A 72,089-nucleotide genomic window follows, 5' to 3' on the forward strand; every position below is an offset into this window, starting at 1 on the left:
TCTTAGGCTTGCGTACACCGTAACTATGTTTACTTGGCGATAATATGTTCTACCTAGGCTAACGAAACATTTGACTAATTTTCAATGACCATGTATTTATGCATCTTATTTTGATCATGTTTTGACTTGTTAACCTTGACCATGGATTAAGGGGGAATTACACACTGAATTTTATTTGTCTTGCCATCATCAAAGGGGGAAATTGAAGAAACCCAATTTGATTAAGCTAGTGTTGATGATGCCTTAAGACAAATTAATCTCATTGTTATTTAATTGTGTGCCTCTTAAGTTTAACCATGTAGCATGAAGCTCCAATTGTCAATTCAAGGTTATCAAGAATGTCATCATGAAGATCAAAGATGAAGATTGTCATTAGTGCTAATGTCATGTGTTGTAAGGTGATCGTTTAACACGAATTTACGTTTAGGTGCAAAAACAACAGTTGAGTTAACAGTTAATTAAGGCTCGTCTTTGAAAGAAATATTTCGAAAATATTTGAATCTTTGTTAAAACGCTTTCAATGTTCACAAATGTTCTCTGGAAATATTTTGAAGTCTTTTAAAGAATATAGAGCTTTTAATGACTTGCTAAGGAGTTTGCTTGCACAATAAGACACTTACTATAAATGGGTTGTTTGCTTTTACATTTATGGAAATGTTTATGGTTCCCATAAACACAACCATTTATGCTTGTTTCTTGTTGAAAAACCCAGCCTATTTTTGTATGTGTGAACAATCTGATTTCTTGCAATCTTAGGCACCGATTTCTTGAGGAAGAATACTCGGTTGCTTGTAGAAAAATTCGGATGGCTTGTGCATGTTATCCAAGCAAACTACTTACATTATTTTAATCACTTGTGCTTATGAGTGTAAGATATTTTAATGTAAAGTATACTACTTGAACATTATAAATAGCTTGCTTAATTCATTTTTACAAGTGTGTAACAAACGAGTTTTAAATTGAAAAAGACTTAAGCTTTCAATCGAGTAAATTAACTTTGCAAAACCGTTTATCATTTCAAAATCTTTGAATCTTTTACAAGTTTGTTTATTTATCTTTTGAGTCTTTTACTTGGGTTTGTTGTTGCACCTAGTCATTTTAGTCGTGTTCAAGGATCCCGTGTTTTGTACTTAAACTTTATCTCCTCCGTTCAATTGAGTGAACAACATTGAGATAAGTGGTCTTGTAACAAACGGGTAGAACCGAACAAAGTCTTAGGATAGAGTTATCCTTAAGCATGAAGTCTTCGAAGCGGAGTAGCTTTTGAGCATGAAGTCTTTCGGCAGAGTAGCCCAAAGCAAAAGTCTTATTGCGGAGTAGCTTTAAGCAAGGAGTCTTTCGGCGGAGTAGCCCAACGCAAAAGTCTTGGAAGCGGAGTAGCTTTTAAGCATTAGCAACCGGAGTAGATTGGGGAGTTGTTTTATTATTCGGGGTGGTCTTAGTTTGTATGATTTTACTTCTGAGACGTTTAATAAAATAGCGCTGGACGTAGGTCGCGGAGTAGTGACCGAACCAGTTTTTAAAAACCTCGTTTGTCGTGTCTATTTCGTTTTATTTCCGCTGCACACTCTACTCACGTTTTTATCTACAGAATCAACTGTTGAGTACACTGTAACTTCTGCTTGCTGAATCGTTGTTGAATACTTCTAACTCTCTAGTTCTAAGTATCGACTTCTCCTTTCATCTAAGCATTGTTTAAAGTGTTTAAGAGTTTTAAAAGAAGCTTTCATTAAGCTTAAATTTTTAAATAGATACCTAATTCACCCCTCCCCTCTTAGGTGCCCTCGTCCGTGACTCTTCAGCGCCCTATCACTATATTGCCTTTTTGTATATAGTTTTTTTCTCTACGGGCGATATCGTAATGCAGTCCAAAGATTATAGTACCAGTTGTATACAATTGGTGGTGTAGTTTCTATGATTCATAAGTTTTCGATTTCAGTATTTTCACTTAACATTAAGCTTAAGAAATTACCAATACGATTTTTTTGCATTTTGACGAACAATGTTTTTATAAGAAAGCTAAAAATGAGATAAATAGAAAATTCTAGGTTTCATATATAAATTGAATTAAAGAACTATGCAAAAGCAAGGGTAGTAAATATGTTTCATGTATTACTCGAGAAGTGAAGGCGATTATAATAACTCCAACACAATTACATACTGATGTATAAATCCATTTCTTAATGAGTAATGATGAATAATGAAGTGGAAGATGGAGGTGCTAATAACAAAGTAAAGAAAGGGAAAGCGAAGAGGTATAAGCAGTTGCTATTTGTTCATTTACAAACTTCTGCTGAAATTTCAAAAGAAAAAAAATTCATGTTCAATCGTAAATTGGAATGTGTATAAGGTAGACTTAATGTTGAATATGTGACGCTTTGACATCGTTAGGATACCACCTAAATTCAGTTAGATATGAGATGGTTGTACAATCACAAATTACAGAATAAGTCGATTATACGATGAGTGTGTGAGACAATCCATTTTGTAAAAGATCTATTGATTTAATACTAATAAATGAATTGTCTCTTTATATAATAGGACCGTCTTATCACAAATAGGATTATACATCCACTTGTACCATAAGCATGGTACAACCAAGTATAAGAATTCGAGCTTATGTGTATTCTTTCTGAGCTAATTTAAAGTTCATATTTTTTAATGTGTAAATTGATGAACTCAATACTTTATAATAAAGCTCATATTCTTTAACATAAAGCTCGGATACTTTATCACAAAGCTCAGATTCTACACCGTACAACATATACAACTGGTTGTATAGTCCATGAATTGCCGTCTTATAGTGTAAGACCGTCTCATGCAATATTGTGATATTGTGACAAGTTGGATGAATGCTAAATAATTTTAGTTTTATTATGAAGGGTGTCCCTTATATTAGATAATAATTGAGTTATTGAACTTTTTATGTAGATATATAGAATAATTTCAAAAATAAATGTATCATAAATTAATTACATAGTTAATCTGTACTATCCCGTGCATTGCACGGGGTTCAAAACTAGTTAGAATCATTTTAAGGGTACTAGTATAATAATCTAGTTAATTAGTATACTAGTTTAAGGGTCAGTCTTAGGTGCAATCTAAGGAGGATTTCTATACTTGGGATCTTGGAGGATCATCCATCACATTAAAGCTCAAGAACAAGTGAAGGAAGGTGACCTTACCTGTGCCCAATATTTCGAACCAACCTACAATGTAAGGGACATTGTTTTTTTTATAAATCTTTTATTTTGTTATGCATGCACTAGATCTAAAGAACAAATAATTAAGAAGTTAATTAGTTCATTATTAGAGGAGTCTAATAAGAGGTAAATAAACCTAACAAAAATATCGCGCGCAAATGTATGTAGGTTCCATAAATATATCGATATAATTTCATCACCTCTTGATGATATCAGTACTGTTTAATGATACCTGAATATGAATATGTATGTGGTACCATTATATTCATTTAAGCCATCTATTATCCTTCAGATATCGTGTCACTTCAGGGACACTTCAAATATAGCAATTATATGTCATACCAACTGCTTGAACTTGCTATTTCACATTAATTGGAACTGTCGATTTATCTTGACTTTCATTATAATTCACTTCAATTTTATATACTTGTATTAATCTGGTAAAACATATGGTTATATCAAATTCAAAAACCTCTACTCAATGAATTTAACGTATAACCTTCTCTAAACTTTTGGTTCAGATGGGATCATATTTGTTTTTACCAGCTTTTAACTCACATTTCTCCCCCTAAGGTGGTAAAAACTATAATCAATTTATAGTCCAAAATTTATCATAACCACCTTAGACATCATTGTCTCATATCATCGATGAAGATTTATATGGGCATCTTTGTACAATAACAGATATTTCAGGAAGAAATGTGTAATGCAGTTGGATTTTTAATGTGCTGATTTACAATGCCCAATTTAAGAGATCAACGATTTTATATAAAAATCTGAATGTGATTTTTAATCACGGGAACTACTCAGAAAAATCATTATGTGATTACTCTCAATATAATGTCAATCCATACACGAACATTTAAGTTTTTTATTCAATATCGAGTAGTGTTTAGATCTCCAACATCATACATACTCAATCTCAGTGTAGTGTCTTGCCTTAATAAAATTTCTACACGAGAGAATTTCAGCACTTATCTTTTCTTGAAGATAAACTCAAGGTTTATCAAAACAGGTATAGTAAGAACCCGGATGGCTTTAATTTGTCACATCTGAATCATTTCATGTCAACTTTCTTAGTTTGCCAAAAATATACGACAAACTTTAATCAAAATTGGATGGATCTCAATAATTTCACTTATCACATGCCATATTTTTGTTGACTATATTCATCACGCTAATCTTATGGTTTGTAATACTTTATCCAACCGGATAAATGATGTGACATATGACACAATATGTGTCTCATATATGTAGGCAAGACTCGTCAATATTCCAATAAGAAATATATCACTCTTTGAGTATTTTCATATGACCTTTCATGAAATATTCACTTTCATGAGATATTTTCATTTATTTCAATGAACAAATTTGGCTCAATAAGGCCACATCATTAAGCTCAATTAAGGCTTCTTTACTTGGCTCATTAAATGCCATATTATTAGGCCCAATTAAGGCCGCAATGTTAGGCTTATCATAACGCCATATTCTTGATCTGTGTTACAAACAGAGTCTTTATGAGATGTCACATTTACTTCAAATAATGGATCAAATTTATATCTCATTATACTGTTCAACTTCAGGTGACCAAGAATTAATTCGCAAATAAATTTGCCTTTCATAAAGATCGCTTTAAATTGAACAGCGGTTCATTACTCATAGACGTGGACTTCTGGCCACTTACACTTATACAATATAAATATATTGTACTAATGAGACGGTGTTAAATTATTACACACCTTTAAAACTTTGAACTTCAGGCCAAAGTTATAATATAGACATATCTCTCATCTTTGTAAAATAAATCTTTTGAAACCTCGGGTCCAAAATTGATATGCCATTTCTCAAAACTTGTTTCCCTATGTATGAAACTTCAGGCCCAATAATATGTGTAAATTATACAAGACTGATATTATAACGATATACACCATTGTAAAATCTCTCTAAATGGACTATAGGACAAAAATATATTAATACCTTTAATAGACTATAATTCCATTTAATTGGTGTACTCCTCAAAAAATAAATTACAAGTTTATTATACATAGATCACAAAATACAAGAATATATTATCATCTCATAAACAATATAGTATAATTATTGACATGTAAGAGTTATATTGTACACAAAAAAAAAAAAAAAAAACCTTCGTTGTGAAATTAACGCGTAGATTCTAAAACATACGACTTAATGAAAATATCATGCACATTCACACTATCAGCTCACATTACCACACCTATTTATCCTTTTGATTATTCACATGTAAAAACAATGTACTTTAATTAGTACTTATCCATTCATATCTTAATTATACGTATATGCTTCAATTAACACAACCTCTATGGCTCTACCTCGTATTTCCATATCATTAGTATACATGCATGCCAAATTTATTTACTATTCCCGGTTAAAGATAATTATTCCCGGTTAAAAATCTAGCCTTTAAGATTCATCATGGTCAACCAATTTGACTTAAATGGATTTAGCAAATTACTCAATTAAGAAAACCAAACATTTTTTTTTTCGACAAAGGTAAACCGATATATTAAAAACATAGATAAAACGTTATTACAAATACAACCAAAGCTTAGAAGTTAACCAGTGGCTAGACTAACCGACCAGCTACGATGTAAACGAAGAAAAGTGCGAACTGCATGGGGTGAATTTCGCACAGCTATTAGTACTGGCTTTTGAGAAGCCAGAACTAAACATAATTTTTTTGATGATACCACAAAAGTAATTACAGGGTATGTAGCTGTCTCCTGGCGGATCATAACTTGAAGTAGAGCTTGAGAATAGGCAGCAAAAAGGGATGGGGCACACATGCTGTAGGAGAATTCAGCCACGCAAGAGTCTGACTCAACCATAGTTGTATATCCATTTTGTAGAGAATTCCTGCAGATGAAGAGCCGATAAAAAATCGCAAGCTGCAAAGTTGAAATATGATTACCTGTATTAAGTTGTAGATCTTGGTTCAGAATGCCGTCGTATCGGAGAGAAGGCAGCTGCAGGTGCGATTGGTGTAGCGCTTCAGCTAAATGAAGGATGCGTTCAGGCACAAACTCACGGTTCTCAAAGACAATGGAGTTACGTGTGAGCCAGATGGATCTTAAGATTGCATAAAACTGAAGTAAACAATTAAACCCAGAAGAAGATGCTCTATGAAGATATGAAATGTGATCAGCAAGCCAGCGGACGAAAGAGACATTCGGATTAGCCAAGGAGTGAATGCCAAGTAACGATGACCGCCAGATATGTTGAATTACATCACAGGACCAGAACAAATGTTCAGGAGTTTCCATATCCGTTTGACATAAAGGACAAAAAGTATCAAGACTAAAACCCCTATGGGCCAGAACTGTCCTCGTTGGGATGATATGATGGGCAAGTTTCCAGATAAAAAGAGGAAATTTACTTGAAAACGGGAAAAGCCATACCAATTTCCAAGGAAAAGAGGGAAACTGTGGAATTGCTGACGAATGCTTGGATAAAAGATATGAATATCCCGACTGAATGTTATAGCAACCATCTTCAGTATACTTCCAGTACAAGTAGTCATCATCTTGAAGAATGGGTGGTTCCATGGCCAAAATATCTTTAGCAGTTGAGTTATTAAAGAAACGAAAAATATTGCACGGATTCCATGTGCCATCTTCACAAACAAAATCAGAGAATGAAGGCAAGTGGGTATCCTCTGGTTGTTTCATACTTGGGGGATGACCTTGTACCCACTGGCTACGAACAAGATCCATGGATTTGCCATTTCCAGCTTTCCAAGCCATAGCTTCAGAGCACATTGCAGCTACCCGACAAATACCTTGCCATACAAAGGAAGGCTGCGTAACTTTGGACTTGAGGTTGGGAATTGGAAGGTCCTTTCGATATTTTGGAGCGAGATATTTGGCCAAAAATCCAGTCGGCTTATGATGTAAGCGCCAAAAATTTTTCATAAGGTAAGCTTGACTGAGAACTGTCACCGATTTAATTCCCAAACCTCCTGAGTCTCTTGGAACATGCAAGTGCGGCTGAGATAGCCAATGAATTGATCGATGTGAAGAATTTTTACTCCACCAGAAGGCAGCAATTAAAGAGTCGATCTTCTTAGACCCGGATAGTGGAAGAGGAACAACAGCCAAAATGTGAAACAACGAACCAAGGAGGATGGAATTGATAATAACAAACTTACTGGCTTGAGATAAGTGGAGAGAAGACCATGATGAAATCCGTGTGGTGATCTTATCCAGAATATCATTAAAAGCTGTCTTCTTGCATCTAGGAATGTCAACCGGAACTCCCAAATATGTACCAAAAGAATCAGAAGCTTGCATACGCAGAATAGAGGTCATATGGGATTTAAAGTCCTCCGGTGAATTGGGACTGAATTTAATAAAAGATTTCTGGAGGTTAACCATTTGTCCAGAGGTTTTCTCAAAGTCTTGAAAAATATCTCGGATAGTCTCAAAGGAAGCAGGTGTTGCTTTGCAGCAGATGAAAGCGTCATCTGCATAAAAAAGATGCGAAAGAGGCAGAGCATACCGAGAAATCTTAAGTCCAACAAGTTGTTTCTGGGATTCAGCCTTCTGAAAGTGACGAGATAGAACTTCCATACACATAATAAACAAATAAGGAGAGAGAGGATCTCCCTGGCGTAAACCACAAGACGGATGAAAGGAGGGCGAAGGTTCACCGTTTATCATGATACTGTAAGTAACTGTTGAAATGCATTCCCATATCAGATTACTCCAAGACTGCGGGAAACCAAAATGATCTAGCACATACATGAGGAAATGCCAGGATACTCTATCAAAAGCCTTATGCATATCCAGTTTGATCACCGAGTAGCAGTTTGTTCCGTTCTTAGTCTTGTTAATATAATGCATTATCTCATGAGCAATAAGGCATCCATCAGACATGAGACGACCTGGGACAAACGCTTGTTGGGATTCAGAAATAATAGACGGCATAACCAATTTGAGTCGATTTGCCATACACTTGGAAGCTAAATGGTATACGACATTACATAGGCTGATTGGTCGATACTGCGAGACTAACTCAGGGTTATCAACTTTTGGTATCAGAACAATGATGGTATTGTTCCATTATTTCAACATAACTCCAGAGTTGAGAAATCTAAGAATTGCCGAAGTCACTAACTGACCTATTTGTGGCCAAAAAGTCTTGAAAATTTTTGGTGTCATACCATCAGGACCCGGAGATTTTGAATCATCCATACCTCGGAGAGCAATCAGAATATCGTTTTCCGAGAAAGGGGCTTGTAGTAAAGAGCATTCAACTGGTCCAAGCTTGGGCAAATTCAGTGTAGACAAAAACTGATGGATAAAACCCCCTGGACCGGCATGAGCATTTGTAGAATTATTACAGAGCAAATTGGTGAAATAGTTGACGATTTCATCTGTAACAGAAGCTGGTGAATTCAACCAAACTCCATCAGATGTACGAAGAGCCATTATACGATGCTTGGTAGCTCGTTGTTTAACTCGATTAAAAAGGAAGCGAGTTGGATAACCATCTAAAACCTCAGCTTTGATTTTCGAACGTTGAATCCAAAAAAGTCGCTGGTTTCGCATAAGCTGAAGGCGAGATGAGCGTAGATGCTGAAATTGTGATGCTGAATGTTCATCCACAATACTTGCAGCAGATAAATCCAAATCAGCTTCTATTTCCGAACAGTTAATTCCATTAGAAATACGATGACGTATAACCCAATTCAAGATAGCACGGCGAACTGTAGCTAATTTTCGTGACAGCACAAACATCGAGGATCCGAAAAAAGGAGTATTCCAAACTCGTGAAACAAGATCCTGAACATCAGGGAAAGATAAACACCAATTAGAGTGCTTTTCCTTAGCCGCCTTCTACCCACCGCCTAACTTTATCTACCACCACCTCTTCTTTTTCCCTTTCAGCCTAATCCTCCCCAACTTTGTTGTGCTGTCCTTCATGCACAAGACTTGGTTGACACATCATCAACCTCTTGTCTCCCCTCCACCTTTATAACCACTTTGTCCTCCACCTTCTTTCACCTTCAACCGCCTTTTAATCTAAGATAAACCTCCTTTTTCTTTGTTTTAATCTCTGTTTTTATCTGCTTTCGGTTTCAACAAACAAACATAGCTTCTTCCTCTTCGTCTAATCTCTGTCAAGCTGGTGTCAGCCTTAAGTTACCGTTGCATCTTTATGCTGATTTCACAGGGGTCGATTTTTCCAAATCTCTCCTTGCCAAAATTATAGACCAACGTTATCTGGCTATTCCTCGCATTTACTCTAAGATTTTCAAACATTGGACCCTCAATGGCACGGTTTCTATCCGTGCCATGAAACCTTATTACATCTTTGAGTTTTCGTCTGCAGTTGACCTTGCCTATTTTAGATAGAGACAAACAGTGACCATTGAGAGGAGCTTATTTGTGTTTCGCTCTGTTACAGCTACTACCATACCGGATAACTTGCTTTTTCACATCGTCCCTATTTGGATCCGTGTGAAACATCTTCCTATTCCTCTTTTGAATACTTCAGTAGCTGCTTTTCTCCTCTCCCATGTCGGAGATATTTCTGAGGAGGAGACTTATCCGTCACTAATTCCTCCTCGCAACTTTGTGCGAGTTAAAGTTTGGGTCGATCTTTCGAAGCCGCTGATTCCTGGATGTTTTTTGGCCTTTAATGATCGAGAGCATCAATGGGTTAGATTCTCCTATGAAGGAGTTTTTCGATTTTGTAAAACTTGTGGCCATGTTGGAAACCGTGTGTCTTTTTGCCCTTCTGGTAAGGTGCAGGGGACTCATGGTATACAGGCACGATTAGATGAGCTTACGGCTCGTGGTTTGTTGGTTTTACATGGACCACCAAATTCTCCCTTTTACAGTCCTGAGATTTTGGGCCTGCCTGCACGTTTGAAATACTTGAACTCCGAATTGTGTACACTTGCCTCATCAGACCCTGTTATTGTTGATTCTGGTGGTGAATCACCAGTTTTCTCATTCTCTTCCTCTTCCTCGGAAGATGATTCTGATGACAATGGCTTTGATTTCCCTCCGGACTTGTCTATCCATAAGGACCAATCACGAGAGGTTTTGCTTGAGACATTTCCTCTTGTCAGAGGCCCGGTTGTTCCCGGACCACATGGTTTTGAAGTTGGAGAACCGTCTCATGCTAGAGACCCTTCCCCTGCTTTTCGAATGACTGTGCCTGATGACGAGTTTGACACGTCTTCTGACCTTGGTCTTGCTGAACCTGCAACTCCACCACGGACGGTGGATGTTACATGTCTTTTTTGTCCCTCTGATTCTGCCTCTGTTGCTCATCCTCCTGCTATGGACTCTCTTGGCAGGACGGTGAAATTTGTCTTTAAACGCAAGGTAGGAATCGAGTTTAATTTTTACAGCCGCACTCGATTTAAACACACTAATAGATCGGGTTTTATTGACTTGGCTGTAGATTCGGTCTCTCAACCAACTCCGGTTGAGTTGTTGTTTGGGTCGTTTTCCGCTTTGCCTTTTCGGTTTAAACCGCCTGATGATTGCCATGTTCCTTGCTCTTCGGTTTCGGGAAAAAAACGGCCTCTGTCTTCTTTCGATTTATCTTTACTGGACTTACATGTGAGAAAGAAACCATGCTTGGAACAAGCTGGTCCATTTATTTTTATGAATGGATCTTCACTAATGCTTGTTCCCTTTTCTTTATTCAGAGATGAAGCAGTTTCTCCTGTTTTGGGTCTGGTGGTGGACCTTAATTCGCCACCCGTTTTCCGATGAAGATCATTTGCTGGAATTGTAGGGGGCTAGGATCGACGGATGATCCTACAATTCCTTTTATACATCGAAGTGTCCAGCAACATCATCCGTCCATTTTGTTTTTGCAAGAAACCATGACTTCTTCTGACTCGGCTTCATATAGGACTTCTCATTTGGGCCTGCCTCACTATTGCGGTGTAGATTCGACTGGGCGTAGTGGAGGCCTTCTTTTGCGATGGGATAACTCTATAGTTTTAACTACCTTAAGTTTAGAATCTCACTTTATCCTCTGTAAATTATCTTCCCCTAGGGCACCTTGTACAAATAATATAAACTATGTTTTATTTATATATGGTGAAGCACGGTTTGAGTATCGACAAGCTTTATGGAATCATATAAGTTCCAAGATTTTGGGGCTTTCTCCTTTGTTGATACTTGGGGATTTTAATCAAGTTGAGTTGTTCGCTGATAAGTTTGGGGCACAAGCTTTATTCGTGGCCAAAGTGCTTTTACCACATGGAAAATTACCAATGGCCTTTCGGATGTTCCTTTCTTTGGTTCCCGTTTCACTTGGATGAACAATCAGTACAATGGTAATATCATCATGGAACGTCTAGACCGCGCTTATGCCAATCAGGAATGGCATACAAATTATGATAACATACATATATGTTAGATACAATTTATACCATTCTCAAATAACTGTCAGAAACATATGATAAAAGCAACTAGTTTGTCAATCGTGACTTAATTATCACATCGCACTCACTATTAAAGTAAAACTTATACAACTGCCGAGATTAACCGATTTTATTTTGGGTATGACATACGACGAGTAATATGTGAGATAAGCAAATTAATACATACATCAAGCAATTTTCTTTTGCCTTTTTTTTTTTCAAAAAACCGGAAACGTACCTTGATTCGGGATAAAATAAATAAGATCTAATATATAAACAGATTAAGACGATTAATTAATTCCTTTTCGCACTCAGTCGGTTAAGATTCGTGCTGATAACGTGTTGTGAAATAAGGGGAAGATAAATTGTAGAGAGAAAGTAAAGGGAGAGACAGAACCATATTCTTATTCCATTATGAAGGGTATATATATACAATACAATGGAGAAAGGTTTCCATAAGACAATATATTCTAGAGTATTCAAAGATATGGACATCCATATAATAATATTTTACAACATCAACTCTAATTTGTCATGATATATTTTCAACAAACTTTCCCTACTTAGCTTTTTATCATGTGCCGTAGGACACATGTTAGAAAATTCGTGTTTGACAAATACATTTGAAATGATAGTGAAAGTATCAAGTAGTGTAATTCTAGTATATGATTACTACGGAAACACTTACAATCGATACAAATACAGATAAAAATAAAAATCATACCATTTACATAAAATTTAGAGTACGTAATTGCGTAATCCGATAATATTCCTCCTTATTTATAGCCAAATTGGCTGAGGAGAGTTTCTCTCAATTTCCTAAAAAGAATAGAGAGGCCATTTCCTTTCGGTGGTCCAGATCGAATTCTGGCACCATCGAACGACTCAAAATTGGGTAAAAATAAAGGGATACTGAGGTTTTGTGGGAAAAATATTATTAAATAAGTTTAAGAGAGGAAATGGAGAGAAAGAAATGGAGAAGATCCAAATTGAAATTGGCTATGTTAGGCCATTGACCAGTCTATCATATTTTTCTCAGTGTAGTTTATTGGTTCAGTTGGGCCGAATGTAAATGCAATCACAATTTATAATTAAGCTCATGATACATATCTCAAGTCAGAAAACCCAAAACCTATATATATAACTCCACTCATAGAAATCCAGTAAACCCTACTTACCTTGTCACATTTACACTCAATTCCATCACCCTCCCTTTTTTATCTAACTAATAATTCTACTTGCACACATTGACACATATAACTCTTCCTGTCACTCAACGCACCGCCTCCGCCTCCGCCTCCCTCCATCACCCTACTCCACTTATATAGTTATATACTCCAACCCCAAACTTTGTTAACCACATCAACATCTACTCCAAATGAAGAAAGCAATAGTAATGGACTCTACATCTTCTTTATTGGATGATTCCGCAATATTTTATTTATTTATTTACAATTTTGGTATTCTAGTACTGAGAACTATTTGAATTATTTTTTATAATTACCTTTTTAAAATCTGGGAATTTTTTTTGCATTTTTGAAGCTTAATATTCTTACGGTGGAAGATATTAATAATTTTATTTTTCCCATAAAATATTAAAACGCTTTCTTTTTGTTCAAGATCTATTCATTAGATCTGTTAAACTGTTTGTATGTTCATTTGAAAATTTATTTGAAACTCTTTAAAAAAATATTAATGTACTGAATATATTTTTAATAATATTATTATTATTAGGAAAAATTACAAATAACCACCACGTATTTGCTTATTTTTACAAATTACCACCACGTATTTACGTTTTTAGAAATAACCCCCTAACTTCATGGTATATTCCCCAATCACCACCGTATTTTTTATCCCGAACATTATTTTTCTTATTTTCCGACTTGTTAAGTTTACAAACTATAAAATGACCATACTATCCCTACCTTTATTCACTCCAATTTCAAAACACTGCTACCACCTAAATTACAGATAAACAACATTCATCCCAATCTCACCCCCAATAATTCATCCTCATCAATCCATCATCATATTTCCAGAATGTTTATTCCACCAAAAACATATTCAAACCGTCTCACCACAATCCACCATCTCCTCGATGTCGCCACCTGACCACCACCTCGCTACTCACCCAAAACTTCACTCATTACTTGACCCATCAGTTTCTAAGAATTGGGGACCGTAACTTTTTGAGGGCCAAATACCAGTGTTTACAACATACTCCGTATAAGCTTGTGGAGGAGTAAATCCATGTTCCCATGTTCCTTGTATATGTCCCAGTTGTATTCTAATTGGCTTAAATGGCAAGCATTATAATTTTTTGCCCAGATTACGATACGATCTCTTAATATGACAAGATTTTGTGCAACATATTACTCAACCTCCACTTATAACTTGGATTTCTTATTACTAATTGTGCATTTTGTTTGGGTGTTCGATCAATTGACTGAATTAGGGCTAGGGATTGAGGGATTAAGGGAAAGAGATGATGAATACCCTAAATTATTGCTTGAATTGGGGATGTATAAGAGGGTAAATCTGAATTGATATTGTATGTGTGTTGTGTTGTAAGGGTAATTTTGGTATCGCACTTAAATCGTCACTTAACAAGTCGGGAAATAAGAGACACAATGTTCGGGAAAAAAATACGGTGGTGATTGGGGAATATACCGTGAAGGTTAGGGGTTATTTGTAAAAACGCAAATATGTGGTGGTAATTTATAAAAATACGCAAATACGTGGTGGTTATTTGTAATTTTTCCTTATTATTATTAGGAATTGTAATTTGTAATAATTTGTAATGATGTAATTGTAATATATAATTTTTAATTTTTGGAGTAATTTGTATTTGTATTTGTATAATATAATGTTCATTAATCAAAGTTTATTTAATTTATGAAAGTTTGAGAGTAATTAATTGGCTGGGGAGAGGATAGAAGAGAGAGGGCAATTAATTCACCCCATAGAACGTGGTTACATGATAAATGAATGATTCCCTGATTTTTAGGGACCAATAGAAACACATTAAATGCTTCAGCTTTTATAGATAGGGGATGAATAAAACAAACATCAATTGTTAAAGATATGAATTTGAAGGAAAAGTTTGACAAATTCGTATGTTCTAAAAACATGTAAAGTAGAGATTCAGAAGAGTTTTGGATAGGGTCACTTTTAAAGACACTAGGATTTATTTTAGGTGAGTTTTGGTCAGTTATTTGGGTAGGGTCATTTGTGGGCAGGTTATATACATCAATCATATTATTCCCATTTATTTAAATGTAATAGACCAATATAATATAACCTGTTAAAATTGTGTCAACTTTGTATCGTGTTTTGAAGTGACCCATCACACCCTCACATTTGAGTAGTGACTCTAGAAGTGGCAAATGGGGCAATCAGGTTGGGTGTGGGCTGTCAATTTGGGTCGGGTCATTCGAGTCTCTCACACATTTGGGTTCAGTCGGATCATTACAGATGTTAAGTTGTTATGTTATATCAGGTCGAGTCATTTTTGGGTGAACGGTTAAACCACTTTAGTAATAATTAATGTGACTAACAAAGAGTATCGTTCAAAATTTATTACTTATTATAGGGCGTGCAACCAATGAACCCTTTATTTTGATGTATATGATATTATGAGTTAATACCTCTAATTTTAGGTCATTTCAAGTTACTTTAGATTATTTCGAATCAGGTCAATAATAAGCCGGGTGGTTTTGGGTGGGGTCAACATTGGGTCAATCAAAATTTAGACCGGGTTAATTCAGGTTCGGATCAAGCAATTTCAGGCTACCTTCAAGCTTCAGCCCTTTTAGATATTAGGTCAATCTTATCGGGACGAGTCATTTAAATCGGGTCAACATTGGAATAGGTTTGGGTGATCACTTCCAACACCCCTGAAAAGATTTGGATACTCCACCTATCAATCTTTACCCATCTTAAAAAAAAAAAAACCACTCTCCCGGAGTCACTGTCCTGCTCCCATTGCGACGTGCACATTCCTGTCTGGCTTTCTACTCCCTTATATTCCAATTCATGTATGGATTATTTCCCTATCTTCTTCCTCTTAGTTTTGTTTTGTTTTCCCTTCGAATGCCTATTCTATGTATTCCTGCTAATTTTTTACAAGTATTCGTTTTCACTTTTTTGTTTTTTTTAGTGGAAAACCCGAAGGTCTTACTTCATTAAAATTAAATCAGAAAGAACAGCATCGTTCACAGCTGGAGGAAGAACATCCAACCACTCTATCCTATCAACTACTCTAGGAACCGAATGAGCTAAAATATGTGCTACAGAGTTATTAACTCGAGAAGTAAAAGAGCAACAAATCAAAACAAAAGAGGAACATAAAGAAAAAATATCGTCTAAGACTAAAGAGAACGCGCTTCTGCCCGTCGACTTCTTCCGCAACGCTTCAACAACTTGGAGACAATCACTTTCCACAATAACATGCCTATGTCCTCGTCTTTCCGCTTCCTTGACACCTTCCATGATCGCTACCGCTTCCGCTACAAGAGGATCCCATTCCACCATTTGCCCAATCGAAACACCCCACTTGACCCTTCCTTCTCCATCTTGGCAAACCATCCCTATCCCCATTCCTTCCCCCTCCTTCACCCCCGCATCTACATTCACTTTGACATACTCCGCATCGGGGGCCACCCAACCTCTTGAATCAGCCGCACCACCGCCATCCTTCCCCTCCTTGCTCCTGCTCTTACACGCGAAACCACCCCCTCCATCTCGTCAAGAATATCCCGCACCCTCTTAATCACAACTATAGGACCCACTATTGCGGTTTCGAAAATAGCCTTATTGCGGTGTTCCCAAATCGACCAGCACCCGACCATAAACTTCCCATGCTCCCTCATCCCGAACCCCCTCCACCTCTCCTCAACCCAATCACGCACCCCTCCTCCCTCCTCCCCCTCATAATCCATATCCAACCCCTCTCATACCTTAGTAGCCACCCAACAATCTCTAAACAAATGAAGGGTAGTCTCAAAAACAGAATTACAGAAAGGACAAAAAGAGTCCTCACCTCGTACTCGGGTTGCAATGTTCGTCATTGTTGCCAAAGCCTCGCTGCACAGTTGCTAGAAGAAAAGCTTCACTCGGGGCCATACCGGGACCTTCCAGAGCCGATTCCAGAGCCACTTCTCCCTTTCCCAATCCGACACACTACCCCCATTCAAAGATTCCCCCGCAAGCTCTCTGTAGGCCGACTTTACCGAGTAAACACCATCCTTTTCTAGCTGCCAATACCAAGTATCACACGGACGAGTCAAGCTCAATCTTATATTAGCTATGCGGCTTCGTTCGAACGGAAGAAACAAGGACTCCAATTGATCATGCCGCCATCCACCCCCGTGACCCTCCATTAAATCAGCGACCAACATATTTTCATTACCCGGACCACAAGGCGACAACACCCGCCCAGACTGCGTTTTAGGGAGCCACGCATCAGTACACACCCTAGTAGAAAGCCCGTCCCCAATCCTCCTCCGTAACCCACAGTCCAAAACCTTCCTAGCCTCAAGAATCCCGCGCCAAGTATAGCTCGGATTAAACCCCAGCCCCGCTGTCATGAAATCCCCGTTAGGAAAATACTTCGCTCGTAAAGTTTGAGCCCACAAGCTTCCCGGCTCCGTTACCAACCTCCATGCTTGTTTCCCAAGTAAAGAAAGGTTAAAAAGCGTGAAATCCCTGAACCCCATTCCCCCACACCCCTTCGGTTGAGTAAGCTTCTTCCATGACACCCAAAAAATCCCTCTCTTACCTTCCTCATGGCCCCACCAAAACCTGGACACTAACGCTCTAAGCTCATCGCAAAAGCTCGCGGGAATTTTAAACACACTTATAACATAGGTAGGGAGTGAATTGGCCACTGCCTTTATAAGAACCTCCTTACCAGCCCTAGACAACAATTTCCCGCGCCAACCCTGTAATCTTTTGCATAACTTATCACGAATAATGTCTGTGAGCACCTTCTTAGAACGCCCAATAACCGTTGGGAGCCCCAAATATCTGGCATGTTCCTCAACCTCGACAAAACCCAACCTGCTCGCAAGATCAGCCCGCTTTCCACGCTCCACTCCCTTACTGAACGACACCGTGGTCTTCTCAACACTCACAAGCTGTCTTGACGCATCCTCATATCGACGCAAGACATTCAAAATCATGTCTGCTTCCTCAACCGTAGCTTTAGCTAAAAAGAGACTATCGTCCGCGAACAGAAGGTAAGTTATAGCTAGTGCCCCATTAGCCACCCTAATGCCGTGTAAAGCCCCTGCCTCCATCACACTCCGCATAAGAAAAGACATCACTTCCGCACAGAGGATAAAAAGATATGGGTAAATCGGGTCCCCTTGCCGCAATCCCCTAGTCGGAGTGAATTCCTTCGACGGGTTTCCATTGATGAGAACCGAGAACGACACCGTACTTACACACGCCATTACTCTATCTATCCAAGCCGCATCAAACCCCAACGCCACAAGCACTTTGTGTAGAAAACACCACTCCACTCTGTCATAAGCTTTGGCCATATCCAATTTTATAGCCATAAAGCCATCAGTCGATCTCGAATTTTTCACGTAGTGGAAAAGCTCGAAGGCTATCATGACATTATCCGAGATAATCCTCTCTGGCGTGAAGGCACTCTGGTTCACCGAGACAATTTCACCCAAAAACTTCTTGAGCCGGTTAGCAAGGACCTTAGAGACCAATTTATAAGAGACATTACAGAGACTTATAGGCCGGAAATCACGGATTTTATCAGGAGCTTTCTTCTTAGGGATCAAGACAATATTAGTTTTATTTATCGCTCTTGGTGACATCTCCCTTTTTAACACCGCGAGGACAGTACGCACCACCTCTGGGCCAATATCGCTCCAAAATGTCTGATAAAATAGCCCGTTCATTCCATCCGGTCCTGGAGCTTTCAGCGGGTACATCTGGTTAAGAGCCTCAACAATTTCCTCTTCACTATACTCACGCCGCAGCTCGGCATTCATGTCGTCAGTAACTCTCCCACCGAACCCCTGCAAAACCGAATCACTTGTAAATTGTAAAAAGTTTTCATTTTTAGATATTTGTAATTTGTAATATATTTGTTGATGATGTTGTTTATTTGCTTCACGATGGAATCACTTGTTTCAACTTTTAAATTTTCGCGTATTTGATAAGCTTAATTATGGAGTAAGTACATATTTGATTTTTCAGATTATTTGTAAAGTGAGCTCCTCTATTTGACAAGTTGAGCACACAAAATCGAAGGGTCATGAGTTGGGAACATATTACGAGATATATTATTTTGATACGGTTTTGATCCTCGTATATTTGTATATCTTTCCATATGGTCATATTACCATATTTTTTCTATTTGATGTCGACATAGTATATAGGGTTTCGTATATATTGTAACCTATATATAGTCCGTTATGTACACGATATTGACACAGAAATACGAGAATTCTTCTTCCCAATTCGTTTCTCATATCAGCCTTATACAATTTATTTCCTCATATTAATTTTACATGGTAATCAGAGCAAGGTTTTTTAGCATCTTATGAGCGATAGGGAAGACGGTGACGGATATTTATCACAGCTTTTTCACGAACACTCCGATTCCGAGAGTGTTACCAATTCTCACAAAGACTCCGATTCTGAGTCAAGCGATATGACTAAAGGTGAGAAGCTTAGTCCATATTTTCTTTCCACCTCCGATAAATCCGGAGATAAGTTAATTGTCGTTGAATTAAAAGGAGAAAATTATGATGAATGGTCGGTTAAGATGCGGGGTGCACTGCGATCAAAGAAGAAGACGGGTTTCATCGATGGCACAATCAAGAAGCCGGCAGATGATTCCGAGGACATTAAAGATTGGTACATGGTTAATGTGGATAAGGGCCCACATGGGCGCTTGGGAAACAAGCGTTTGCATTTGTGGAGTCGCCACCAATTTTTATGGGAAATTGGAACCGTTCGAATACCTCATGTCATGTCAAGACACAAAGTAGTGACATGAACACCAAGAACTCGTTACCCTTAGCATTCTATGTCTAGAATGACTCTCGTGGATGCCAATGAACACGGATGTTCACAGAGATCTGGAGTAAGGGGTGAGGGTATGTATTAGGAAGCTCTTTTGATCGAACACCTAATCCCGCCCGCCTCGATAGCGGCCTCTACTAATGATTAGGGAAGTTATTCGTACTTGATATATCGTCGATTATATGCATGCAATGCAACATCCAAGTTTTAATCCTAGCATGTGAAGATTAACTAAGTCGGTGAACAATTAATTTAACAAAAAATTGGGTCGAAGTTGGGAATTTAGGTTTTATTATATGGAAGCATACAAATGATACAAAATACAATGATAAATATAATAAAGAATACAATAATTACATCGGGTTTAGCGATTTATGTCGAAAATACTCCTAAAACGGATAATTTGAGAAAAAGAATAAAGGAATAAATCAACGAACAAATCAGTAGGCGATAATACGGTTAATAGTTAATTATACGTAAACTAATTAAACTAGGTCAAGGCAGAAAGGGAGTTCAGAGACATAAATCAACCTGGAACAGGCGCAGCAGGACTGCGCCCTTTGGAAGAGGTGCGGCGATTCTTTGCGTCGTTCAAGGGTGAGTTCTGGCTGTGAAGCCGGAACTGCAAATCGTTAATGTTAATTGATGATTTTAAGGATTGACTACGATATTAACTCGGATAGAAGTGATTTAATGGATTAATTACATGCGAATGGGTCATAAAAACGATAAAACATGGATGAGATGAATACAAACGAATTATTTACATGGATGAAAGATTGATTAGTGACATAGGTGAACTAAATAGATTAAACACGACAAATTAATGACGAACTAATGGCGAATAGACAGATGGAAATATACCAAAGGTCGAATTCCAGAAACTCAATATGAATAAATCGAATTTCTACAACCCGGATTGAGTTTAATGACGAAAACCCGCAAATATTGGATTACTTGGGATTTAAGTCGGGATTTAAGGACTAATTAAACGTATTAATGATGTCTAAACAATATACATGTGAAATTATTGTGATTGTACGACGAAAACAAACAAAAGAAAGCGAATTTACAGAGGACGAAGAAAGAAGAAAGGAAGCAGGAACTGCGGCAGCCTCACGAAGAGGCGCAGCAGGTACTGTGCTCCTTCGAAGAGGCACAGCAGTTGCTGCGTCCTTTCTCGACGGTTATCTTCTGGTAATCCGTAAAAAGGGTTTTAAAGCACGGTTTTAGAAATCGGTTTTAAAAAGTATTTTCGACATAAACCTTACATTAATGATACAAAAAGTAAATAACAATAAATAAAAGAGAGATTTACACCCTCAGACTTACATGTTTGACGAAACGAGATGAACTAAGTTTATGATTAGTGATGCTCGACTCGAATGTAACGAAAGTGCCCTCGTAAGAGGAAAACGATTAAGATTAATTAAGTTGATTGATTGTGGAGTTGGTCAAATTGGCCGGTCATGCAAACGAGGCTGGTACTCAGAAGGATCCGAGCTTACGTGGTCGAATGTTCAAGCACGTAGACGCCAAAAGGTAAGAACGTGGTCTAGAATGCAAAGGGAGAAGAGAAGGGCGGACACTCGCATGAGAAATATGAGGAGCGAAGGCTCCTGTTTATACTAATCATGTGAAGGAATAGGGTTTTCGGAGAGACTTTGGAAGTGAATCTCGAAAAGATATGAAAAAGATACGAAAAATACGCAGAAAAGGACCTGGGAAGAGGCGCAGTAGTCACTGCGTCTCTTGGAAGAGGCGCAACACCTGCTGCGTCTGTTCCCAAGTGGTTTCCTCCTGCGGAAGAAAGATTTCCGCGTTTAGTTTATGGAATGACGGGATAATCTTATTTTCCTTAATATTTTGTATGAATATTACGGGAAATTGTTTACCAAAGAATAAAAGATTGTGAAAGATTTATAAAATATGGAATAGAAGTAGCAGGAACATTCCAGAACATTCTGACTCGGGATTTAGCGGTTATCAGAAAATGAAGACGATTTTAGGCCCGGACTCCAAATGTACTCTAATTACTGTCAAAACGACCGTATCGGCACGTAGATGACAACTAAGAGGTAGACATTAGTGTTTGAGCTATCACTTGACGATAAACTTACGAACTGTCACAAATCGTTCCGCGTACCAAACATGCGGCCCAATCATCACCGGGTGGTTTGCGGGAGGTGCAGAAATGAGGTATCTACAGAGCCCCCACTTTGACTGAGGCTTGGACAAGCCGAAAGTCAAAGTATAGCCATCGGGTCAATCGAAGATTACAATCTGACGACTATGGCGACGCGAGGCGGCTCAAGGGGTCTGAACCAAGGACCTGTCGCCGGGAACATTTTAGAGTCTGTCGACTATCGGGGAGGGTCGTTTAAAGTCCATTGGACTACGTAAGGAAGCTCGCCAGCCATAAGAAGAGACCATACCTGAGACTTCTTTCTCGAGATGTTTCCGGAAGTGCGTAGGAGCTAAGGGTAAGCGTGGGAGCTAAGGGTAAGACCTAAAAGATATATAAGGATTGTGCTAGGGTGTGGGACCCTAAAGGAAAGCATCAATGGGAAGGAGGTCCGAATACAATTTCAAATTAAGGAGTAACTAAGGCTTGAGTGTAGGAATTCTACTGGTTTGGGACTTCTGGAGAACGACACTTTATCGAACTCCGCGGGGAAACAAGAAACATTGTGAATAGCAGGACACAGGCGGGAACTGCTGGGAGAAATCTGCTTGGGTCGTATTCAAACAAACTTCGGAGGGACTTGAGAAGGACGATTGTATGTGTGAACTCTCGTGTCGGGAAACCTTATCAGGAATGTATTTCCATGTCTCGAGAGGGATTGTCGATCCGCTTACTCTCGCTGGGGGAATATAATGAAGGCGTGTCGAAACACCTGTGAAGGAATACCTGCTCGTTGTGACAAGCAAGGTCTTGGGAGCGATAAATAATATATAATAGTCTGCAGTTGGCTTAGAAATGCGGGTCTGAACGAAGAATTATCGTCAAACGGACCAAAAAGATAAAATGGCATCGGGGAAGAGGCGCACCAAAGATGGGCCCACAAATAACGAACTCATAACGAATTTTTGAAAACTCGTATGGAGGGAAGCTAAGGAAGAGGCGCAGCAAGAGCTGCATCTCTTGGAATAGGCGTAGCACCTGCTGCGTCTGTTCCTTAGTGTGTCTTTCCTGCGTAAAAACGCGATAAACAGAGGGTTTCATTCATTTGTTCGAAATACAAATTATCAATTTCTCTCTCAAACTTCAACCATTTCCACCAAAATTTGATCTAAAAGCTTGCATTCGCCATGACTAATCGAGGTATGTATATCATTCTTGCATTAATCTTCTATAAAGGACGAATTGGATCGACAAAATTAGGGTTCCCAACCCTAAAATGTCGAAAATTTGGGGCTTTTCCCCCAAATGATCTTGCCTTGTAAAATTGATCATGTAAATGGCTAATTGGTAGTATAAGGATCATAACCATGTATTTGTTTCGAATTTTCGTTGAGTTTTGGGCATTTGAGTGAAATTGAGACGGTTTCACAGTTAAACCGTAAATTGTTTCGAAAATGGCCTTAGGATTGCCCATTTGCGATGAAACTTGACATTTGGAATCCTTGGATGATGGGTAAAATTCCTACCATCTCGAAATTTTGGTTTGTGATGGCTTTTTCAGGACACTTTTCTAGGGCATAATCGCCGTTATAACGAAATGCTGCCGAAATTTCGACTTGAACCCATGACCAGGCTTCAACTTAGGCTTGACTTGACCCAAATTACTACATGAGTGATCGGGTTTGTGGTAATACGGCCAAAGATGGCGAGAAAATAGCGATTCCGGAGCGTTGAAAACTCGAAAATCCCCTAATGAGGGCTTGTCGTCACTTGACGCGGCCTAAATTTGCTTTAACGTTGCAGGTGACGAGGCTTTTACTTCTGGGAGAGCTCCCATGGAGATAGACTCCGCTGTTGACCCTTCTCGTGCTCTCGAGGAGGCTTTTGCTGCGGCTAGAGCAACCGGGGAGGTCGCTGAGGACGAGATCCTCGAGGAGCAGGTTGCTGAGGAGGAGGAGGCCCCGAGACGGGCCAACGTGGGACGAGGAGGTCGCCAGCTGAGGGGAGCACCCGCGTGGGCTGAGACCTGGGACAACTATCACTTGCTTTGGGCTGCGGAGGGTCACCTGTCCTATAGGACGGTGAAGAGCTTGGTAAATAGGAATTCATTACTCATCACTCATATTCTTTCATTTTATTTGCTCATATCCCTTCCAATTTCATTCAAACTAAAGATAGCTTTTGTTTCAAATCACAATAGGAGGTCGGGAACATCAGATTGTTCTCGGGCTACATGACGGCAATGGAGTGCTACGAGAGGCTGTCGGCGGAGGAGCGCGCCATGATCGAGCGGGGAGCGTTTGGTGCCTTGGTGCAGGCTTGGAGGGATATCGCGAAGAGGAAGCTGCGGGCTAACCTTAGCCTGGTCCGCGCTTTCTTGGACCGATTCTGGGACATGACTTCCACTTTTCACATGCCTTTTGGTGAGGTGGGAGTCACGTTGGAGGACTACGGCATGATCTCTGGGCTGCCGTGTGGGACCGATGAGGTGGAGTGGCCGGAGACTGCCATGAGGGTGGACTCGGCCGAGGCTAGGAGGTTGATCGGCTGGAACTTATCGCCGAAGGCTGCTACAGTGCCTGGTTTGGTGCCGAGTTCTTATGTCCAAGACTACTTTGCGGGGAAGACCCCGGCGCTGGTGGTGATCGACGGGAGAGAGACGGCTCCTCCTCCCTGTACAGCTGAGCAGAGAGTCAGCTTGTGGCTCTGGTGGTTCTTGTCTTCGATCTACCTCGGAGACAAGGGAGAGAGGCTGTCGACAAAGCTTCTCCCCTTCCTTTCTAACTCGAGCTCCCTAGGGCGTTGGGACTGGGTCACTGCTGGCTTCGCGGTCCTCATCCGCTTCATAAGGGCCATGGTTCGTCCGGAGTTGATGAAGAAGGGGACTTCTCCTGGTGCTGTCGGCCCTGGACTACTGTTGGAGGTATGAACCTTCATTTAGACTAATAATGATTTCTTTTCCTTATTGAAATCACGAAAGATCGTTATTGACTATCTTGCTTCACCTTGCTTCACAGGCGTGGGTGTACTCCTACTTTCCGAGCCTCTCGCCCAAGAGGACGGAGCCGCTGGGGAAGGCCTATCCCGTCGTGAGGGATTGGGTGATGTGTCGGACGAGGAGCAAGCGCTCCTCTCACGGTGTTTACCGGCGGGACGTGAACGCTCTTCAGCTGGACAGCGTGAACATCTCACTTATATTCGTTTTGCTTTTTCATTACTTTTTAAACCGATCATAAGAATTATTTCTTGTTTGTCTTTTCCCAGTGGGTGCCCAGGCCTTGGGCGGAGTACGCTGGCGTGCCTCCTTTTGTGGCTGAGGTCCATCGACCTAGGAGCTCGAGCCGGCTGCTGTTGAGGACGTCGGTGGGTCCTGTGTGGTACTTGGGCGAGCACTTGGCTCGTCAGTGCTCTCGGGATGTCTTGACGGTTCCCATCGATCCTCCTAGGACGATGTTCAGGGAGCCTTATGAGGTTGAGAGGGAGGCTGACTTGGCTGGCGTTGGTGGTGACGCCCTCCTTCTTCCTGGCGAGGACTACTCGGCGTTCCTCTACGGGAGGTTGGCGTACTGGCCGGTTGTGGTGAGTGCTTTATCCTTCTTTATTTTTGCTGATTCTGAGAATACAATGAAAGATCATCGATTAATGGGAATCATTTGACTTTGCAGGAGGTCGAGGCGGCGGGCATCGAGCCCCCAGAGTACCCCGAGACCCTCGAGTACACCGACGCGACTGGGAGGACGACGATCTCCGAGCTGAATGACTTTGACGCAGCTGTGACGGATGCTGGCCTGGACGATTGGCAACATCTAATTCGGAGGGTGAGCCTCCAATTTGCATGGTTTTCTTGTGTAAGAACACATTTGATTGTATTTATCCCATTATTAAGAACATCTTTTTTTGAAAATGCAGGTTGCGCCGTCCCGGTTTGTGGCGTTATGGAGGGTGACCAACCGGTTGAGAGCTACTACCATCGAGGCACTTGTCGGCGGTCGAGGTCGTCAGGTATGAACCTTTCGTTTATGTCTTTTCTTCCTAATTTTGATTTTCTAACTTTTCTTATAATTGCTTGAAATGATTGACATGAGCCAATTTTGTTGCTTGCAGGGGAGGAGTGAGCTGGAGCGAGAGTTGGCCCAGTCTCGGGAGGAGACGGCTCGCTTGTTGAGGGAGCTCGAGGTCCGTGACGCCGAGGTTGCCGCTCTCGAGGCGAGAGTTGTGGAGTTAGAGGGCGACTGGCAGTAGCCTCGTTTTGTTGTTGTTTGCACATTTGTACATTTTAGGACCTACATTTTTGGACATTTTGGATTTTGCTTGGGGCTCGAGCCCCCAGTTTGTTGTACATTCTTTGGTTGTATATATGATGGCCTGAGTGTCTTTGCTGCTGGGTTGTGTTGCTTGTACCTGCAGGTTAGCCTTGAACAGGTTTGGTAGATGACGGTTTACGCCGTCATGCTGCCAAAATTTACATAGAAATCACGCAAAACATACATTTGTATATATATATGGCCTAAATTAGCGCAGAACAAATGACTCAAAAGTGCTAAAAATGTAGAAAAAAATGCAAAAATTTACCGGAAATGACCGGACGGTAGGGAGGGTTACCCCTTAAAAAAAGAAAAAATAGAAATCTATAAGTTAGAAATGTAGTATAGGACGGGAGCGAAATGATTCGCCAGAAAATAAATAAATAAAAGAAATATAATTTGAAATAAATTACATTGAATTGGAGAAATGATTCCCCGAAAAAGAAAAAATAGAAATAACTATGTAAGTGTGCTAAAATGACGAAAATGCTGATATTGCCTCGAAATGCGCATCCGCGAAATTAGGAAACACGAAATATGGCAATTTTGACGTGTTTACCAAAACAATAACTCGTAGGAATAGGAAATTATTCGTTAAAGGATTTAGGAAAGATCCAACGCGGAAATTCACAGAAACAAAGCTGAGGAAGAGGCGCAGCAGGAGCTGCGTCCCTTTGAAGAGGCGCAGCAGGTGCTACGCCTGTTCCCAAGTGTATCCGTTCTGGCGGATTTTTGGAAACAGATTTTAGTATAAATAGAGACGTCGATGGAGGTTTTATTCACACAAATCTTCCATCTCTTCTTCGTCTTATTACATAAAATTCTCGATCATCGTGAATACTTTGGAGGTTCGTCTAAAAGAGTGGACCAATGAGTTTTCCAACATGGAGAAACACGATATGGGTGCTTCTAATCTCGGATCTTTGCTGAGTTTGAAGCTTATCAAGGTTGTCAAACCATTCCTACATGCTTGTCTTGATTATTGGGACCCGAATTATCATGTTTTCGCGTTCCCCGGAGGTGACATTTGTCCATTTCCTGAAGAAATTGCTGCGATTAGCGGGTGAGACCCAGAACACTTGCCTGCTATTCCTTCTACTTCACAAGGGTATAAGAACAAATTTAGAGATTTGCTTGGATTGTCTAGAATTGAGGTGGACCGTCTAGTGACCTCGAAAGGAGTGCGGATGTTGGACTTTATCGACCGATTCATTAACAAGGCCGACCCCACCGTTTCTTATGTTGCCAGGCGAAGGGCATTTGGATTTTGCTTGTTGCATGTATATGTCCTTCAAGGGCATGTTGATGAAGATTTGAGAGGTGATCCCCGTCTTCTGGGTCTAGTTGAGCAAATGGAGCTGCGCAGGAGCCCAGCTTGTTTATGTTTAGGAGAGATCCTATTGGGCTTGGATAATAGGAAAGCCAATTGCGACCTACCATATTTGGGAAGTCCCATTATTTTGCAGGTAAAAGAACACTTTTTCTTTTTCTTTCTTTCTCTTTTTTTTGCTTCGTTCGTTTTTTTTCTTCTTTTTTTTTTCGTTTTTTTTGATGTCTAATACCCGCTTTTGGTAGGTCTGGCTAATGGAGTGCCTTCGATTGATCGAGCCCCCGGTTCATGTTCCTTCTTATCATGCTCGTTCGATTGCTATGAGGACTAGGCTTTACATGGTGGATTTCACTCGGGTCTGCAATTACTGGGAAAACAAACTGAAGAGTGATGATGGCCCTTTGATTAGATGGGTTGTACCATGGTGGCATCTCAAATTTGTCACTGGAGTATCTTCCTTGGATCCTACCCGATCTGTGCGCATTCCAGGCTTGGAATTCATGGTATGCATCTTCCCGGAGAGGTTGATGAGACAAGTTGGAATGAAGCAGATGATCCCGAAGCTTGACACTGTCCCGCAGACTGCCGTGGCGCTCACTACCGAGAGTCGAAGGGAGTGGGCCATTAAATGGGCTCAAAGAAATGTGTGGTTCTTGAACTCTTCTGTTAGTGCCTTATGGGTGTCGGACTCCTATCTGCGGTGGAGGAAAGCTACTACTCCGGAGGAGCGTGAGAGATTGAGGAAACGCGAGCCCGTTGACTACAAGGTGCGCGAGGTGGAAAAGGAGAAAGAGAAGCATCTGACTGAGGGAGAGGAAGAAGCCGGGTTTCGAGTTGTTCATCCTTCGAAGAAACCGAAGACCTCTCCTGTCGTGGACAAAGTGGTTGACAAGAATGGTAAGGCTAGGCCTCGAGAAAGACCGTTGGTGATTAGGTCCGAAGTGGCGCAAGAGCGTCCGGCTCGAGGTCGTGACAAGAAGTATGACAAAAATGACAAGGGCAAAGGGAAAATGGAGGAATAGCCCATGTCTTTATTATTATTTATTATTATTATTGTTGTAATAAGAAGGTGGGGCTTTTAGAATCCTAGCTTATTTTTATTTTTACTTGGCATTATTATTATTATGTAACGTATTATTATTACAAATTAATAAAAGAGGTTAATTGGTTACGAAACCGTTGTGACTTTCCATTTATTATTCTTGTCGAATTCCAAATGCGATTGCAAATGTCCTATTTACATTTTGAAATTAATGGGTTGTATCCTGTGAAGGATTGCCTACGTATTCATTTAAAAATGAAATCAAACCCTTGCGCGTAGTTCGAGTAAATGTAAAAGAATAATTGTTCTAAGAAAGAGCTGGTAATGAACTTAGAAGATAAGCATGAGCTTTTTACTTACTCTTAAGGTGCAAATTTAGTTTATTTGATGATATGAGGATGACGAATTGTCAAAATGCAAGAGCAGAGTGACATTGGCTTATTTCAGCTTGGCCAGGGGCCGTTTATTTAGTGCCACAAGAGCGACACGCGGGGTTACGCGAGGCGCATTTTTGTTCCTATTCTAGGCATAATACCGTTTTAGTTGGTCAAGGTTTGTCGGGTTGGCAAATTCATTCCCATCTAAGTCTGTAATTCTAACCGCACCCCCTGTAAGTATGGATTTGACTAGAAATGGCCCGGTCCAATTAGGTTTGAATTTTCCCCGTGGATCGACAGGTAAAAGAGCTCTAACCGACTTGAGTACTAGGTCTCCTTCCTTGATGCTCCTTGGCTTGACCCTTTTGTTGAAGTCTCGTTTGATACGTGCTTGATAGGTTTGGACATTATGCAATGCGCGTAGCCTACGTTCATCCAGGAGGATGAGTTCTTCATATCTATCCCTCTTCTAATCGGCTTCCGGGATTTGACTTTCGAGTAAGATACGCAAGGATGGTATTTCTAACTCGACTGGATGTACAACTTCCATACCATAGGTCAAATAGATAGGGGTGGCCCCAATGGGCGTCCTAACTGATGTGCGATATCCCCATAAAGCAAAGGGTATTTTGCTTGGCCAATCTCGATAGTTGTCAATCATTTTCTTGAGAATTGTGACAACGTTCTTGTTTGCCGCCTCTACCGCGCCATTAGTCTGTGGTCTATACGGCGAAGAGTGGTGATGCCTTATTTTGTACTTGGCTAGCAATTGCTCAGTCTCGGCTTGGAAATGTGATCCATTATCACTAATGATCTCATGTGGGCAACCGTATCGACAGATGATGTTGTTCTGTATGAACTTTGCCACGTTTTTAGCCATGAGACTAGTGTAGGAAGCCGCTTCTACCCATTTGGTGAAATAGTCGATTGCCACTAGGATGAAACAGTGACCTCCAGTTCCGGCCGGGGTTATCTTCTCGATTATGTCAATTCCCCAGGCAGAAAATGGCCAAGGAGATGCCATTGTATAGAGCAATGAAGGAGGGACATGTTGTACATTCCCGAAGATTTGGCAGTTGTGACAATGCCTTACGTATTTGATGCAATCGAATTCCATTGTGGTCCAATAGTACCCCAAACGTGTGATTTTCTTTGCCATCATGGGCCCACTCATGTGAAGACCGCATTCTCCATCGTGAACTTCTTCCATTACTTTACGCGCCTGTGAATGATCAAGGCAACGTAGGATTACCCCAAGAGGTGTTCTTTTGTATAGTTCTCCTTGCATGAGAACGTATTGGGAAGCTAGTAGACGTATAGCATGTTGTCCCCTTTTGTCCATATCCGGAGGATAGATACCGTTGAGCTTGAAATTTAGGATTGCTTGAAACCAAGGCTCCTCTGTGACTTCTTCTTCGTCGGTGATTTGGTGGACATAAGCTGGCTCTGATCGTCGTTCGATACACAAAGGCATTTTCGCCATGTCATCTGGCATATTAATCAAAGATGCGAGTTTTGCAAGAGCATCCGCAAATTGATTTTCTTTTCGAGGTAGGTGTAGATAGGTCACGTGATCAAAGAATTGGGCAACTTGGTCTATTCTGGCTTGATAAGGTGCTAAGCTTTCGCTTCGGATTTTCCAAGATCCCGTAACTTGATTGATGATCAGGGATGAATCCCCATGTACTCGGAGGTTTTTAATGCCTAAACTCACTGCCGCTTGTAGTCCAATGAGACAAGCTTCGTATTCTGCAGCATTATTTGTCACCTCGAAGTCGAGTTTGACAGAGATCGGTGTATGCTCGCCTTCAGGAGAAATGAGCAACACTCCTATTCCAAATCCTCTTAAGTTTGATGCTCCATCGAAGTAAAGGTCCCGGGAGTCTACATCAGTTTGGAGTATATCCTCGTCTGGAAATGACCAAGTGTCTATTGTTTGTGCATCATTGATGGGATTTTCTGCAAAGAATTCGACGACGGCACGCCCTTTTATAACTTTCAGGGGCACGTACTTGAGATCGAACTCTGAGAGCATCAAAGTCCATCTTGCTAATCGTCCGTTGAGGACGGGTTTCTCGAAGAGGTATTTGACTGGATCCATTTTGGAGTATATTTTGACGGAGTAGCTAAGCATGTAATGTCGTAGCTTCTTCGTTGCCCACACAAGAGCGAGGCATGTCTTTTCGAGTTGGGAGTACTTACACTCGTACTCCAAGAACTTATTACTAAGGTAGTAGATAGCCCTTTCTTCCTTTCCTACGGTTTGAGCTAGCATGGCGCCCATGGCTGTTTCAGTCACTGTGAGATACAGACCAAGAGGTTGATCTCGTTGAGGTGGCATGAGCACGGGTGGTTTAGCTAATATTTCCTTGATTCGGTCAAATGCCTTCTGACAGTCATCATCCCACATGGTGTGATCTGTTTTCTTTAGCTTCTTGAAGATAGGTTCACAAATCATGGTGAGTTTCGATATGAATCGACTTATGTATTGTACTTTACCCAGGAATCCCCTGACTTCTTTTTCTGTTTGAGGTTGTAGCATTTCGATCAGAGCCTTGATTTTGGAAGGGTCTATTTCTATGCCTCGTTGGCTTACGATTTATCCCAGGAGTTTGCCAGATGTTACTCTGAATGTGCACTTCTGAGGATTGAGCCTCATGTTGCACTTTCGTAACCTTAAGAAGAATTTGCGAAGGTTCGCAATATGCCGTTCTCTATCCTTGGACTTAACAATCATGTCGTCTACATATACCTCAACTTCTTTATGCATCATGTCATGTAGGAGTGTGGTCGCGGTGCGTTGATATGGAGCTCCGGCATTGATTAACCAAACGGCATGACCGTATAGCAATAGGTTCCCTATTGAGTGACAAAGGCGGTCTTATGCATGTCTTCTATGGCCATTTTGATTTGGTTATAGCCCGCGTACCCATCCATGAAGGATAGTAACGCGTGGTCTGCGGTATTCTCCACCAATATGTCGATATGTGGTAGAGGAAAGTCATCTTTAGGACTTGCTTTGTTTAAGTCTCTAAAATCAACACAAACACGGATTCTTCCATCCTTTTTGGGTACAGGTACTATGTTGGCTACCCAGTCAGAGTACTCGGAAACTTTGATGAATCCAGCTTTGAATTGCTTATCGACTTCTTCCTTGATCTTGAGAGCCCATTCTATCCTCATTCGACGAAGCTTCTGTTTTACGGGCTTGAAACCTAGCTTAATTGGGATTCTATGTTCGGCGATATCCCTGTCGATCCCTGGCATGTCTTTGTAGGACCAAGCGAAAACGTCTTTGAACTCGTTTAGGAGGTCTATGAAACTGACCCTCTCGGCGGGGGTCAAGGTAGTCCCTATCCTAAGTTCTTGGGGTTCTAGTTCGGTTCCTACATTGATGGGTTCGGTGTTCTCTATTACGGGTCCCCCTTCCTCCTCTTGTAGTATTTCTTTGGCTATGTAGGGAGGTATCTTAATTGAGTCCGGGTTTGGGTCATCCTCACTATCATCATAAACAGAATTGCACTCAAGATAACACAAAGAGTAAGCAGAACCTGATTTGTTCATATTAAAGTTTGAGAAAAGTTGAAACAAAGAAGCCATCTGATCTGTGGTCAGTAGCGGTAAAGGGACAGTTGTTGGGACATTTTCCGAACTACTGTTACTATTTGAGACTAAGCTAGGAGAAACAAAGGGAATGGGGATGACGACAGGAGGAGACTCCTTAGTGACTTCTCTAGACTCTGACTCTGACTCCGACTCTGACTCTAACTCGAATTCATCGTCTTCTGTTTCTCCTTTGAACATCTCTCCTTCTCCAGTGGTGAGCTTGAAGAGTCTTCCTTGGTTTTTGGTCCACTTGATTGACTTTCTCCATCCTTTCTGCTGTTTTGCTTTTGTTTATGTGATTAACGCGGTAGGGTTGAAGTGGTCGTCTTGAAGTATCATAGTAATGATCTCATCCTGCGCGGCTCTAACAAATCGATCTTCTCCAAACAATAGACTAACAGCTTGTTCGTCTAAGCAAGGTGCTTGACGAGCTTTGACGGTAGGAACCGTTTCTGGAGGAATGAAGTAGCAATCGTGAAAGATCTCGATTCCGGCTAGCTTCCATTCGAGATAGTGCCAAGGTTCGGGAAATCCGTGAAAGAGTTCTAAACTTCCTTCCTTAACAAAGTATCCATTTAAGGTAGGGAGATAGGGTCGCATTTGGACTCCTACGTACTTACGGTTTTGAACTTGAGCAAGTATCTCGAGAACTTCCTCTTTAGTGGGTTTGTACCCTAGTCCAAGTGGTATTCTTTTTGAGTTGCCTTCCTTATAGGGTGCGAAGGTGTTTCTTCGGATAGGGTTCAAAGGCATTCCAGGGAAGTATCCCTGAGATTTGAGTATGTGGTTGACCACCAAGTTGGAACAGGGATCGTAGTATAGGGGTGCCAATTCACTTTCTATGACACTTATGCTTTGAAAGCCCCCAAGTTCATATACTGGATCCGCGAGGACTTGATTATTCGACTTCTTTTCGATTATCGCCTTAATGGGTGACGAAGTGATCGTCACCACTTTGCCATTTAGTGGAATTTTGATCTTTTGGTGAAGAGTGGATGTTACTGCTTTGGAAGCGTGAATACAAGGTCTTCCCAGAAGTATGTTGAAGGAAGCTTCGATGTCCACTATTTGGAAGTTAACCTTTCGCTCAATTGGCCCTGTGGCTATGGTTAGGTTAACGAGTCCTACGACCTTTCGTCGTGTACCATCATATGCACGGACACCTTGATTGGTAGGGGTCCAATCCGACTCTTTCATGCCTAGCTTGTATGCCATTTTCAGGGGTATGACGTTGACCGCGGAGCCATCATCTACCAAGGTCATTGGCACATTCTTCTTTAAGCAAATGACGGTGATGTAAAGAGCCAAGTTGTGACTAGCGCCAAAGGGTGGCAAATCTTCGTCTGAGAAAGTAATAGGATTACTTAGCTTCGGTGATTCTTGGAAGACCAAGTTGACTATATCATCGGGTGTGGAGTTATGCGCTACATTTAATTTGGCCAAAGCTTGCAGTAAAGCTTGGCGATGTGGGAATGAGCTTGCTACTAGTTGCCAGACTGAAAGATCAGCCTTTGTCTTCTGTAATTGCTTGAGCAAATGATCAGTGGAGTCATCTTCGTTATCATTTGGTGTGACAACGTTGGTTGGACCATTTTGAGTAGTACTTTGATATGGGCGCCCCGAACGAGTTAGGTGGTCCACATCTTGGTCTTCACCATTTTGGACTATTTCTTTGACTAGGGAGTTTTCAATGAGATACTCGTCCTCATCATCATCGGCCAATACTCCATTGATTGTAGCTAGTTCCCTCATTCTCATGATCTCGTCTTCTAGTCGTGTGATTTGGTCTACTAGTTTATCAACCACGGCGACTATTTCTTGCATAGTGGCATTTTGAGAAAAGATTAATGGCACATGTTCTTTGGGTGTTGCATTGGGGTCATGTAAAGTTGTCACCACATTTTCTAATTCCCAAACTTGCCTATCCACACTTCTTGCCCATGTAATGAAGTCGGTGATGGTAGGGGAAATGGTAGAGTAGAACCCTTCATTCTCGATTGCGTGGATTTCATTTTCAACTGGAGAAATGAGGTGTGAATAATCTAAGGTAGATTCTTCACTTGTGATCACTAGAATTCCAAGAGGATTCTGAGTGTTGTTGGGCTTACCTCCCGGCGGTATTGGTAGTCGACCATCCTCTATCATGTCTTGAAGCACATTTTTCAATTTGTAGCATTTTTCTGTGTCGTGCCCCTTGCCCCTATGATATTCACAGTATGAGTTCTTGTCCCAGAACTTGGACTTCTTTTCAGGTTCGGGAGTAGGTCCTATGGGTTAGAGTTTGCATTGTTTCATTAGCCTTTTTAGAGCATTGGAGTATGTGTCCCCAAGATTTGTAAACTTCCTTGGTGGGGTACTCTTCTTGGATGGCTCGAGGAGGTTAACTTCATCGGTCTTGCTAGTGGAGCCGTAAGAACGACTTGTTGAGCCTTGATATCCTCGACCTACCGTTTTGGACAAGAGCCCTTTACGGATGTGACCTTCAATTCTCGTTCCTAGTACGATTAAGTCCTTGAAAGTTTTGATGTTTTGGTACCTCAAATGATTGGCATAGATGGGCTTTAAGTTGTCCACAAATTTCTCCACAAGGGTAGCCTCATCCGGGCGTTCAACTAGTTGGGTACTAGTCTTCCTCCACCTACTTAGAAAGTCGGTAAAACCTTCTTTGTCATTTTGGGTAAGAACCTCTAGAGTGCGCATGTTAACTTGGATCTCAGCATTATCCGCATATTGCTTAGCAAACTCGATCGCGACATCTTCCCAAGTAGCGATCTTCTTATGTTCTAGAGAGTAGAACCATTGCTTTGGGATGGTATCAAGATATGAAGGAAAGATCCTTAAGAACATCTCGGGTTTGATGCCTTTGATAGACATGTAATCCTTGAAGGCACGGATATGGTTCAAAGGGTTCTCATGCCCCTTGAATTTAGGGATATCCGTCATGTTGAAGTTGGTTGGCAATTTGGAATTTACGGCCTCATACTTGCGATTATTCTCCCTATAAATGTCATCCCCTTTAAGGTACATCAATTGCTCCTCTAAGTATTGGAGTCGTTTTCAGCTGCAGTCACGCCCATGGGAGGGCTGTCGTTCCTGAAATCATTCACGAAGTCATCAACGACTTCACTTTCTCGAGGAGGAATCCTTGTTTCTACAATATATATCCGGCCCTCGATGGTGTCAAGGCGATCATGCACTTGGTCTTGAGTAACTTGGATTTGAGCCAGCGCGGCTAGGATTCGATCATTACTATTTTGGAGTTGATTGAAGTTCGCGTCGCTTGTTTCAAGCATCTTGGAAACTGGATAAGAGATTGACGACGAATCAAAACACGATCGACCATTCTAGCACACTTACTAAGAAAGAAAAGTTTTGACTCGTGAAGTGGGTGTGTGCCACTTGTGTCAGTGAGCTTTTGAAGAAAAGACCAAGTTTGAAAATGTGTGTCCTAGTCAACTATAGTGTAGTTGTAGAAGTGGACTCGAAGTGAGGTTTTTGAAATGGGCTTGAGCCCGAAATTTGACTCGACAAATGGACTGAGTTTCGACTTGGTTTTGCGCTAATGATGGGCCTTTTTCGAAATTTACACTTTAAAAGAGGTTTTGATTTTACAAAAATCGTCATGGTTTTGTTTAGAAATGGTGATCACGTAAGGTACAAACATTTATACAAGCATTATAACGGGATGCTGAGTGAATTTAAAAGGGTTTTGGTTTAAAGGGTGGGTTGCCATACCGAACAATCAAACCCGAAGTCTGTGGAGAGGCTCGTACCAAACAAGAGTAAGGCCGATTCCTAGTCCATTTCCTCAAGTAGTGAAAGTCCTTGATACAAACAAGAGTAAGTACCATGTTATGGATGATGTCAATCGCTATCCATCCTTAGGCCCAAATAAGAATTAGGACCGTTTAAACGGGACGATTGGTCGAATGGGTTGGGTTGGGCCTAGGAAGGCCGAATAAACGGTCTAGGAAGACCGAGTTATGAAAACCGACAATTTTCTTGTACAAACTACTCCCTAACCTTGTTCAAGTTTCACCCTTTTGGCTACACGTAAGTGTATTATTCCCCAGAGGAGTCGCCAAACTGTGGACATGGGCCCACGGGGGCGCTTGGGAAACAAGCGTTTGCATTTGTGGAGTCGCCACCAATTTTTATGGGAAATTGGAACCGTTCGAATACCTCATGTCATGTCAAGACACAAAGTAGTGACATGAACACCAAGAACTCGTTACCCTTAGCATTCTATGTCTAGAATGACTCTCGTGGATGCCAATGAACACGGATGTTCACAGAGATCTGGAGTAAGGGGTGAGGGTACGTATTAGGAAGCTCTTTTGAACGAACACCTAATCCCGCCCGCCTCGATAGCGGCCTCTACTAATGATTAGGGAAGTTATTCGTACTTGATATATCGTCGATTATATGCATGCAATGCAACATCCAAGTTTTAATCCTAGCATGTGAAGATTAACTAAGTCGGTGAACAATTAATTTAACAAACAATTGGGTCGAAGTTGGGAATTTAGGTTCGATTATATGGAAGCATACAAATGATACAAAATACAATGATAAATACAATAAAGAATACAATAATTACATCGGGTTTAGCGATTTATGTCGAAAATACTCCTAAAACGGATAATTTGAGAAAAAAGAATAAAGGAATAAATCAACGAACAAATCAGTAGGCGATAATACGGTTAATAGTTAATTATACGTAAACTAATTAAACCAGGTCAAGGCAGAAAGGGAGTTCAGAGACAGAAATCAACCTGGAACAGGCGCAGCAAGACTGCGCCCTTTGGAAGAGGCGCAGCAGTTGCTGCGTATGTTCCAAGGATGAGTTTTGGCTGTGAAGCCGGAACTGCAAATCGTTAATGTCAATTGATGATTTTAAGGATTGACTACGATATTAACTCGGATAGAAGTGATTTAATGGATTAATTACATGCGAATGGGTCATAAAAACGATAAAACATGGATGAGATGAATACAAACGAATTATTTACATGGATGAAAGATTGATTAGTGACATAGGTGAACTAAATAGATTAAACACGACAAATTATTGACGAACTAATGGCGAATAGACAGATGGAAATATACCAAAGGTCGAATTCCAGAAACTCAATATGAATAAATCGAATTTCTACAACCCGGATTGAGTTTAATGACGAAAACCCGCAAATATTGGATTACTTGGGATTTAAGTCGGGATTTAAGGACTAATTAAACGTATTAATGATGTCTAAACAATATACATGTGAAATTATTGTGAATGTACGTCAAAGAATTGAAGGATAAACGAAAACAAACAAAAGAAAGCGAATTTACAGAGGACGAAGGAAGAAGAAAGGAAGCAGGAACTGCGGCAGCCTCACGAAGAGGCACAGCAGGTACTGCACTCCTTTGAAGAGGCGCAGCAGTTGGTGCGTCCTTTCTCGACGGTTATCTTCTGGTAATCCGTAAAAAGGGTTTTAAAGCACGGTTTTAGAAATCGGTTTTAAAAAGTATTTTCGACATAAATCTTACATTAATGATACAAAAAGTAAATAACAATAAATAAAAGAGAGATTTACACCCTCAGACTTACATGTTTGACGAAACGAGATGAACTAAGTTTATGATTAGTGATGCTCGACTCGAATGTAACGAAAGTGCCCTCATAAGAGGAAAACGATTAAGATTAATTAAGTTGATTGATTGTGGAGTTGGTCAAATTCGTCGGTCATGCAAACGAGGCTGGTACTCAGAAGGATCCGAGCTTACGTGGTCGAATGTTCAAGCACGTAGACGCCAAAAGGTAAGAACGTGGTCTAGAATGCAAAGGGAGAAGAGAAGGGCGGACACTCGCGTGAGAAATATGAGGAGCGAAGGCTCTTATTTATACTAATCACGTGAAGGAATAGGGTTTTCGGAGAGACTTTGGAAGTGAATCTCGAAAAGATACGAAAAAGATACGAAAAATACGCAGAAAAGGACCTGGGAAGAGGCGCAGCAGTCACTGCGTCTCTTGGAAGAGGCGCAGCAGTCACTGCGTCTCTTGGAAGAGGCGCAGCACCTGCTGCGTCTGTTCCCAAGTGGTTTCCTCCTGCGGAAAAAGATTTCCGCGTTTAGTTTATGGAATGACGGGATAATCTTATTTTCCTTAATATTTTGTATGAATATTACGGGAAATTGTTTACCAAAGAATAAAAGATTGTGAAAGATTTATAAAATATGGAATAGAAGTATCCCGAACATTCCAGAACATTCTGACTCGGGATTTAGCGGTTATCAGAAAATGAAGACGGTTTTAGGCCCGGACTCCAAATGTACTCTAATTACTGTCAAAACGACCGTATCGGCGCGTAGATGACAACTAAGAGGTAGACATTAGTGTTTGAGAAATCACTTGACGATAAACTTACGAACTGTCACAAATCGTTCCGCGTACCAAACATGCGGCCCAATCATCACCGGGTGGTTTGCGGGAGGTGCAGAAATGAGGTATCTACAGTTAATGCCATGATCGTTAATTGGATATTCAACACAATTGAACCCAGTCTTGGTTCATCGATTACTTGCGCTGAAGAGGCCAAGGCATTATGGGACGATATTGAGCAACGGTTTAGCGTTGGGAATGGTCCAAAATTGCATCGCATAAAGGGATCAATAGCTACTTGCAACCAAAGGGACAACGAGACGGTAACCGATTATTTTGGCCATTTTAAGAAACTTTGGGATGAACTTGACAAGTACGATCGCAATCCGATTTGTAGCTGCGGTGGTTGTAAGTGCGGGATAAACAAGCTATTAGACAGAAAGCGTGACGAAGGAAAGGTCCATGATTTTCTCTTGGGTATCTCCACGGCATACTCTATGACTATTTCAAACTTACTCTTGCAGGAGCCATTGCCTTCTCTTAACAGAGCATATGCGTCTCTTATTCAAGAAGAAGAAGTTCGACGCAAAGTTGTCACCATTGCAGGCGCCAGGGGAAGCGAAGATAGGGTTGAACCCATGGGTTTTGCTGGTCGTTCTACGTCATCAATGGTGGTTGCCAAGTCAGACGAGGTGAATAAGCAAGAAACAGAGGGGCAAGGTAGGCCGTGGTGTGAGAAGTGTAAGAAATATGGGCACGTTATTGCACGGTGTTTTGAGATCATTGGTTACCCGAAAGGTTGGCGTGTTAGAGGAGCAGGCCGTGGTGAACGAGGAGGAGGTCGCGGAGGCTATAATAATATGCAGGGGAGAGGCAATTCTTCTGCAAATATGGCGCAAAATGCGACAACAGACACGAGCACTGATTCCAAAGACAACTATGTGACGGTACCAAAGGAGCAATGGGAAGCATATGTCAATCAAAACAAAGCCTATTCTTCTAATGTGCGGATGAATGGTAAGACGGATAATTATGAATATTGGTTACTCGATTCCGGAGCAACCCATCACATGACAGGTTGTTTCGAAAATTTGTGTAATGTGAAGAACATTAACCCGTGTAGTGTGAGCCTTCCTAATGGAAAAACTGTCATGGCATCAAAAGAGGGTTGCGTGCATTTTGCAGGAGATTTCACTTTGCACAATGTCTTATTTGTGCCTGATTTTCAATGCAATCTCATATCCGTTTTTCAGTTAACTGTTGAGCTTGATTGTGAAATACATTTCACTAATAAAGCTTGTGTCATACAGGACCGCGCAACGAAGAGGACGATTGGTACGGGTGAACAAAAGGGAAGGCTATACCTACTGGAAGGAGGCACGAGACGCACTGCAATGTCGGCTAAGAAGCGTGAGGGTGATGTTGAAATTTGGCATCATAGGCTTGGGCATCCTTCGAGACGGGTAGTCAGTTTATTGCCTTTCGTTAATAATAAACGTGAGAGACACACCATTGCTATTTGTGATATCTGTTTAAAAGCAAAACAAACAAGAGACAAGTTTATTATTAGTGAGAATAAAGCTGCAACAATTTTTGAGCTTGTGCATTGTGATTTATGGGGTGATTACCGTACCCCTTCATCTTGTGGGAGTTATTATTTTCTTACGATCGTTGATGATTTTTCACGAACCGTTTGGGTTTATTTAATCAAAACAAAAAATGAAGTCTCTCAATTATTACGTAATTTTGTTGCTATGGCAAAGCGTCAGTTTAATAAAGATGTCAAAATAGTGCGTACTGACAACGGTACGGAATTCACGTGTTTAAGACCTTATTTTTCTGAACTTGGGATCGTACACCAAACTTCGTGTGTGGGAACCTCACAGCAAAATGGAAGAGTGGAAAGAAAACATCGTCACATTCTTAATGTGGCGAGAGCCTTACGTTTCCAAGCTGGTTTACCAATTGAATTTTGGGGAGAGTGCGTTTTAGCTGCAGGATATCTAATTAATAGAACCCCTTCGGCTATTTTGAATGGCATAACCCCTTATGAGGTATTATTTGGGAAGGCACCTGTATACGATAATTTACGTATTTTTGGATGTCTATGTTATGCGAGACATACACGAAAAGATGGTGACAAGTTTGCGCTACGTAGTCGGAAATGCATTTTTATTGGTTATCCATTCGGAAAGAAAGGTTAGGAAGTATACGATTTGGACTCAAAACAATTTTTTATTTCACGAGATGTGATTTTTGATGAGTCGATTTTCCCTATGCTTTCTGACCATCCCATTCCAGTGAATTCACCTACTGAGAACGTTGAGCATGGTGATCCTGATGATAATGCTGAAATCATTTTGGGCGATGTTAGTACAACAGTTGACGATAACAAACGTCCAGATAAGGTGGTAGAAGGGGATGAAACCGGGGAGGTACAGGAGGAGATAGAGCAGCCCGTTGAGCAGCCACCGTCTGTTGTCCAGTCTGAGTATGGGCGAGGACATCGTCCACATATTCCTTGGTCCAAATACAGCCGTGATGAATACGTCTCAAGTGGTGCTCGTGTTCTCCATACAATCACGCCACATAGCCTTTCCTCAAGTTCCTCGGTACATACGTCCTCTTCAGGTATGCCTTATCCTTTAGCACATGTTTTATCTTGTGATAATTTTTCTATGGCACACCGGGTTTTCATGGGTGCAGTTGATAACTCCGTGGAACCTTCCACATTTCGTGAGGCCATGAAAGATAAACGGTGGCAAGATGCGATGAGTCTTGAGATTGATGCGTTGATTAGAAATGGGACTTGGGATATCGTAGACTTACCACCTGGTAAAAAGGCAATCGGCAATAAATGGGTATACAAGATAAAATTGCGAGCTGATGGGTCCGTTGAGCGGTTCAAAGCACGTCTTGTTGTGCTTGGTAATAGACAAAAGGAGGGGGTGGATTTCTTTGAGACTTTTGCTCCTACTGCAAAGATGGTTACTGTTTGTATCTTCCTTGCAATTGCTGCTGCTCGACAATGGGAATTACATCAAATGGACGTACATAATGCATTTCTTCATGGCGATTTGGAAGAAGAAGTGTATATGAATTTGCCCCGTGGATATTCTGTTGATGCACCAGGTAAAGTTTGTCGTCTTAAAAAGTCCTTATATGGTCTCCGACAGGCTTCCCGTTGTTGGTTTGAAAAACTCACGGCATCCCTGGAAGGTTACGGTTTCGTTCAATGTTTATCTGATTACTCCTTATTTACTTATTTTGCTTCTGGAGTCGAAATATATATCTTGGTCTATGTAGATGACCTCGTCATTGGAGGTAATAATACAGAAGCCATATGTCGCGTAAAGGAGTATCTCAATTCATGTTTCCATATGAAAGATCTCGGAACGTTGAAATATTTCTTGGGTCTTGAAGTTGCGAGAAATTCCACTGGCATTTTTCTTTGTCAACGGAAATATGCCGTAGATATCTTTGCTGAGACGGGTTTGATCGGCGGAAAATCAGCTGCTGTACCCGTTGAACAACAACACAAGCTGGCGTTGGCTATTGATAATGTGCTTACGGCACCAGAGTCTTACCGTCGCTTGGTTGGTCGTCTCATTTATTTAACTAATACCAGGCCGGATTTATCCTATAGCGTGCATATTTTATCCTGTTTCATGCATGAGCCACGAGAGACCCATTGGAATGCAGCACTACGAGTCGTTCGCTATTTGAAAAATAGCCCTGGTCAAAGATTATTGTTCCGTTCCGACTCTTCTCTTAATTTGTCTGTCTACTGTGATGCCGATTACGCGAGTTGTCCTTTGACTCGTCGATCATTGACTGCGTATTTCGTGTTCTTGGGCGCTAGTCCTTTCTCCTGGAAGACGAAAAAACAGCACACAGTGTCCCTGTCTTCCGCTGAATCTGAATATAGAGCTATGGCCGCGGCAACTTGTGAGATCAAATGGTTACGTAGGATTCTCCAGTTCTTTCGGGTCCCTACTAAGAATCCTGCGGTGTTGTATTGCGATAATCAAGCGGCCGTTCATCTTGCACGCAATCCGGTATTTCACGAAAGAAGTAAACATATTGAGATTGATTGTCATTTCGTGCGCGATGCGATACAAGGTGGTTTAATTGCTCCGACATATGTTCACACGTCTGATCAAGTCGCTGACATTCTCACAAAGGCCTTAGGCGTTCGCGAGTTCTCGCACTTGCTTTCCAAGTTGGGCGTTGTTGATCCCCACGCTCCAGCTTGAGGGAGGTATTACGAGATATATTATTTTGATACGGTTTTGATCCTCGTATATTTGTATATCTTTCCATATGGTCATATTACCATATTTCTTCTATTTGATGTCGGCATAGTATATAGGGTTTCGTATATATTGTAACCTATATATAGTCCGTTATGTACACGATATTGACACAGAAATACGAGAATTCTTCTTCCCAATTCGTTTCTCATATCAGCCTTATACAATTTATTTCCTCATACTAATTTTACAGAACAGGGTAAGAAATAGGTAAAATACGACCGAAATCAGAGGCCGAAAAAATTGTAATTTGGGTGAGATTCGCTGAATGCAATTATGGTTCAACTTCCTTGTTCTTCTCATTGAAATTGTTGTTACCCTGGTGAAATGTAGCGAGGATTTTTTCCAACAATAAGGCCTTATTTAGATACCAAAAAAGGAGGGAAAGGGAGGGGGAAGGATGGAAGGGAAAGGAAGGGAAGGGAAAGAAAGGGAGAATGGAGGGGTCGTTTTCCCTCCAAATCTTTCCTATGTTGGAGGGGAAATAATTTGGCTTGAATTTTCCCTCCAAATCCCTCCTCCTCCTCCATCTTGCTAACGAAACAATGAATTTCTCATCCCTCCATATCCTTCAATCCAAACACACCCTAAGGCCTTGTTTGGATAACAAAATAGGAGGGAAAGGGAGGGGAGGGGGAAGGAAGGAAGAGAAAGAGAGGGAATGAGATGTAAGTGTTTTGGATACAATTTCCCTCCAAATCCTATCTATTATAGAGAGATTTTGATTTGTCTTGGATGAGGGAAAATGGATCCCTCCAAATCCTTCCCCCTTCATTTCCCTCCACCCTTATTTGATATCGAAACAAGAAATTTTAATCCCCTACTCTCCCTTTCTTTCTTTTCCCTTCAAATCCCTCAATCCAAGCACACCCTAAGTCTTGTATGAGACGGCCTATGGGCTCTACGTGAAACTAACCCAAATCCTTATGATGATTTAATGTTTCTCATCATGTAATTGGTACCTCTCATAGAAAGACGGTCCAACGAACAAAATTGTGATCAACCAAAGGGACTTCTTCACCTGATTTGCTAAGTTCTAATTTGGAGCATAACTGTTTCTATTTTGATTATTGCAACTAGTTCCATGTGTTTTAGTAATTGAAATTCAATGTCTATCCCCTTCTTCCAGTCTTTATTTTCATCTCCAAGGATACCGTCTTGTAAGGTAAACAAATGACTACTCTAACAAGCCAGAGTTTGTGCCTCAAGGACTCATCTACTATCTGCAATTCAGGCCCTTCTCTGACTCATTTCAACAATAGGTATATTGATGATCATTTTTACTTACAAATTATTTGAATCTTCTATTCATATTGGTCGTTTTCATGTCTGTTGCGTAAGGGAGAGATGATAGGGTTAGAATTTAGAAGTTTTGAGTTTGAGGATGAGACGTTAATGTCATTACTCATGCAGTTATTTCTCAATCTCTGGTCCTCCCACCTGCTACAGGTAGTAGCAGCCGGGTTTTTGTTTTCGTTTTCACAAAATGTGGATATTTTGTTAGAGGATATCTAGGTCTTGAATTTATTATGATACGGAATATAGTACTCCGTATCTCATAAACTTAATGCTTTAGCGATCAAAGGCTGAGTCGAAATTGCAATCTAGCGCTGCGATTATATATTAAAACTGATACTGCCTTCATCCAAAAATAATCTTCTTAGTTGTAAAATGTGCGGAAACCAATTTATATAACTGAATAATTAAAAAGTAGAGAGAAGCGGAACAAACTTTACCAGGAAACCAATAGTTTTTAGTATAAAAAAAAGAAAGTAGATTATTTTGGGACGAATCAAAAAGAAAATTACGAAGATTACTTTGGGACGGAGGGAGTATTCTTATCATGTCATACCTTCTCTGAGGTCTTGCTGGGGGATACAAGTGGTTGCTTATGTCAAATGCACACAAGTCACAAGTATGTCAATTAGTAAGATGGTGCTGCTGAAGAAAGTCAACTCAAACTATGTCAGCGTTTTCCTATATGTTGACTGTATTAAAGAAACGTTTACGTGATGTTATATAGAAGTCTCCATAAGAGGAGGCCTTCAATCTGGCAGAATCATGTACACTTTTTATTAATAGATGGTTTGTGTCCTCAACTTGTAGAGCGTAGACCAGATGGAAATGCCCACAAGCAGCTGTGATTCCTAATTTCCATCTACCTATGTGAAGTTATGAAATGAAGAACAGGTAGTTTGCTCTCTTTATTGGAATGGAAATGTCTTCCCCAGATAAAAGTTTGCTTCGGCTGCTTAAGCATTCAGCTCGCATTGTCATTTTGTGTTCAGTGTATGTATGATTTTTTAGCAAGCAATTAGCAAATGGATAGTTTTCTAATCATTCCATTAGTTTAATAATTTACTCTCATGGCATACTATGAATATGAAATCATTCCATTTTTCTATGGAGCCAAAGATGCATTACTCTTTGATTCAGGACTACGATAGAATAAAGCAAAATGGCTCAATTAAGTGACCGCGCTTCTTTCTATTGTGAATTACCTATCATTCGTTGTAGTTTTTCGACGCAATTTTCATCTTGAGTCATTTGAAACAATCAACACAAGGGTAAGACTGCGTACATCCGACCCCCCCCCCCTACCCCGCAATTTGCGGGAGCCATTGAGGCACTGGAGTAATGTTCTTGTTGTTCTCATGGTGATAAGACTCAAACTAGGTGTCGTAAAAAGCTAGAATTAACCTACCAAATTAACAATTTATAAGCCAAACTATACTCTAGACTACTCTAAATGATAAAGTAATATAGTGCAAGTAAGGGTCGGTCCCAAGAGAAGGTCTTTTAAGCTAAAAACTTGAAATGTAAACTAATGACTACTAAAGACAAAGCTATAGACAAACAATGGTTATTCACAATGGCAAACAATAGAGAGACATGAAAAGGGGGGTTTTTGAGTTGATTGGTGACATGAAACAAAGTAAAATTTGCAAACTTGGTCTAACAAGCAATACAACAAACACTTGGTGATTAAGATGATTCAATAATTAAAAGGACTTGGTGCAATCCTACAAGTTCCAATTTTTCTCAAAGTAAGACTCTTTCCTCTCTAGTTTTCATTTACCCAACAACAATCCTCAAGCAAGTGATTACCACTATCTAAGCCAACAATGATAATCCTACTTAAACTACAAATTCTAACATTAAACCATGTAAGAATTGTAACCAAGAGCATGAAGAACAAAACCAAGAGGGGAGTAAATGGGATATCACAAAGACATGTTTAAACCAACAAATCCTATGATATAATCAATTTCTACTCACAAAGGTTGATACTTTAAACCAAGATAACAACAATTATGAGATGCTTCAACAAGTTATTACAAAAGCAAGCAACTTTGCAACAACAAGCAATAGATGAATGTAAAAGAGGCAAGGGTAATTACTTCTCACAACAAAACATTCATCATGTCATTAAAACTTAGAAATTGAAATAAATGAAAGAGTAGAGATTAAGGAGTCAATACAATGATAAAGATGGAAACTTGCAATGGATTACACCAAGTAGGGAAAGATTAGCCTTCCATAGTCTTCAAAACCCAAAGAAATAAAGAAAGATTACAACTTTGCATCCAAAATAAAGTGTTCTTCTACTACAAGTTTTCTAGAGATTATTCAATAATTAGATGATAACTAGGTCTTCAAACATGAGGGGTATATATATGGGTGCACTCCCTTCTAGGTTAAAAACCTCAAAACAAGCCCAAAAACACGGAAATGTTTACTTAAGCCCGTGTTTAAAAACAGATTTGCGCAGGCTCCTCTAAAGTCGGCGCAGGCTGCGCAGGCTGCGCAATTCGCCCCAGCTCGGGAGTCAGCTTCAAACTTCTCAAGTCTTTCTTCCTTCTTTACTTTCCAAGCTTCACTCCTCCTTCTTCCAGCTGGTTTCTAGGCTACATGGGAGCTCCTTGCTGCTTGTCTTAACCTTTGAAAGGGTGCTCTATGCCTCTCGGGTTCCATTCATGAAGATCAATCGTTCAACCGAGGTGAATTACACAAGTTCAACCACATCAACCTCTATGCCAAGTGCTAGGAAAAACATACTAAAAGACCCATATTAAAAGACACGAGGGCGATAAAATCACCCTCTTAGACCGACACAAAACGTTACTATCAAACTCCCCCACACTTAGACTTTTGCTAGTCCCGAGCAAAACCCGAAACAAGCAATCACGAAGTCTACAAGAGAGTGTAGGAGTGAATGACCACTCTTCCCTTTCCACGACCTTCTTATATCTCCCTCTTTGACAACCACCTATGAAAGAAAAAAAATAAAGACTCAAAGTTGACACACACTCTCTCTTCTCTCACGCGCCCTCCTTATGTCATCCCTCTTAACAAGACACAACACACCTCCTTCTCCGACTCATCACGCAACTCCACCCTTCTTATATCGCCCAAAAAGTAATGGTCACTCTTGCCTTATCCCAAGGCAATAGCAAAGTGACCCACACATCCTCCTATCGATCACAAATCATCACTACTTATAACACCCCCTTATCACTCCATATAAAAGTAAGATCATGCTACTTGGTTGGCCAAACACCCTTAAGAATCAACAACTCAAGTAGCCAATCGGAAAATCCACCAATTTGAAATAAATTTTGTGACACAAAAGAAAATTAAGTCCTAGAACTAGCCTCCTTCCTTGACCCTCCTTATCACTCCCTTCTTGTCCCTCCATCTTTTTGGTGTTGCATTTTTCAATTTTTCGATTTTTTTGTTTGAAAATCCCTCATTTTGCCTAAGGTGCCCTTTCGGGTTTTCACCTTAGCTTTTTCCTTTCCTCTCATCGGTGGCTCGCAACTCGATTCTTCATTTTGCCCGGAATGCCCTTTCGGGTTTTCATTCCGTCCTCGGCCACCTTTCCCAATCTTGCCTAGGCGCCCACCCTTGTGGGTTTTCACCTAGCCGGGATTTTCAATTTTTTTTTTTTTTTTTTTTTTTTTAACATACATTCAATGGAAAGAAATGTACATATATTACAATTTCAATCATCTTACTCCCCCACACTTAGATTCCACATTGTCCTCAATGTGGAGGAGTACCCTCATCCTCTCAAGGTTGGTAGTTGGAGGGACCCGAGCCTTCCCCTTGCTCATATGTCCCTTGATCTCTTCTTCTTCTTCCTCTTGCTTGCCTCACTCTCTTGGCCCTCTCATAGGCCTCCTCAACTTGTGGCTCCGTGATGGTTGGTTGGTAGGTGGGGTCATTTGGATGGAGGGTCATGCCGAAAAGGCCACGGATAAGCCCAAAAGAATCTTCATGAGCTTGAGCATCTTCATAAGAGTCTTCAACATATTGGTGGTGACGCTCATTTTGCACCCCGAATTGTTGAGTCGCTTGCTCTCTCCATTCATTTTGGGCCTTCCACATGGCTTGTTGCTCTTCCATGTACTTGGCTTGTTGTTGTTGCCAAGCATAGGCCTCATCTTGCCTCTTAGCCATCTCTCGAAGCATCTTCATTTGGGCTCTTTCGGCCTCCGCACTCAACTTTTGGTGCTCCATACTAGCGACCCTCCATTGATCCAAACTCTCAAGCCTTGGCGTTTGTTGTTGTTGCCATGCATGAGAGCTATCAACTCTCCCACTAATTGCCTCCAAAGTTCCCCGGGTCTCCGTGAAGTAATTAAACATTTGTTGTTGCTATGGGGCGATTGGTGGAGTAGAGCTTGTCCCCGCCTCAAACATTGGTGTGTCATGGATGGGCGGGTCACGCTCTATGTTCCGAATCTCCCTCTCTTCTTCACTATCAAGGTGAACAACCGGGGGTGGTTCGACCCTTCTCCGTTGTGCCGCTCTTTGCTCCGGCGTGTCGGGCGGGCAAAAGAAATGAATGGCACGGGTACCATGAGGAATTGGGTCATTCTTTGGTAGAACCATGTAGGGAGCTTTCCCCACTCCCAACCAATTGCATTGAAAATTTTGTTTATCTAAGACCTTGATCATATGTGTCTCCTCAAGGCCATGGGTGTTATAAAAATGATTTCCCCCAACGGAGAGTTGGTCATCCGATGTTGAGCCCACAAATTTCTCTACAAAAAGGGTGATTAAACCCCCACTATTTATGTTACCTCCCCTCCTCTTCTTATGTTTCAAACAAGAATCAACAAATAGCCTTGCCCAATCCGGCACACCACTCCCCTCCGGGAGCATAGCCCACATGCACTCCCTCACCGCATCGCTAACTTTTGTTGGCTCCCCCATGGAGAAGAACCAACAAGCCAAACATCTTGTCAAAAGGCGGATTGCGGGATTGGTGATGGCGGAAAGCTTGTCATTGTGATCTTGAGCTTTCCTTCCCGTGAGGTGACACCACACCTCATTAAGCTTGCCCTTGGGTGGGTTGACCGGGGAGGGCGGTTTTGTGATTCTCAAAATCTCTCTTACCTCATCAAAAGAAATCGAATGCCACACTTTATGAAGACGGAAATTCACTCTCTCATTCGCCCCCTCCCCCGTTTTGGAGATGGTGGACAAGAATTCATAAGTAAAAGAGCGGTAGGTGTCATCATGAAGGTCCATGTATTGCTCTAATCCTACCCGACTCAAGAGTTGAAAAGTGATTTCCTCTATTCCTAGTTCTTGAAGAGTGTCACGGTGGAGGAATTTGGTGATGGGGACGGGGTTTTCTTTTTCAAGTTTTGCAAAGATTTTCTTTTGTTCCGCATTTAGACCCTCATTCCCGTTAAACACCTTGGGGTTACTTCCCTCCCCTTGTTGAGCTTTTCTCTTACCGAAAACCATGGTTCCTAGCAAGCAAGAGTACCAAAAAGACCAACAAAAACACTCAAAACAGTTTTGCTCTCGTTGAGGCAATTCAACAAACACCTTCAAGGCACAAATTCAAGAAGGTGGGATTAAGTGATGTTTGTTGAATACCTCTTCCCTTTCTCAGAAAACAAGTTTATCCCAGCAATTAAAGACAACAATCAATCAAAATTATCCAAAAATTCAATGTAAAAACACCAAATCCCGGATTAAAGCAAAGTAAGTAAAGCAAAAGATTGGAAAAGTTGTTATACCTCCCCGAATCCACTTAAAATGCTAGTTGATTGAAGTATAATGCTAAAAACCCTTCCAAGAATGCTCCAATTACCCAGAAATCTTTTGAAACAAACTTGAATCCACAATTTGCAAGGTTAGGGTTTGGGATAAAATTGGGGAAAATCATAAATTTGAAAGGTAAAGTGAGTATTTGAGTTGTTGGGTTGGGTTGAGAGGTGATTGTGATGAAAGGAAGGAGTTTGTTGAAGGTTTGATGGTGGATTTTGATGAAGGTTGATGAAGTTTGAGTTGGGAAATTGGGAGTGGAAGGTATAATGTGTCGAAATGAATGAATGAAAGTGGATTTTTGGTTTGTAAAAAGCTCCTTCTAAATCCGTGTTTGCTACTGCCAGTGCGCATTTTAATGCAAGCAGTGCGCCATATATTGCGCAGTGCGCTTTTGGCGGCGCGCTTGCGCTTCTGCGGGTTGTCGAGTAAAAACTTGCCATCAACTTTTTCTTTGTGGGGATTCTTGGCCTTCCTTTCGTGCTTTTCCTTCATTTGACTCGTCTAGATGGTGTCCCGAGTCATTTCACTTCCCAATACGACTTGGGCACGCTTCCCAAGGAGCTTCATCCTACGTCCTTCAAACACTTCAACAAACTTTCAAAAGAATCCATAATGCATGCTTCTAAAACGCGTTAAGAGTAAATAAATTGACAAGAAAGCGGTAAATTCTATGCTACAAAGAGGGAATATTTACAAAAGTTGCCGTATGTTTAACGTCGATGGCTCGACAAAGTGCTTCTCACGCTTAAGCTTGGTAAACGGGGTCTTCCAAGGTGACTTGTTCAACAATTTGTGCTTCCATGCCTTCATGATACTCTTTAAGCCGTTGACCATTCACCTTGATTGTCTTTCCCGTGCTCGGGTTCTCAACTTCTACCGCTCCATGAGGATGGACCTTGCTCACAATGAACGGTCCAACCCATCTTGATCTTAGCTTCCCGGAGAACAACTTTAACCGATTTTGGAACACAAGAACTTTGGTGCCTTCTTTGAAAACCCGTCGACTTATCATTCGATCATGCCATATTCTAGCTTTCTCTTTGTATATGGCGGCATTATCATAAGAGTCAAGACGGATTTCTTCAATTTCTTGAAGTTGAAGCTTCCGATGGAGCCCCGCATCATCAATGCTTTGGTTGAAGGATTTGATGGTCCAATAGGCCTTATGCTCCACTTCCAAAGGAAGGTGACATGCCTTCCCATAAATGAGTCGGTATGGGGACATACCAATGGGTGTCTTATAGGCGGTGCGGTATGCCCAAAGAGCATCATTCAACCTTTGACTCCAATCTTTCCTATCGGGGTTCACTGTTTTTTGTAAGATGCTCTTGATCTCCCGATTGGAAACTTCCGCTTGCCCATTGGTTGGTGGGTGATAGGCGGTGGAGACTTTGTGCACGACCCCGTACCTCTTTAGCAATACCTCCAAAATCCTATTGCAAAAATGAGTTCCCCGGTCACTTATCAACGCCCTAGGATAGCCGAACCTTGAGAAAATGTTATTGTGAACAAAGCTAGAAACCGTCCTTGCGTCATCATTTCGAGTGGGTATAGCCTCGACCCATTTTGAGACGTAGTCCACCGCTAAAAGGATGTAAAGATACCCATCCGACTTGGGGAATGGACCCATGAAGTCTATCCCCCACACATCGAAAATCTCCAAATAGAGCATTGGTTGTTGGGGCATTTCGTTTCGTCGCGATATGTTGCCAACCCGTTGGCATTTGTCACAAGTGTTGACGAAAACGTGAGCATCTTTAAACAATTTGGGCCAATAGAACCCGCACTCAAGGATTTTACGTGCCGTTCTATGAGGCCCAAAGTGACCCCCACAAGCGTACTCATGACAATGTTTTAGGATGGATGGGATTTCTACATCCGGAACACAACGTCGGATGACTTGGTCTTGACACATTTTCCATAGATACGGCTCATCCCATATATAGAATCTAGAATCGGACTTGATCTTGTTCCTTTGACTAGATGAAAGTGAGGTGGGAAACTTCTTGGTGACCATGTAATTGACAAGGTTGGCATACCAAGGCTCAACGGCCTTTATGGAATAAAGGTATTCATGTGGTAAGCTACCGTCAACTACCCCCATAGTCTTCACGAGATCGTCATTGATGTGAAGCCTACTCAAATGGTCGGCCACCACATTAGCACTCCCTTGCTTGTCCTTGATCTCTATGTCAAACTCGCTCAACAAAAGCACCCATCTCATGAGCCTTGCCTTGGTGTCTTTCTTGTCTACAAGTTGCCTTATAGACTTGTGATCGGTATAGATGATGACCTTTGCACCCAAGAGATAAGCCCGGAATTTTTCAATGGCATAAACCACCGCTAAAAATTCCTTTTCCGTGACGGTGTAGTTTCGTTGAGCATCATTCAAGAGTGAAGAAGCATATTGGATCACATATGAAGCTTTGTCATCTTTTTGTCCCAATACGGCTCCAATGGCAAAATCGCTTGCATCGGTCATGATTTCAAAAGGCCGATCCCACTTGGGTCCTTGAATGATTGGGGCTGATATAAGTCTCTCCTTCAACAAGTCAAATGCTTCCCTACAATGATCATCAAACACGAACTCCACATCCTTGTGCAAAAGTTTGCACAAGGGGTTAGCTATTTTGGAGAAATCCTTAATAAACCTTTGATAAAAACCCGCGTGTCCTAAGAACGACCTCACGTCTCGAGTATTAGATGGATACGGTAAGGTTTTAATCACATCCACCTTTGCCGTATCCACCTCAATCCCTCTTTTCGACACTATGTGTCCTAACACGATTCCGCTACTCACCAAGAAGTGACACTTTTCAGAATTTAAAACGAGGTGAGAGTCTATGCACCGTGATAGGACCATAGCGAGATGGTCTAGACACGAGTCAAATGAGTCCCCATGGATGGTGAAGTCATCCATGAAGACTTCCAAAATGCGCTCCACATAGTCCGAGAAAATGCTCATCATGCATCGTTGGAAAGTGCCGGGGGCATTGCACAATCCAAAGGGCATGCGGCGGTAAGCATACGTACCAAATGGGCAAGTGAATGTTGTTTTGGATTGATCCTCCGGGTGAATGGGGATTTGAAAATACCCGGAATACCCATCCAAAAAACAATAGTACTCTTTCCCACCTAACCTCTCTAGCATTTGATCTAGAAAGGGTAGGGGGAAATGGTTCTTCCAAGTGACTTGGTTTAGGCGGCGATAATCAATACACACCCTCCATCCCGTTTGTAAACGGGTGGGGATCAATGCCCCTTGAGGGTTTTTGACTACCGTCACCCCTCCCTTCTTTGGCACAACTTGAGTAGGACTTACCCATTGGGAGTCACTAATTGGAAAGATAATACCCATTTGGAGAAGTTTGATAACTTCTTCCTTGACAACTTCCATCATAGGTGGATTAAGCCTCCGTTGTGGTTGCCGAACGGGTTTTGCATCCTTTTCCAATCGAATTTTGTGCATACAAGTGCTTGGGCTTATCCCCTTGATATCCGCGATGCTCCATCCAAATGCTTCTTTGTACTTATGCAAAACATCCACCAATCTCCTTTCTTGATCACCCTCAAGTTGGTTTGAAATTATGAGGGGTAGAGTGTTATTTGCCCCAAGAAAGACATATTTCAAATGGTCGGGGAGTGGTTTTAGATCGGGGGTGGGTGGCTTAATGATGGATGGAAGTGGTCTTTCAAGGGAAGCCTCTAGAGGAAGAAATTTAGCTTGATAGTCATAAGAGGAGGAAGAAAAACAATCTTTGGTGGAGCTGGGAACTGCGCAGGCTGCGCTGGTGAGCTGCGCAGGCTGCGCCGAACTGCGCAGGCTGCGCCCTGGCTCGGGATGTCCTCCTCAATTTCCTTCATTTCATTTTCTTCCTTTGATTCTTCTAGTGGTTCTTCTTTTTCCAATGCTTCTATATTTTCCTGCACATCATGAGACAACAAAAACCGCAATCCTTCCTTCTCGACATTGTTAGTGAGGGCTACCTCGAGTGGGTCCCTTTGACTTATTTGGTAAACTCGATTTGCCAAATGTTCAATTTTATCAAGAAAGTAACAACAACTCAAATCATCGGTCTTTTTTATCGTCTCATACACATTGTATTTCAAAACTTTCCCTTCAAATTCCATGGTCAAAGTTCCATCATACATATCAAGCTTGGTTTTGGATGTTCTCAAGAAAGGCCTCCCTAACAAGAGGGGTGTAGCCTTAGAGTCCGGTTCCATATCCAAAACATAAAAATCGGCCGGAAATATGAACTTATCAACCTCGACCAATACATCTTCTACAAGACCCTTAGGGTGAATTGTGGAACGATCCGCCAATTGGATCACAACATTGGTCCGAGACAAGGGAGGCAATTCTAAGGTCTCATAAATGGAGTGAGGCGTGACATTAATAGAGGACCCCGAGTCTAGCATAGCTCTAGCAAAGGCTTTGCCTCCAATGGAGCACGGTATAGTTAGCATACCCGAATCATCGCACTTTTTGGGAAGATTTTGTTTGAAAATTGCCGAGACATGCCTACTAACCGTGACTCTTTCAACTCCTTTCCTTGGCTTCCGTTTAGGGGTGCAAAGTTCTTTGAGAAACTTTGCATACCTAGGAACGGTGTTAATGATAGTAAAAAGAGGGATGTTGACCTCACATTTCTTAAAAGTCTCATAAAGATCGGTGTCTTTATCAAACTTCTTGGGACTTGTGAGGGCACTAGGAAATGGTACCTCCGGTTCATACTCTTGTTCAATCTCTTTGAGTTGATCCGTTGTGTTGGTGCTTCCCTCCTTTCCCTTGTCAATGCTCCAAGGACTCTTTTCTTTTTCCTCATTAGCTTTTGAAGATGATCCTTTCTCTTGTTCAACCACAAGCTCTTCTTCAATTTGCTCTTCAATGTCAATAACCCTTTCTTGTGACTTGCCCCTTCTCTTCTTCTTGGGAGGGGATTCTAAGGTTCTCCCCTTCCTCAATGTCATGGCACTAGCATTTTCTCTAGGAGGAAATGTAGTGGAAGGAATAGAAGTTGAGGTTCTTTGATTCTTCTTGGCAAGTTCTTGAGCAATTTGGCCAAGTTGGACTTCAAGGTTGGCAACCTTGGCATCACTAACATTCTTGTCGGCATCAATTTTGTCAAGCCTCTTGTTCGTTTTGACTTGCTCTTGCAAAATGGTCTTAAGCAAGTCTTGAACACTTGGTTCCTTTTGAGAGTTGTTTTTGTTACCTTGATTGCCAAATTGGGATGATTGACCTTGGTTTTGGTTTCTACCTTGGTTGTTGAAATTCCCATTCCTATTTCCTTCTTGATTGAAATTCCCATTCCTATTCCCTTGAGAGTTTGAACCTTGACCTTGTCGGGAATTTTGGTCCCTCAAGTGGTTGAATTGACCATTCACAAAACTCTTTGAGGTGTCACCACCCCAACCAAGTCTAGGGTTGTCTCTACTCCCAACATTGTAATTGTTGCCACTAGGGTCATAATTGTAGTATCCTCCTTCGGAAGGATTCCTAGCATTGTAATTTCCATACCCCATTGCACTTACATTCTCCACTCCAATTCCTTCTTCAATCATGATGGGGCAATTTTCCTCCAAATGAGGACCTTGACAATAGTTGCATTCCACTTTGTTCCCCCTTCCCCCATCCTTGTTTGGATTGTTCACTATCATATTCTTCACCAAGTGAGTCAAATCATTCACACTTTACTCAAGGTTTTGATTTGATGAAGAAGAAGAGGTTTCCATTGAAGAAGTATTTTTTGTCCCCCTTTGAGTTCTTCCATAATTCCTTGTAGTAGAAGCAAGTCTCTCAATGATTTCCTTGGCATCCACTATGGAAAAATTTTCCAACCCTCCTCCGGTAGCGGAATTGACCATTCTTTGATCATCTTGGCTTAGCCCTTCATAGAAGTTCACAAGAAGATCATCATCGCTCAACCCGTGGTAAGGGCATTGAGCTACCAACTTTTTAAACCTCTCCCAATACTCATACATGGTTTCACCATTGAGGTCTTGTTCTATGGTAGTAATGGCCTTCTTGGCACGGTTGTGACGGGCATCGGGGTAGTACTTATCAAGAAAAGCCGCCTTCATTGCCTTCCAAGTTGTTATAGATCCCGGTTCAAGATAAAAGAGCCAATCTTTGGCCGAATCCAACAAAGAAAATGGGAAGGACCATAGTTTGAATTTATCTTCCGTCACCCCATTCGGAATAGCACCTTCACACATCATGTGAAATTCCGAAAGGTGGCGATTTGGGTCATTCCCCGCATGGCCATGGAACTTAGGCAAGTTATGGATAAAGAAGCCTTTGAGTTCGAAATTTGCATTGGCTCCAAGAGGGGGATAGGTGATACACAAGGGTTGCTCATCATAATTCCTTGCTCGTATCTCCCGGATGGTTCTTGTATCATTCGCCATATGGGGATACTCTACTTCAATTGGATTTACTTCAATAGGTTCTTCAAAAGGTTCTTCTAAAGGTGCTTCTAAAGGTGCTTCTTCTACTCTATGTTCTCTTTGTGCTCTTTGGTACCAAGGGTTGGTAAATAACCACGAATATGCTCCAAAAGCGTCCTCTTCCACGGGGGTTGATTCATCGTGTTGTGGAGAACTAAACATAAACCTTCGCACTACACACACAAGTTAGAACTTCCAATTACTTCTAACAACAAGAGGAGTAATAAAACAACTAAGCATAAATTCACAAACTCAAGTTCTAGCTATGTTGCCCTTCCCCGGCAACGGCGCCAAAATTTGATAAGACTCAAACTAGGTGTCGTAAAAAGCTAGAATTAACCTACCAAATTAACAATTTATAAGCCAAACTATACTCTAGACTACTCTAAATGATAAAGTAATATAGTGCAAGTAAGGGTCGGTCCCAAGAGAAGGTCTTTTAAGCTAAAAACTTGAAATGTAAACTAATGACTACTAAAGACAAAGCTATAGACAAACAATGGTTATTCACAATGGCAAACAATAGAGAGACATGAAAATGGGGGTTTTTGAGTTGATTGGTGACATGAAACAAAGTAAAATTTGCAAACTTGGTCTAACAAGCAATACAACAAACACTTGGTGATTAAGATGATTCAATAATTAAAAGGACTTGGTGCAATCCTACAAGTTCCAATTTTTCTCAAAGTAAGACTCTTTCCTCTCTAGTTTTCATTTACCCAACAACAATCCTCAAGCAAGTGATTACCACTATCTAAGCCAACAATGATAATCCTACTTAAACTACAAATTCTAACATTAAACCATGTAAGAATTGTAACCAAGAGCATGAAGAACAAAACCAAGAGGGGAGTAAATGGGATATCACAAAGACATGTTTAAACCAACAAATCCTATGATATAATCAATTTCTACTAACAAAGGTTGATACTTTAAACCAAGATAACAACAATTATGAGATGCTTCAACAAGTTATTACAAAAGCAAGCAACTTTGCAACAACAAGCAATAGATGAATGTAAAAGAGGCAAGGGTAATTACTTCTCACAACAAAACATTCATCATGTCATTAAAACTTAGAAATTGAAATAAATGAAAGAGTAGAGATTAAGGAGTCAATACAATGATAAAGATGGAAACTTGCAATGGATTACACCAAGTAGGGAAGGATTAGCCTTCCATAGTCTTCAAAACCCAAAGAAATAAAGAAAGATTACAACTTTGCATCCAAAATAAAGTGTTCTTCTACTACAAGTTTTCTAGAGATTATTCAATAATTAGATGATAACTAGGTCTTCAAACATGAGGGGTATATATATGGGTGCACTCCCTTCTAGGTTAAAAACCTCAAAACAAGCCCAAAAACACGGAAATGTTTACTTAAGCCCGTGTTTAAAAACAGATTTGCGCAGGCTCCTCTGAAGTCGGCGCAGGCGCGCATCTCGCGCAGTCGCGCAATTCTTGGCGCAGGCTGCGCCCCAGCTCGGGAGTCAGCTTCAAACTTCTCAAGTCTTTCTTCCTTCTTTACTTTCCAAGCTTCACTCCTCCTTCTTCCAGCTGGTTTCTAGGCTACATGGGAGCTCCTTGCTGCTTGTCTTAACCTTTGAAAGGGTACTCTATGCCTCTCGGGTTCCATTCATGAAGATCAATCGTTCAACCGAGGTGAATTACACAAGTTCAACCACATCAACCTCTATGCCAAGTGCTAGGAAAAACATACTAAAAGACCAAATCACCCTCTTAGACCGACACAAAACGTTACTATCACATGGCATAAAAATAAGTTTATTTTAGCCTTGATCTAGTAATTGGTTGTCGTGGACTCGTGGCTTAATCTCGACCGTACCATAATGTGACTGATACCGCTTCAAATTGAGGTCGCTGTTAGCCTCAATGTTTGAAACCCTTACCAAGTGGTCTCATTGTGGTGTCCACGGCCTAGATATAACAATGTATAGGTGTAGTATCTGTTATTCAGGGAAGGCTCGAGGCTTTGAGTAACTGAATGGAAACTTCTGACTTGCGTTGACTCTGGTCATCAATAGCTCTTGAAGCCTCAACAGTTAAAACTAGCTAATTTGGAAGCACATTGTTGGAGCTGTGAATATCTGATAACTTTCTGTGAGATGTTCGGTTAGAGACTGATGTGGAGATGCAAACACAGTTTACCATAGTAGACTGCTAGTCAATGCAGTACGTATTATAGGAACAGCTTGTGACATATGTGTTGTAAATTTTGCAGCCACATTTCTGATGTTCTGTTTTATCTGAACTGTATGTTTTAACTCTGCAAGTTGCATGAAGTTCATATTTTAAGGACTGTTAAAAGTATACATCATTATTTGTCTGTCATAATTTTAGGACAAGTGTGGATGATATAAAGTCTACAAGATTGATTACAGCCATTAAAACCCCTTATCTACCAGAAGGACGATTCGATCTAGAGGCTTATGACGCATTAGTGAATATGCAGATAGATAACGGTGCTGAAGGCGTAATCGTTGGTGGAACAACTGGTGAAGGGCAATTAATGAGCTGGGATGAGCACATCATGCTTATTGGTCATACTGTCAACTGTTTTGGTACCAACATTAAGGTGATAGGGAACACAGGGAGTAACTCAACCCGAGAAGCAATTCATGCAACCGAGCAAGGGTTTGCTGTAGGAATGCACGCTGCTCTTCACATAAACCCTTACTATGGCAAGACCTCCAAGGAAGGTTTGATGGCTCACTTCCAAAGTGTGCTATCTATGTGTCCCACCATCATATACAACGTAATGGGGAGCCGGTGCACAACTAACCACTCTTCAAGCCCAACGGGCATTTGAGTGAGGGAGCGTAATAGGAATATTTATAATAGTTGGGCCTCAACCATCACCTTAAGGTTTTGGTTGAGATAGTACATCTATCACAACGTGCCATCGAGAACAGGTCAAGACATTCCTCCGCGTGCTATTCATTCTTTAGCCAAAAATGTTAACTTGGCTGGTGTTAAAGAATGTGTCGGAAATGACCGGATTAAACAATACACGGACAATGGCATTGTGGTTTGGACAGGGAATGATGATCAGTGTCATGATTCTAGACGGTCATGTGGGGCCACCGGAGTTATCTCGGTTACGAGCAATTTGGTTCCCGGATTAATGCGCCAACTTATGTTTGAGGGCAAGAATCCGGGTCTTAATTCCAAGCTTATGCCTTTGATGGAGTGGTTGTTTAAGGAGCCTAACCCAATTGGTTTAAATACAGCTTTAGCTCAACTTGGTGTGGCAAGACCTGTATTCCGGTTACCTTATGTACCTCTTCCGTTGGAGAAGAGAATCGAGTTTGTGCGTATAGTGAAAGAAATCGGACGAGAAAATTTTGTTGGCAATACAGACGTCGAGGTCCTTGATGATGATGATTTCATCTTGATTGGGAGGTATTGAAGTCTTAGCACAGGTATGCAATTGCTAAACTCGTACTGTTTTTTTCTGTTTGTGGTGACTTGCAGTTGCCTGAATGTTTCGAGGAATGTGCGGTTTAAGTCATATACATTTAATTTAAATTTATTTGATACGTGAATTTTTAATACGAGTATTCCAAAGGACAATTTGTTAATTCTATAGCCTGTATGTAACTTGATAAAGTGAATGGTAAAAGAAAGTCATAGACAGCAGGAGAGGGACTTGTCTAGTATGGAGTACTAGTACTAGTTAATGAAGAGGAAACCTTGTTTAGTCTGGTTATTGTCTCAATTTGAGTCGAGTCTCGACCTGAGAGTAGATGATTTCGACATGATCTAGGACTCCAGGTTGTTGCACATGTATGCTTAGTATCAAAAGGCATTCACGTTTAACTTTTAAAAACTTTTGTAACTTAGGTCAGCATTTGGTGTCGCTACCGAGGTTAATATCATGTGTATCGTACTAGATCTGCCTTATCTGTACTTAAGTCCAACTTTTTTTTGTTTGCGTACAAATTGTTTAAGGAAATTAGGGGAGAAGTTCTTAAAAAAGAAAAAGTTGGAAGAGGAGATAATGAAAAGTGGGCAACTTTAAGTACTAGTCTTGTCTTGTTCTTTTGTTAAATGTTTGGTTAAATGGGTTTCTTTTTTTCATGATTTGAAGTTGGTTTCTATCTTGTGATTATCATTATTATCAACTCAATCCTTGTGAAGTTGTGAACCCACAAGCTTTATGATTGACCTTTGTTTTCTACGGGGTATCTAATTGTCTGGTATGATGTACAAAGTAGGAGTAATAAAAGGACATCTCATTAAACATTTACAGAGTAACTATATGTTAGGAGCGAGGTTGAGCTGATATATTATGCAAGACTCACTTGTACAGTTGTACCGCAACTCGGACGACACACAAAGCATAGATGGTCGTGGGTGTTGAGTACTCTAAAAGCAGTGAGGGCAGTTTTAGTACACTCGGGTTCCACTCACATGCCTCACATGCTTCCTTCCTTTTGTCTCTCCTCGTCGCCATCTATTTATCGAAATTAAATATTCAAATTGGAGATTAAGCAACCTGCCTGCCTGCCTGCCTGCCATACTCCCATCCCATGTGACTACACTTCCAGTATGCCCCTACACTTATTTGTCTTTAAATGGCTAGATTTGAACCTTGTGAGGGCAATTTGATAATTTCCGAAATGTACTTGGTATTAGTTAAATCTGTTTGTTATTGGCTACTGCTATATGGATATATCCAGTGGTGATTCATGAACTGGCCACGTTGATGCATGCAAATACAACAGGACACTTGCCTTGCCTAATTCTGTGTAGATTTGTTCCTCAGTCAATGCTGCTATTATTAGATGATTGATGATTAGGTCAAGGATCATGCCATGTTTTAATTCAAGTTAGGGAGCCATTAAAATAAAATGCTACCACATTATGTGATGTTGCTTTAAGTTATTTCATACAATGTTGAATGTAGAACATGGCATGAGCAAGCTGGGAATTTTGGATGTCAATTTCACCATTCATAGATTTTTTGTTGGATTATTGGGCTAAATTCATGAGTCGTTGAGCGGGTTTATGGTTTCGTAGGTTTGTTAATGAGTAAAATGGTTGGTTAATGGGTAACGAGACGGTTAATGGATAAATTAACACATCAAACTATTAAATTAATCGACAAGTTATTGTAGACACAAAATTTAGAGTTTAGAGTAACAGGGTTACACCATTTATTTTCTAGAAACTGGAAAACCATGTAACTGACAATTCTTCCATTTTGGGAGAAAAATCTAGCATTAAACAACCTCCGTTTTAACCATTCATGAGATTTCTTCATATTTATTTATGTGTTGTATGGAGTACCAAAGGTAAAAAAAAAAAAAAAAAAAAAAAATCATTGACCGTCTTAAATAAGAGTTCGTGGTTCACGCAAAATATCCTACCCTCTCGAGTTCCGGCCCACATTAGACATTTGATAGTTGGTACTGGTACATTACACCTCACTGTAAAACAACCCAAACACCCCCCTCTTCTTAACAGTGAAACCTCCATTTTCATCTACTCTTACTGTTACATTTCTTCAATCTCACTCTTTCCTTCATTCACCTATCCAATCAAACAAACACAAATACCTAATCTTCCTTGTCATATCACTCAATAATTCATCCCCAATTTTCACTTATATACAAAAACCCCCAATGCCAATAATGGACATAGATAGACCACATCTTAAACCAATAACAAACACAAACACACCCACATCAACAATAACAAGTGATCTCTTCATTTGCTTCACTTCTCTCCTCACCACACACTCTCATCACTCCACCTCCTTAACTACCTCTCTTAGCCGCCGCCTTCGCCGCAACGGTAGCATTACTAAAAGGGTTCAAGCCCAATCCCCAGCCATGTTCCAAACCAACCACCATGAACCCTCTTCTCCTAAAGTCACCTGCATTGGCCAAGTCAGGGGTAAGTCCAGAAAACATGGTGAAAAAATGAAAATGCTTGCTTGTAGGTCCCACCCTCCTAGAAATCAGAAATGGGTTCATCTTCCTTTAACCATTTGTGACACTTTGAAGGAGTTTAGCTGCTTAATCCCTTGTAAATCTTCTTGCTTTAGTAGCTCTAATAATGGCGAGGGTGATAATAAGGGTGGGAGTGGGAGTTCATCATGTGGGGGTGTGTTTAGGTGGATGGTGAGTTTACATGATGGTGAAGGTGGTGGAAGGAGGGATGTTGAGTTGGTTGTTAATGGAGATGAAGATGAATTGATGGAGAGGAGTTGTTCAAGAAGGAGGTCTATTTTTGATGATATGGAGTTTGATGATTTGTTTAATAATGTCGGGATTCGTAGTAACCATAACGATAATGATAATGATAATGATAATGATAACGGTAATGATGGTGGTAATAGGGTTAGTATTTGTGTACCTCCTAAGAATGCTTTGTTGTTAATGAGGTGTAGATCTGATCCTATGAGGATGGCTTCCCTTTCTCAAAAGTTGTGGGATCCACCTCTTGTTCAACAACATCAACATGATGAGGAGGTTATTCAAGATGTGGTGGTAATTAAGGAAGAAGATAATCATGTTGAGTTTGAGAGAGTAGAGGAAATGGTTGAGGTTACGGAGAATAGCGTAAAATTGGAGGATGTGGGTGAGGAGATTGGTGAGAGTATTGAGCCAATTGTTGAAGATTTGTTGGTTTGTAGCGAAAAATTGGAAGATGAAGATGAAGATGATGAAAAAACAGAGGAAAACAGAGAAGAATTAGAGGAAAAACAGGAGATTATAGAAGAAGAAGAAGAAGAGGGAAATTTGCTAATTGTGGATGAAACCCAATTAGTAGAAGGATTGAATTTAGTTGATGTGTGTTCAATTGAGACAATTACAGTTGAAGACAAGGTTGAAGAATGCGGAAATGATCAACAAGATTTGGTTAACAAGGAAGAAGATGAAGAAGAAATTGAGATGCAGGAGAAGAGTGAAAAAGAAGAAAGTTGTGTGCTTTCTACAGATTCTTCAACTTTTACATCATCATTACAAGATGCGACGGCGGAGTCAACAGAATTAGAATCAAAAGAACAAGAAAAAGTCATTGTTCAAGGTGAAGCTAGGAAGTCAATAGATAAGGAGAATAACAAGCCAATGTTACCAGATTGTTTACTGTTAATGATGTGTGAACCCAAATTATCAATGGAAGTGTCTAAAGAAACATGGGTTTGTGGGACCGACTTTATTCGATGGTTACCGGAGCGCCACCAAGGCAACAAGAAGGGTAATAAGGTTGAGGGTGGAGATGACCAGTCTAGTAACAATAGTAATAAGAAGACTAAGGCATCGGCTGTGGCCGCTCTGCCGCCTCTGCCACCTTCGGCTCAAGGTGGCCGGTCAGGTATCCAGCCTGGCAGGTCTTCAATCTCGTTCCCGGCTAGTGGTGGCTCGGTGGCTAATTTGATTGAGCAGAAATTGGCTAAAGCCGGGGTGGGGTTTGAGCCATTTGTTTTGACACGGTGTAAGTCGGCTCCAATGAGATCAACGGCTAAGTTTGAGCCGCATAGGCCGGCTACTTGTGGTGTTGGTGCGGCCGGTGTTGGCTTCTAATGTGAGCAAGTTAAGTTAAATCTGTAAATTCCAGTGATTTTTTGGTTTGTTACTTTGTTTAGATGTTAGTTTCATTATGTTCCCTAGTGTTTGGGATGTTTCTTGTACTCTTACTAGGATTAGTAATTAGGGTATGCCAATTGCCATGTCTTTTTGGAACGTTGTATGTGAACAAAATTGAACATGACACCTTAGGGCTTAGGTTAGTCATATTCAATTAATCTTGTTTGTAAGTATGTAACTATAAGTGTTTTACTAGTATTTGAATTGCACCATTACATTTCTTGAATTCGAGCCAAATAGGATCACAGGAGCAACACAACTCTTCTTCTCGCATTCACATTTTAACTCTCGGGTTTTAACTCCAACCCTGATTAAGCTAAACTCGAATCATGTAGGAGCTTCTAGTTTGGCTGAATTTGAATTTTTGTGGTCAGTTCTTAACTAATCTTATCAAGATTGAGAAAGCATGCACTACAGTTTGGGCCATTAAAATTGGGACCAAAATTGTTAGGTACAAAGTACAGTCATGGGTAAAGCAATATGCATATGAACAATGAAGATTTGCATGTGGAGTGTTTCGGGTAATTGGTCCCAAATCCCAATTCATTGTCATGGAAATTTGCTGAAATCCCTAGTACTTCTATGACTATTCTCGTAATATAAGATAGGAAAAATTACAAATAACCACTATATATTTGCGATTTTTTACAAATTATCACCACGTATTTGCATTTTTATAAATAACTCCCAAACTTATTTTTACCCCGAGCATCATTTTTCATTTTTTCTTATTTCTCGACTTGTTAAGTGACGATTCACGCGAAATTCCAAGACTACCTGATAGGCTCGTATTTCTACTATCTATTTAGCTTATTTTATGCATAATAAAGCGGCATTGGGACGTGGTTTCGCATGATTTACGTCACATTTACCATATTCTTTATGCCGGGTTAGTAATGGAGTTTTGAGCAATGATCGGAAGCAAATGCATGTCTTGAAGTCTACCATGGTACAAAATATCTACAAGCAAGAAGGAAGACTAGGTAAGACATGAAGAAGTGAAAGGATGAAGCAATTGAAGATTTGAAGCGTCGTTTGCATAAGGATCGACTTCAAATGGGTATATCTTGAGTTCTAGAGCTCGTATCGATGCAAGGCCAAGTGGAGGTGAAAGCTTATGTTCTTAGCTTTCAAACGGTAGGTCACACGCCTCATTTGGCCAAGTAACGAGAGAGATATGACCTTTTGAAAAAATGCTGTCCAGCAAGCAACTCGCACCGTGCGAATTTACAGTCCAATAATTCGCACCGTGCGAATTTTCTGGTAATTCCGCAATTTTGTTACGGGTTTGCTTCTAGTTTAAGGCCCATTAATCTTCCGCATCTTAGGACTATATATAGATGGATGCCATTAGGTTTCCAACATCTTATGCACACTTTTAATTAATCAAGTTGTAATTTGGGAATTATTCATCTTTGTTATTGGGTTTAGATCTACTATGGAGAACTAATCTCCTATTCTTAATCCGGCTCAAAGGTGTAACCTTTGGTTGTAAGACTCCTTAATCTTTCATTAATTATTATTATCATTGTTAATCCTGTGTGTTTATTGTTTGGATTTTGGAAACCTTATTTATATTGAGTAATTAAGTGTGATTTCCTTGTTGCTTAATTAATCAAGTTCCTTAATTTATTGTTGTTGGGATTATTAAGTGTGATTTCCTTGTAATCTCATCTTTGCAACACCTTGTTATTATGCTAATGAATGTGATTTCTTCTTGGCTTAATAAGCAAGTAAAGGATTAACTTGTAATTAGGCATTAATTGTGATTTCATTGTGAGTAATTACAACTATTAGATTCCTATTGCTTCATCTTCTTGTTCATTAATCTATGTGTGTGATTTCCACCAGAGGAGTTAATAAGTTGGGTCAATTATTAAGTGTGATTTCCTTGTGATTGACTTCTAATTAAGGGAATTTGGAGATTCAATCTCACTAATAGGACAATAATAGTAATTAGAAGGATTGATTGAGTGGTTTTATCAACTAAAGTGCCTAAATTTGGGTCGAATTAAGTCTCTCTCAAATTGATAAATTTCCATCTAAAGACTCACTTGCTTGATTACTTGTTGCTTACTCTTGTTTGATTTTTGTCTTGCTTTTGTTACAATTGAAAACCCAACCCCTCCCCCCTTTTTTACTTTGTCACAATTGTTCTAATTGCTCTTTTAATTTCACTATTGCAAAACCCCCCTTCTCTTGAGTTCGATCCCTTGTTTACTACTTTACTAGTTTAGAATTAGTGTTAATTAGTATGCTTAGTGGTATATAAATTGTTAATTTGGCCGTCTTTTATTGCGACGTTTTAGGCGTGTCAAATTTTGGCGCCGCTGTCGGGGAAGGTAACGGTTTTGCTAGTGTTTTTAGTTGTGTTTTTAGAGTAGTTGTGTGCTTTGTAGTCTAACCAGTTTTTGTAAATATTAGGATTAGTTCAAGTAGTTTATATTGCTCTTTTGTTTGATTTAATGGCTTCTCTTACTTTTCCTCTATTTGAACAATTTTACAAGTCTTCTTCTCTATGCTTTTTTGAGATAGTTGAACCTATTATTCAAAACATTTATGAATTGTGCGGAGGTGACATTTTGGATGTTGCCTTAACTAATGGAATGGTTGGAGAAGATTTGGGGTATGTTTTGTCTTGTGATTTGGAGGCAACCTTACAAGATTTGGAGGCAAATCCACCCATGGAGGAATTGGGAGAAAACAAGAATGTTGTGATTCTTGAGGATATTGATTGTGACCCTCCTTTGGCTAAGAAGTTAGTAACTATAAACTTTGAGGAGAGTGTTAAGAGGGTAGAGAACAAGATGCTTGTTGAAGTTTGGCCACACAAAGAAGAACCACCCATGCTAGTTCTTAAAGAACTTCGTGTGTCCCCTCACTCCTACTTTGTTTTTACCAAGTCCAAACCCTCTCTTAAGGAGCCTTATCGTGACATTAATTTGTTTTTCGAACATGAAAGCTCAATGAATTACTTGTCATATGCACATGTTTTCATTGTTCATGCTTGGTATGTCTTGACTTTCTATAATTGTCACTTTTCTTGTTTGTTGGCTAACATGTTTGATAGGTTACTAAGAGCATTGAGTTGCTCCGCTCTTGACCATTGATAGAAGATGAAGCTTGAAAAGGCGTCGAGCAAACGACGGAAACCAAAAGCGCTTTACGGGAGGCAACCCGTACTCCTTCTTTAATGTTTTTATTATTGTCTTTTCCTAATAATGGATTATGAGTTGTTACTTGTGTGTAAAACTCAAGTTCTTGAGTAGTGCACACAAGGTGTTTGTGAAATGGTGCAAGTGATTTATTAAAATCTTTTGATAAGTCCTTGCTTGAGAGTAAAAAGTTTCATGCTTGACAATTCCACCAATGCTCCTTATCAAGCCTATGCAAGCTACCCTTGTGCCTCATTATTCTCAATCTCTCTCACTTTTTGACACAATCACTACATACATCACCACTCTTCTTTGCCTAATTGTCTAAACACCTTATTTCCCTATCATTACCTCAATCATGTGAAATCACCTACAAAAGAATTACCACTTTCACTCCTCCAAATCAAACAATAAAAAAGAAGTAATCAAAAGTTCAAATATGAAGGAGTTTTGTTGGAAAAATGGTGAAGTATGTTGAGTTATCATTTTGCCCATAATTTGTGCTTGGTATACCATGATAATACCAAGTTAAGTAGATGAAGAGGAGGATGCAAGGTGTGAATCTTTGAACTCATCATCGAGAGTCGAGGGTGTTGGTGGTGTAAGTTAGTGAGCTTGCGAGATAGAGTTGAACTTGTTCTAATTTGAAGAGAAAGAGGGTGCCTCAAGTCATTTCATTGAGGTTGATTGTGATGTTCACCTTCACTTTGGGGACAAAGTGAAAAACAAAGTGTGGGGTGGACATGAGTTGGTAACACCATGTATATATTGTAATATATTCATTTTCATGCATCGTATTTCAATTCCAAAAAAAAAAAAAAAAAAAAGAGAAAAAGAAAGAAAAAAGAAGAAGAAAACTCGGCTAGGATGAAAACCCGAAAGTGCATCCTAGGCAAAAATTGGAAAGTGGCTGAGGTCGGAGTGAAAACCCGAAAGGGCACTCCGTGCAAAATGAAAAAAATGAGTGCGAGCCACGAGAGATAGAGTGAGGAGAAAGCTAAACCGAAAACCCGCAAAGGCGGGCGGTTTAGGCAAAATGAGAGATTTAGGAAAATGAAAATGATTGAAACTCTCAAGTCTTGTCACATATTTTTACTACTTCCTACATGGTGTTGGTGACATAAGTGGAGGTGGTAAAGAAGGTTGGAAGGGTAGCCTAGTGGTGTGTCAAGACTAGGAGGGGGATTTGGAAGCTTATTTTGATACTAGTGCTTGGCATACTTGTTGTTTGGAGTTGGATTGCTTTGACTCGTCTTATGCATTGATAGTGTGGTTGAGTTTTGGTTATTTGAGTTGTGAATTCTCGGAGTTGTGTGAAGTATGGAGGAATTTGAGGTTGCCTAATTGATAGGTTATGAGATGCTTTGATAACTATGGTGGCCTTGTGTTGAACCAAGTGGGGTGATAAGGGGGAGTAATAAGGAGAATGTTGATGAGTTGTGAGTGAAAAGTGAAGGTTGAATTGGTGGATTTAGGATCATCTTAGAGGAGGGATGGTATTAGGAGGGTGCGTGAGTGAAGAGCGTTCATTATGGAGGTTTTGGGTCACTTACTTTTGTGATGATGTTGTAACGGAATAGTGACCATGTTGATAATGTGATGAGGGAGACATAAGTAGGATGAGTTATGAGAGAAGAGGGATGGATCGATTGAGCGTACCCATACTTGTTTTGTGAGCCTTTTGTTGATTGATTGGTTCTATAATAGTTTTCTCGGGACGAGCAAAGGCCTAAGTGTGGGGTATTTGATAGGCTCGTATTTCCACTATCTATTTAGCTTATTTTATGCATAATAAAGCGGCATTGGGACGTGGTTTCACATGATTTACGTCACATTTACCATATTCTTAATGTCGGGTTAGTAATGGAGTTTTGAGCAATGATCGGAAGCAAATGCATGTCTTGAAGTCTACCATGGTACAAAATATCTACAAGCAAGAAGGAAGACTAGGTAAGACATGAAGAAGTGAAAGGATGAAGCAATTGAAGATTTGAAGCGTCGTTTGCATAAGGATCGACTTCAAATGGGTATATCTTGAGCTCTAGAGCTCGTATCGATGCAAGGCCAAGTGGAGGTGAAATCTTATGTTCTTAGCTTTCCAACGGTAGGTTACACGCCTCATTTGGCCAAGTAACGAGAGAGATATGACCTTTTGAAAAAATGCTGTCCAGCAGGCAACTCGCATCGTGCGAATTTACAGTCCAATAATTCGCACCGTGCGAATTTTCTGGTAATTCCGCAATTTTGTTACGGGTTTGCTTCTAGCTTAAGGCCCATTAATCTTCCGCATCTTAGGACTATATATAGATGGATGCCATTAGGTTTCCAACATCTTATGCACACTTTTAATTAATCAAGTTGTAATTTGGGAATTATTCATTTTTGTTATTGGGTTTAGATCTACTATGGAGAACTAATCTCCTATTCTTAATCCGGCTCAAAGGTGTAACCTTTGGTTGTAAGACTCCTTAATCTTTCCTTAATTATTATTATCATTGTTAATCCTTTGTGTTTATTGTTTGGATTTTGGAAACCTTGTTTATATTGAGTAATTAAGTGTGATTTCCTTGTTGCTTAATTAATCAAGTTCCTTAATTTATTGTTGTTGGGATTATTAAGTGTGATTTCCTTGTAATATCATCTTTGCAACACCTTGTTATTATGCTAATGAATGTGATTTCTTCTTGGCTTAATTAGCAAGTAAAGGATTAACTTGTAATTAGGCATTAATTGTGATTTCATTGTGAGTAATTGCACCTATTAGATTCCTATTGCTTCATCTTCTTGTTAATTAATCTATGTGTGTGATTTCCACTAGAGGAGTTAATAAGTTGGGTCAATTATTATGTGTGATTTCCTTGTGATTGACTTCTAATTAAGGGAATTTGGAGATTCAATCTCACTAATAGGACAATAATAGTAATTAGAAGCTAAGGATTGATTGAGTGGTTTTATCAACTAAAGTGCCTAAATTTGGGTCGGATTAAGTCTCTCTCAAATTGATAAATTTCCATCTAAAGACTCACTTGCTTAATTACTTGTTGCTTACTCTTGTTTGATTTTTGTCTTGCTTTTGTTACAATTGAAAACCAAACCAACCCCCCCCCCCCCCCCTTTTTACATATTTGTTGTTACTTTGTCACAATTGTTCTAATTGCTCTTTTAATTTCACTATTGCAAAACCCCTCTTCTCTTGGGTTCGATCCCTTGCTTACTACTTTACTAGTTTAGAATTAGTGTTAATTAGTATGCTTAGTGGTATATAAATTGTTAATTTGGCCGTCTTTTATTGCGACGTTTTAGGCGTGTCAAATTTTGGCGCCGCTGTCGGGGAAGGTAACGGTTTTGCTAGTGTTTTTAGTTGTGTTTTTAGAGTAGTTGTGTGCTTTGTAGTCTAACCAGTTTTTGTAAATATTAGGATTAGTTCAAGTAGTTTATATTGCTCTTTTGTTTGATTTAAAGGCTTCTCTTAATTTTCCTCAATTTGAACAATTTTACAAGTCTTCTTCTCTATGCTTTTTTGAGATAGTTGAACCTATTATTCAAAACATTTATGAATTGTGTCGAGGTGACATTTTGGATGTTGCCTTAACTAATGGAATGGTTGGAGAAGATTTGGGGTATGTTTTGTCTTGTGATTTGGAGGCAACCTTACAAGATTTGGAGGCAAATCCACTCATGGAGGAATTGGGAGAAAACAAGAATGTTGTGGTTCTTGAGGATATTGATTGTGACCCTCCTTTGGCTAAGAAGTTAGTAACTATAAACTTTGAGGAGAGTGTTAAGAGGGTAGAGAACAATATGCTTGTTGAAGTTTGGCCACACAAAGAAGAACCACCCATGCTAGTTCTTAAAAAACTTCTTGTGTCCCATCACTCCTACTTGGTTTTTACCAAGTCCAAACCCTCTCTTAAGGAGCCTTATCGTGACATTAATTTGTTTTGCGAACATGAAAGCTCAATGAATTACTTGTCATATGCACATGTTTTCATTGTTCATGCTTGGTATGTCTTGACTTTCTATTATTGTCACTTTTCTTGTTTGTGGGCTAACATGTTTGATAGGTTACTAAGAGCATTGAGTTGCTCCGCTCTTGACCATTGATAGAAGATGAAGATTGAAAAGGCGTCGAGCAAACGACGGAAACCAAAAGCGCTTTACGGGAGGCAACCCGTACTCCTTCTTTAATGTTTTTATTATTGTCTTTTCCTAATAATGGATTATGAGTTGTTACTTGTGTGTAAAACTCAAGTTCTTGAGTAGTGCACACAAGGTGTTTGTGAAATGGTGCAAGTGATTTATTAAAATCTTTTGATAAGTCCTTGCTTGAGAGTAAAAAGTTTCATGCTTGACAATTCCACCAATGCTCCTTATCAAGCCTATGCAAGCTACCCTTGTGCCTCATTATTCTCAATCTCTCTCACATTTTGACACAATCACCACATACATCACCACTCTTCTTTGCCTAATTGTCTAAACACCTTATTTCCCTATCATTACCTCAATCATGTGAAATCACCTACAAAAGAATTATCACTTTCACTCCCCCAAATCAAACAATAAAAAAGAAGTAATCAAAAGTTCAAATATGAAGGAGTTTTGTTGGAAAAATGGTGAAGTATGTTGAGTTATCATTTT

General features: G+C 40.4%; 1 protein-coding gene and 1 pseudogene across 1 annotated transcript; one reads left to right on the forward strand and one right to left on the reverse strand.

Moving 5' to 3' along the window:
- Positions 1-5,797: 5,797 nt before the first annotated feature.
- Positions 5,798-8,167, reverse strand: LOC141620354 (uncharacterized). Its single transcript, XM_074437250.1, has one exon. It carries the CDS (start codon positions 8,165-8,167, stop codon positions 5,798-5,800), a length of 2,370 nt encoding a protein of 789 aa, XP_074293351.1.
- Positions 8,168-15,587: 7,420 nt separating this feature from the next.
- On the forward strand, positions 15,588-60,171 carry LOC141621881 (4-hydroxy-tetrahydrodipicolinate synthase, chloroplastic-like; annotated as a pseudogene).
- Positions 60,172-72,089: the final 11,918 nt, after the last annotated feature.

Source organism: Silene latifolia, chromosome X (assembly GCF_048544455.1).
Source record: "Silene latifolia isolate original U9 population chromosome X, ASM4854445v1, whole genome shotgun sequence".
NCBI lineage: Eukaryota > Viridiplantae > Streptophyta > Magnoliopsida > Caryophyllales > Caryophyllaceae > Silene > Silene latifolia.

What these genes read in the sequence shown, in the direction of transcription:
- LOC141620354 (XM_074437250.1), bottom strand. Translation starts at nt 8,167, where the DNA reads ATGCCGTCTATTATTTCTGAATCCCAACAAGCGTTTGTCCCAGGTCGT.